This window comes from Papaver somniferum, chromosome 3, assembly GCF_003573695.1.
Source record: "Papaver somniferum cultivar HN1 chromosome 3, ASM357369v1, whole genome shotgun sequence".
In the NCBI taxonomy this organism is placed as follows: Eukaryota; Viridiplantae; Streptophyta; class Magnoliopsida; order Ranunculales; family Papaveraceae; genus Papaver; species Papaver somniferum.
Window position 1 is genome coordinate 99,661,657 of NC_039360.1, and position 72,089 is coordinate 99,733,745.

At 38.2% G+C, this 72,089-nt stretch overlaps 4 protein-coding genes and 1 long non-coding RNA gene across 7 annotated transcripts; 3 read left to right on the top strand and 2 right to left on the bottom strand.

The window, feature by feature from the left end:
- The first annotated feature begins 1,602 nt into the window (after positions 1 to 1,602).
- On the top strand, positions 1,603 to 2,037 carry LOC113361515 (histone H3.2-like). The gene has a single exon (XM_026604742.1). It carries the CDS (start codon positions 1,666 to 1,668, stop codon positions 2,035 to 2,037), a length of 372 nt encoding a protein of 123 aa, XP_026460527.1. The 5' UTR covers positions 1,603 to 1,665.
- A 3,285-nt stretch (positions 2,038 to 5,322) lies between these two features.
- Positions 5,323 to 6,602, top strand: LOC113361516. The gene is made up of 3 exons (XR_003365159.1): positions 5,323 to 5,403; positions 5,882 to 5,949; positions 6,468 to 6,602. It is a non-coding gene; the product is annotated as an uncharacterized LOC113361516 (long non-coding RNA).
- An 840-nt stretch (positions 6,603 to 7,442) lies between these two features.
- LOC113356957 (serine/threonine-protein kinase ATR-like) lies at positions 7,443 to 20,800 on the bottom strand. The gene is made up of 15 exons (XM_026600192.1): positions 20,590 to 20,800; positions 20,356 to 20,500; positions 19,862 to 19,974; positions 18,686 to 19,020; positions 18,468 to 18,592; positions 18,127 to 18,271; positions 17,465 to 18,034; positions 17,311 to 17,386; positions 16,354 to 16,666; positions 14,064 to 15,314; positions 10,228 to 13,591; positions 9,558 to 10,130; positions 8,612 to 9,235; positions 8,300 to 8,494; positions 7,443 to 8,060 (listed from the first exon to the last, which is right to left on the bottom strand). Exons 1-15 carry the CDS (start codon positions 20,744 to 20,746, stop codon positions 7,893 to 7,895), a joined length of 8,154 nt encoding a protein of 2,717 aa, XP_026455977.1. The 5' UTR covers positions 20,747 to 20,800; the 3' UTR covers positions 7,443 to 7,892.
- Positions 20,801 to 21,006: 206 nt separating this feature from the next.
- LOC113356958 (pentatricopeptide repeat-containing protein At1g62260, mitochondrial-like) lies at positions 21,007 to 25,812 on the top strand. Of its 3 annotated transcripts, XM_026600195.1 has the most exons (9): positions 21,007 to 23,121; positions 23,479 to 23,513; positions 23,933 to 24,010; positions 24,303 to 24,395; positions 24,572 to 24,635; positions 24,722 to 24,779; positions 24,930 to 24,977; positions 25,595 to 25,671; positions 25,765 to 25,812. In XM_026600195.1, exon 1 carries the CDS (start codon positions 21,036 to 21,038, stop codon positions 22,968 to 22,970), a length of 1,935 nt encoding a protein of 644 aa, XP_026455980.1. In that variant the 5' UTR covers positions 21,007 to 21,035; the 3' UTR covers positions 22,971 to 23,121; positions 23,479 to 23,513; positions 23,933 to 24,010; positions 24,303 to 24,395; positions 24,572 to 24,635; positions 24,722 to 24,779; positions 24,930 to 24,977; positions 25,595 to 25,671; positions 25,765 to 25,812. The 3 variants fall into 3 exon arrangements, with proteins under 3 accessions (XP_026455980.1, XP_026455978.1, XP_026455981.1); XM_026600193.1 differs by having other exon boundaries at positions 21,007 to 23,513; XM_026600196.1 differs by lacking the exon at positions 23,479 to 23,513.
- Positions 25,813 to 26,752: 940 nt separating this feature from the next.
- Positions 26,753 to 30,275, bottom strand: LOC113356959 (protein RTF1 homolog). The gene is made up of 2 exons (XM_026600197.1): positions 30,164 to 30,275; positions 26,753 to 29,051 (listed from the first exon to the last, which is right to left on the bottom strand). The coding sequence occupies exon 2, from the start codon at positions 28,997 to 28,999 to the stop codon at positions 27,041 to 27,043; it is 1,959 nt and encodes a 652-aa protein (XP_026455982.1). The 5' UTR covers positions 29,000 to 29,051; positions 30,164 to 30,275; the 3' UTR covers positions 26,753 to 27,040.
- Between the last annotated feature and the right edge of the window lie 41,814 nt (positions 30,276 to 72,089).

Here is a 72,089-nt window from a genome sequence, read left to right on the forward strand (position 1 = left end):
ATCAGCGCTGTTTGGTTCAACGTTTTAAATCTCAGCCGTTAGATCATAAAATTTATCTCCCAGCGATGAACCGTTCAGCGTTAAAAATACTTTTTGAGCGCTGAACCATTCAACGTTTCAATCTCGCTGATAGTTGAACTGCTAGTACTTGCTAGGAGAGAGAACTATCAACTGCTAGTGTTAACTTTTTTCCCACACTTTTTTCATGATTTGCAACACTTTTTGGCCAATCTAGCAGTTCAATCTAGCCCATAGGGGTTAGCCTAAGCCTTATGGGCTAGATTGAGCTGCTAGATTAGCAGAAATGTGTTGCAATTACAAAAAAAAAGTGTTTTCTATTTATTAACACTAGTTCTCTCTCCTAGCAGTTGCTCGCAAGTGAACTAGCAGCTAAATAGTTACGCCGAATCATTCAGCGCTGGGAATACTGCCTTTTCGCGGAATGGTTCAACGCTTGGCGATTTATTTTTTGATATGACGGCTGAAATTTAAAGCGCTGAACGGTGGTCCCAGCTGACATGGACTGCTAATCCAGCTGCTATATCAGCACTCCCATAAGACTTAGGTGGTTAACCTAACTGACGTGGATTGCCAATCTAGCTGTTAGATTAGCAAACCATAAGACTTAGACTAAGGTTTTTTTTCTCATTTTTTTTCTTTTCTTTCATTTGAAAAAACAGTCCAGATCGGACATCAACTTAGTGTTTTCAACCTCCGGCTCTGCCATTTGAGAGATTTTACGAGTAGCGCGTAACCAAATCCAAGGGGGCGCAAAATACACATCCAGATCCCTCCGATGTCTTGTCTTCTTCAAGATCTGTTCACCTTACGCGTGGCACTTGTGCAGAACGCGACGTTCTTTGCGGTCTTCTCGAAGGAAAATGAAATGAAAATGAAACGAAAATTTCAAATCCCTCCAAAATGAAAATTTCCCGCCTTTGAAATTTGGGGATCTATCTTTTTCTCCTATAAAAAACCCTCGATACCACCAACATTCCTCACCCAATGTTGGATATTTTCAAGGTTTGCCGCTACGCAGAGTTATACGGTGATCGACCTGACCGGTTAGGTCGTGGGGGTCTAGGGGGCAACGCCCCCTAGCAGAGTCCGAGACAACGTCTCATGGATTTTTTTTTTTCTGGTTTTACTTTGTAAAACCTAGAAGTTTCCATTCAAAATTGAACAGACGCGTCTCTTCCCATAAGCCACCATTAATGGCTTTTGGAAGCGTTTGTTGGTGATGAAACGACACTACCAACATGCATGAATATCACTATAAGTAGCGAAGATGTTCTCCCATTCCAATACATCAAAAACAATCTGTTTTCTTCTTCTCTAAAAAGTATCATTAGAACCTTATACAGTGTGATTTTTGGTCGGGCCAAGGAAGTACAATCCTTGAATTCGATTACGGTGTTAGGGCTTCATTGAATCCTGAAGGCATAATTCGAGAGACCGTTTGTACTCGCCAAATTTATTGGGAAAAGTCGAATTATTGTCTAAAAGAATCGAAAGAGCCTTGAAATCAAGGGTACACCATTTTCTGTTTCTGTTTTCATCCTCTTGTTTAACCCAAAATTTCCAACACGCAATTCGGAAATTCAGAAAAACTCTTCTTTCAATATTTTATTCTTACAATCTTAACTTCAATCTAGATCGAAAACCATGGCAAGAACAAAGCAAACCGCAAGGAAATCCACCGGAGAAAAAGCACCAAGGAAGCAATTAGCAATAAAAGCAGCAAGGAAATCAGCACCAGCAACCGGAGGAGTGAAGAAACCACATAGATTCAGGCCAGGAACTGTTGCTCTTCGTGAAATCAGAAAGTATCAAAAGAGTACTGAGTTATTGATCCGCAAGCTTCCTTTCCAGCGTTTGGTTCGTGAGATTGCTCAAGATTTCAAGACTGATTTACGTTTTCAATCAAGTGCTGTTGGTGCTCTGCAAGAAGCTGCTGAAGCTTATTTAGTCGGTCTTTTTGAAGATACTAATCTTTGTGCTATTCACGCTAAGAGGGTTACTATTATGCCTAAGTGAAAAATACTAGAACCCCCTACTATATGGGTTCAATATATAGAAGCCCCACAAAATGGATCCTTCACTATCAACTCCATACTTTAGGAAAATGATACTGCTAGGCCCAAAATATCAATTTTTCTTCAGATCTGGCCCATAATTAATTATTCAGAATTTTAATAATGGCAAGACTACCCTTTACTATATATACAAGAGGAATATCGACACATATTTTCATTTATCAATTTATTTTCTCTCTCTTCTCCGTTCTTTTTCTCTCTCGGCTCTGGCAAAAACCCTAGAAAACTTCTTCATCGTCTCCAAATTTCACCGATCTTCATTTTTTTTCATTCATTTCATCTCCCTGATCTCATATTTCGAAATTATCATGGACTTCTCATCATTTTAAGCTCAGATTCGTTCATTTCGTAAGCCAAAACCCATAAAAATTCGGTGAAAATGTCTGTGAAATGAACTCATAATGCGTTTTCAGCTATTCTTTGAGGCTATGTAAACTTAAAACCTGTAGTTCAAGTATTTAGATAAAAATCTGCTGGTAATATCGCAAGATCGACTTTGATTACTGGTTTCTGACTCAGATTCGACTCATTATGTTGTGTCAGAAACTCGGTTGAATGAGAAACTGTTCAATGGCGATATTCGTAAGGGATCTGTGGTTCAATCGATTGATTAGATGTGTCATACTAGTCAGAATCGGAAGTAAGTTTCACTGAGTTTCGATCTAATTTTAGGTTTAATTTCAATTTTTGATATTACGAATTTTTCAATTTGAAATGAATCTCAGTTCAGATTATTAGTTTCATTCATATCTCTGAATACTATATTGAATGCATGCCTTTGCTTATTGTTTTCAAGCAATAAAATAACGAAGAGCTGAAGTTGTTACTACTGATTATTTTCGTGGGATATATATGAAGGGGATTGTTGCAATGATAGTGTATTTGAACGATTTTATGATTGTGTTTTGTGTTGGATGTGGAAATGTTGCAGGAAGATTATCCCTTCTTCACCATTTCAAGTTCATATGATTCTTGGTAAGTCTCTGTGCAAGTGTTTTTGCTGCAATTTTTTTGCCTTAAGTTCTGGCAGCCGTTAGGTGAGAATTTGTGGAATTTCAAGACATAAAATAGCTGGAAATGGGCGGTTCTACGCTAACTTGATTTTGTTCTTCTTATCAAGCACCAGTAAGCAAGGCAGGGTCTGTTGGTTGGGTGGGTCTTGATGAGATTTAAGAGATAATAGGTTGTGAAGATCTCAGGCAGAGAAAAGAAGAAAGTGTGAGTATGGGGATGTTACAGGATATGAACTGGGGTTGTATTTATGGCTTGAGCATGGTTGAGTATTTGGCAGTTGAATCTAGTTGTGAAGGTCGGTGAACCAGGTGGGTATTTGTCATGGATTCTGGAGGTTCTGGGATGAATGTTATCTGAGTAAGGAAGAAGTCAAGTGGTGTTATTAACCGATAAATCTGTGGAGACGCCAACAGTTTGCATTGGTCTTGTGCTATTATATCCCTACATTAATGGCTAAGTAGGAGGGTTCATTACGCAATGGCTAATGAATGTTATCGATAACCACAATAAGAGAAGATATGGATTAGATTGGTCAATTTTGGAAGGAGTTTACTACCGTAGGAAATTCATGTCTTTGGAAAGTTGTGTATGAATCTCTCCCTAATTTGTGAACTTCTTTAAAAATTATCTTATTATTGTTTGGTAACTATCTGTCCTTGTCTTAATTTAATTGGTGGACCTTTTATCAGCTTAATGGTACACACTCCTTGGATGGGATTGGGATGAATCATGCTGGAATACGTCTTTTGGAGAAGTAGCAAAACCTGCACCTTGAGGTAAGATGGATTCTCAGTTTTTAGTTCATTCGATAAATACAATCTCTTTGTACTGGAACTCCCTGTTTAGCATGAAGTCTATAAACATGATTGACTAAACAATTACATGCTTACAACAACTTGTATTATATAAACTATGCATTAATGAATGGTTCATATCTGAGATGTATTAATAAACTATGCATTAATGATGATTTCCGCTAACTAGTAGTTACCAGGATGTGTAACTGCTAGTTACACATCCTGGGATATAAAGTTTATGTTATATATTGCAGGTTCTTATGAAAAGAATAGTTATATGGATGTGTAACTAGCAGTTACACATCCTGGGATATAAAGTTTATGTTATATTGCAGGTTTTTATGAAAAGAGTAGTTATATGGTTGGAAAGGTTTCTCTCATTTTCTCTTCTATCAAGTTTATGAGTGTCGGTATTTCCTAGCGTTTCCACCTGAGTACTCGTTTATGAATGTTTTCCTTACACATATTTTCTTTACTAGGTTTGTGGTATGGAAGATGCTTTGGAAATTTTATATCACTATGGTCTTGGGTTCAATATCTCAAGTATGTGTAGCTATTAGTTACACATGCTAATTAGATGTGTAACTTATAGGTACACATGCTAACTGATTGAGTGATTTTCGTTTCATTTGTCAGGGTATTGAATTGGAATGATCTTGAGGGCGTTTCTTATCATATACATTGTTATTTAACAGGGGGGAAAGCAAAATTATTGGATTATTGTGTAACTTCTAGGTACATTAGCTAAATGGATGCGTATGTACTAGTTAGACATGCTAATTAGATGTGTATCTAGTAGTTACACATGCTAAATTATGTGTAACTAGTAATTCTGTCACAAACATTCAATCATTCTGTACCCTGCATTAGTCATTTCCATAGATCATCTTCTTAATGTGTTATTTATGTCTATGCTGACATAAACCCTGACTCTCACTTTATCAACTACTGGAATAACATATTGAAATTTGCATCTAAATAAGAACTTGATTAGAATTATTTATGTCTATGTTGACATAAACCCTGACTCTCACTTTATCAACTACTGGAATAACATTTTGAGTAGACCTTGCAGTTAACATTTTGAGTTAACGTTTTGAGATATGTGAATTTTGAATTATGCATGGTTTGGGTTTCGAGTATCCCTAGTTTATTTAGCATTAGTGAAGTAAGATACTAATCTTTTTAATAGACTGAATCATGCCATATGTTGTTGTTGTTGGTGATCATCAGTATATGTCCGAGGATATACTAATTGAATGTGTAACTACTAGTTACACAATCAAATTGGATGTGTAACTTCCGATTACACATGTCATATGCATGTGTAACTTCCGGTTACACAAGTCGTATTACACATCTACTTAAGTTCTTATTGCAACGGATCTCTTAATTGTAATTTATTTTTGAAGTGCAGGATGAGGGCTTACTGTCTTGGACGAAACTGAAGATGCACTTTTATGTTTTGGGTTATATGGAAAACCAATACATTTCAGGTCAGTGTCAGTGCTAAAATGGGGAATTTAGAGCTCAATTTGTCTACTTTTTTTTTTTATGAACTTCGATATTATCCATGGGTTTTGTAAGTGTTCTTGATAACTTGACTTTCATCTTTCAGTATCTAGTTTCAGGTTTGTATCCTTACTGACCTTTTTTGGATGTGTAATACCTTTTATTTTTTGACAGAGTCCTACAAGATATTTTTTCTATTAGGAGTGACGTTATAAAAAAGCATAAATAGGAATTGATGTGTTATACTAGAACTTTGTACTACAAAACTATGTTATAAAAGTTGAGAACATTTAGAAAAGTTAGGTGTTGGCTTGTTTTTCAGATTATGGCTGTAGTGGTCTTTTGGAATCAACAATCAGGGGATTCCATTATAACCAAATGTTGTTTGAGTAATGACTTGTAATTGATGAAATATCATTTCTTTCGAATTATTTGGTGTCTTTTTGTGCTCGCAATGCTAAGGTAGTTTCCTTGAAAAGTCTTAGTGTAAGATCTGGAATACATGCGTCACGCAGTTGAAGTTGTGCCAGGTTCGGTTCTTTTCTTACATTTTCCTATCCTATTTTTCCCTATATCTTAAAATATTTTTATTATTTACATTACTCAACTATAATTAGGCTAGGTGATTTTGGATGTTACCAAGATGATTCAGTAAATTACTATGTAATAATTTTCCTTGTTGCACTGTAAGTTGAATATTTAGTGTTTTTGCTTTATATGTACAAAGAGATTTCAAGTTTACATGCCACTATATATGTGTAACTATTGGTTACACATGCCACTATGCATGTGTAACTCATAATTACACATATAACAGGCATGTGTAACTTTCAGTTACACTACCCATATCCATGTGTAAGTCCTAGTTACACATGCTAAAAATGAATAACAAAATTGTTTTTTTGCATCTCTGAATCTAAGTACATTTAACCTTATATGTGTGTTTAACTCCTAATTATACTAGTCACATGCATTCGAAAGTGATTATGCATTGTTTTGTATGTCTTTCTTTTAATCTCATAAAATATGTTTGTTTGTTATTCTTCAGGTTGCAGATAACTTCATAAAAGCTGGTGGCTTATTTGTGGTGGTGGAGGTGCAGGTTTTGGAGGAGGATGAGGAGGCAGTGGTGGTGGCTAGCAGCGGTTGTTGGGCCTAGACAGATGCATGTAACTCTCAATTACACAAGATAGATGCATATGTAACTCTCAATTACACTAGACAGATGCGTGTGTAACTTCTAGTTACACATGCTAAGAAATTATTATAAATGAATATTAAAATAATACATGTACTTTTTGTATGCATTCTTTTTGATGTCTATTTTTTGATATGTAACTTTGCATTACACATGTCATAATGATGTGTAACTTCTGGATACACATGGCATATGCATGTGTAACTTCTGTTTACACATTCACGCGATATTTTAATAATTTTGGGCCTAGATTTAATAACTTTGGGCTTAAATTTAAATTTTATTTAATTTGGGGCTTGACAATATATGTAAGGGTATGAGTGTCTTTTAATAATTCGGGGCCTAGATTTAAACTTCTTTTAATTAAGGACCTCATGTTATGGGTTATCCATGGGTTGGGCCTTAGCCTAATTTTCCCTATGCCTAAAGATATCCAACTTGCTCGTAGAATCCGTGGAGAAAGGGCTTAGAGATCTACTCAGATATCTAATTAGGGTTTCTATCTCTCTATTTCTCAATTTATTACCATTATCTAGAATGAATGTTTGCTTTTAATTTTTAGTTTTGTTGGATCTGATGGAAATGGTCTTGTAATAGCTTATGTTTTCAAGTTGGATCTATTATGAATATATTTTCTAAGCTTTTAAGAAATTTCTCTTGCATATTTCTGTTCTTTGTAATCAAAGATGGAGAAACATCAGTTATGGTTTATGGCAAGTGGTTGAATCTATAACAAAAATTAACTTTATAAGTAAAGTTTCTGCTGATGAAAAATGAGATGTTTTCAGATTCATCAAAATTGATAAAAACTTGTCCAAATTAACTAGTGCTTAATGCAAGGACCATTCCATTAATCTGAAATCCGAATTTGACATAGATACAGAAATATGTTTATGTACATAAACACTAATTACAACTTTACAAGGAATAAGGGTTTTCTTCATGCTGAGCCTTGGCGTTACAAAATTATGAAGAACATAATCCTTCTTCCATCTAATTTACCCTCCAATGGAACTATTTCAGAAGACTCTTTCCTCTAATGTTCATCAGAACTGCACCAGATATCACATGTACATAGTCTAAATCATCAAGCTTGTTCCCAGCGCTTAATCTATATATACATTTGGGCCTTCTACATTGAGCCTCTTGATAATTGATAACAAGGAAAGACAACCGAAAGATGCAAAACAATGTGGTTGTGAAGATTTTTTATAACATAATAACCTCAACTGGTCATACGGAAGTAACAAAGAACTCTTCAAAACAAAGAACTCTTCAGAACCAAGGCATCCACCATAAATACATCTTTCCAAGGTTTTTGTGCGACATAGCTTCGGCAATCAGACGACGAGCTTGACCTTCTACAGCCAGAGGTAAAGACGGAGCTGCACCAACACCAACCACAATGCCTTGAAGCCGTGCTTCTATGTTGCCGATGGCCCTCTGATTTTAAAGGAAAATGTTTTAGCAGCTATTTAACAGATTCTGGGAAGCCAAATTGTTCATCTCTAAAAACTACTTCAAAGAATAAAAATCCAGTGCCATATAAATATCTTGTTCATTTTTCAGGAGTTTGTCCGGAAGAATATCTGGATTTTCAGAATTCATAGAACAATATCCTTTTGATGTATTGACATGAGTGTTGAAATATGAGAGTAATGTAATGAAAAATGAAATCAGACCTGAGCATGGGGATTCTGAACTTCCACTCCACTGGACTTGTGAGATTTCGTCCACTCTACAAGAGGATCATGAATGAAAGTTTCAAGAACACTCATTAGAGTCTCTCTGTGTGTCCTAAGCACTGACAGTGTTATTTCGCAGACCCTCAAGAAACTCCCCTCGTATCCAGTTATGCCCAACCCATCGATCATGTTCTGTGGATGGAGCAAATCACACATTAAAAGTTCATTCTTTAAAACAACTATTTTATAACATATTTAGAAACAAGCTTAAGCGAACGTGATGTCTTTCTCCCATTTCTGTTACTATACCTGAGTTAATCTGAAAGGCACTAGCTCAGGTTTCTCCAACTGCAGACCCTTATCAAACAAACAACTAAAATCGACGTGAACACAATCGCCAGTTGTGGAATCAAAAAGGATATTCTCCCCATGCCTGTCGCCAAGGCCCACAATGTGCCCAACCATAGACCAAACAGCAGTAGTGTGAGCATAAGCAACTCGAGCTCGAAACCAAGCAGCTGGCTCCGAAAATGTTGTCAAGAACCATTTGTGGAAAATTGGTGGGAACAATGGTAAAATTTTGGTCTTCAACATCTCCTCCTCTGAAACTTTGCCCTGACACTGGTCATATATCCGCTTAATCAACGGATTAGTTTTCTGCCTATCGAATTTCCCATGGGCAGTATAGATATCCTGCAGTATATGTCGTAAACCCCGGGTATGGGGAACCCACTCTACCATACCGCAGTCCTCTGTCAACGGGATCACAGCGAAGGTGCGGATGTAAAGCTTCCTCCGACGGCTTTCTGGATATTTTGCCAAAAGACGGTTGATCATCGACACAAACTCCATCATGCGTGCATCCTTCCTTAGATCATCTTTCGGCTTGCAGAGAAATGGGCGTTCAACACCATCACTCCCAATAAAAATTACCTGAGAAGCCAAAAAAATAGATTCACTTACGAAGATGAAATTATATTTAACATTATGTACCATCAAAAGGACGGATACAAGTAAATAGAGCCACAATTTATGGCAGCCCCTCCCAAGAGATCTTGCCAAAATCAGACATTATCTGACTTCTAACAATGTGACTGTTAGTTCAAAGCAGGGAAAGACCAAGCATTGGAGGAATTCATTGATCGGTATTAGAACTTTATCAGATAATGGTCTCAACCCACCACACATACAACGATAAGCAACATATGTCCAAACCAACTAAAGCAGAACAACAAATTATAGTGACATGATTTACCTTCTTGGGTTTCTGAAGAGATGATAGGATTTCAGCTTCATCTCCTATTCCTGATATAGTCGTAAGGTCCGAAGCTGAGAAAATATCAATGTTATGATAGTCAGTGTTCGTTTCACTCTCATACATTGGTAGTTTGACAGTAAGAGCTTGTTGGATTGGCATTATGATTCCCACTGGCATCATCCGTTTCAGAGCACTAAACTCAGTTGAGATGTTGATTGTTTTCGCTTTTGGCTGGCCCGGATGGAAGCACAACCTAATCAGATGATCTATCAAGCTAGCAAACTGCACAAACAAACTACTGCCATCACTTCCTTGCCTGGAAACTTTGCGTGCTTCTTGTATGATACCAGCAGCAGCCTCACGCCTTGCAGGAACATGGGACTTTGAAACTGCTGCCATAGTCCATAGACCTTGTTGTGGGTAATCTTGCAGAACGGAGGTGATGATATATCTGACAAGCCGAACAGTGTCTTCATTCTGGTGACAAATTCGAGACACCAACTGAGGTAGCATTGCTAACCACTGGTATCTTGGTAAATCCTTATGGCAACCTCGTATGATACACATGACCTGATACATATATTACATATAACATCAGCATTTGATCTATAGTTGGAAGAAACTAGTATTTAGTTCTCTAGTGAAAGTGAAAAGGTGAAATACATACCCTTTGATGGACCGATTTAATTTCTTTATTGGATGATAAGCCTTCTCTGTAATACTTGCTACCGAAGTCAAACCACAAGGTTAGCAACCTTGGAAGTGCTTGATATAAGTTTTTATGGCCCCTATGAAGCCCCTTTGCATAGAAAAGTAGGACATCCGGAAGGTAAGATAACCAGGGAGTTTCCTCGGCATTTAAATTAACCCTGGACCTTGGTTCAAGGTTTTCTTCCTGCCGTTTTCTAGCATCAACAAGCAATTCATCGCAATATTTAGCTATATAGAAGAATCCTTTCTCCCATCTGGGCTGCAGTTCTCTCACCTTAGCATACAGACCTATCACATCTTCCTTCTGCTTTTGGCCAGTGTAGTGAATCCATCTAGAATATAGAAGGAGGGTTTTAGCAACATCTCTATTTTCATTTGAAGCTTGAGTGACAGCGATGGAAGGGGGGTTCAGTGGGACAAGTGGTAGAGTAGTAAGTGATGCGACCACCGCAGATCCTATGACATCCACAGGAAAATTGAGAAGAGCCTGTTGCAATTCTGCGATGGCACCATCTGACCTTCTGGAATTCCACAAAAGTTTAGCCTTTTCGATGTGAACATTGGCTGCCCCAGACGTCTGGGCTTCTAGAATTGCTCTGTTGGCTGTCTCATTGTGACCAGCAGAACGGCAGAGTTTTGCATATTGAAGCCAACAATTTCCAACACAAGCATGAAGATCACTGGCACCGAAAACCAGCCTCCGGAATGCCAGGAGCGGCTCCCTTGTCCATAGAGATGGCTGTGTGAACCGCATTCGATTTTCCCAATCTTGTATTACTTTCTTGAATCTTGGATCATCCAGATGGAAAGATCTCTCCAAGAAAGAATCATTGACAAGAAGACTATGGAAGTCTTCCAGTTCCCGTAGCAAGTGCAGCTTTACCACAAAGGGGTAAGCTCGAGCGTAAGAATCCATTCCAGCAGCAGCAAGAGGAGCAAGCAAAGCTTGTTTAGAATGAGCAATCCGCTCTGCAACTGAGAACTGGTCCTTCTTCATCATTGCTTGCAGGATCTTGGCAACATCCATGTCAAAGCAAGCATTGCTCTCGGAACTGCTACAGAGTAGACCTTCCTCATCAGCCCCAGAGATGTACTCATCCATAAGGTCCCACCGGCCAAGCCTCCAAGCTGCTTGCACACCTTGCATGCACCAAGTCTTCTTATACTTGGGAACCCTAGAGATTAAACCATCTACATGAGTTACCATGGCCTGAAGGTGACACATGTTTAGTAAGCAGTTGAGAACATCGGAATGCCTCTGGATGGAACTGGGCTCCAGCTGAAGAGCCTGCTCACAAGAAGTTAAGACATCTGCCCAGTTTCCTGCCTTCTTGTTTATAAGGAGTTGGTCCTGCAAGCTTGATGATTTCCTTAAATGCGCCAACCCAGAGAGACCATCAGGCTCATCCAAGCCACTGTATATCTCCATCAGAGTAGTAACATCCTCATCCTCAAAGATACCACTTCTCTCAGCTGCTGGGTTGAAGGATCCTGATTTTTCCAGGACATGAGATTCGAAGTACAGAAGAGCTCGTGCATAAGCCTTGCATCGGATAGAAGCCTTGGCTAGGGTAACCTTTGGAATAACAGCCAACAGCTCAGAAACATTATTACACTGAATTAGGAGCTGATTAGGACCTTTTGAAGGAGGATCTTTATTTCGCCCAGTTGACTTAGACGATTGCTGCTTTGAGCAGTGTAGAGATTGGGAAAGAGCAACTTCTTGTTTTACATCATCCACCCACTGCCCGAGATTATCAAGAAGGGTAAAGACTGCCTGAATACAGACTTCACTTTGCCCTCCCATGACTCCATTAACAGCGGCCTCACTGTTCTCTGATGCGGCCACATTGAGGACAGAAAGTATCTCTTCTGTTATGCCAAGTCGAGCCTCAGCAGTAGAGTAGCAGACAGCATGCAAGACTAAATATGGTAGCAAATACATAGCTGTTTGTGTGTCATGACGTACTATACCCCGACAAGCATTGAAAATACTTGCTCTTGAACCAGTTGCATGTACTGTCAGCTTCCTGATCCAAAAAAATATCCACCTGCGGAATGACATTGAAGATCGGTAAATAGGGCCTAAAGACGTAGAATCAGCCACATTTGGAAGTTGAAATCTTGAGGTCAAGCATGGGGCAATTATTTCTTTAACATAGTTAGAGAAACGGCCCCATAATCTCTTGCCCCTCTTGTTCATCTCACTGCGATCATCCATATTCCCACTCCCCGACAAAGAAACATTCAACACTTCTTTACCCTTCTCTGACTGTATTGTCTGAGCTCCAATATTATCATCAAGTGATGCTTGGCAACCTGCAATTTTCAGCAGCTCTTGTATTGCCAAGGCAGCAGAGTCTTGGACAATGGTATCAGGAGCAGCTCTAAAAGCTCTTGCTAGATGCTTGTGGATCAATTCAAAGATAAGGTCATCATCTGAGCATTCAATTTTGAAACGTTCACAAGAGATTCCCTTCACTGTGGCAGGATCCACGGCTCCAAGTGCTCCAAGACAATCAGCACAAACTAATTTCAGGCGCTGTCCTATGGTAGTCCTGGACTCTTCTGTGCATCCTCTAAGTAAGGACGTAATCAAGGAGCTCAACACATCCAAATCCGAGCCAGCTTCTCCAGAGATCAGAGCTGTAACATCCTCTCGTTGTAAGTTCAGTAATTTTCCCAACTCACACGCAACCATATACCTCACATTCAAGCTCTCATGGTTTAGACCATCAACTGCATCTCGTAGTTGATCCTTGAAAGTCATTGATCCCCGTGCTTCTTGTATAACTTTTTTCACTTCAGCTAATTCAGGAATACTTGGCAGCAAAGGGAGCTCTCGAATATGCTGTTTTAAAAGAACCTTGTTTTCAACCACGAGTTCTTCCAAGATCTCAACAACTTTACTCAGATGAAAAGAAGTATTTTCTTTACACCGCTCCAAAAATGGGATAAGAGCAGCAAAGGCCTGTGAAATCACATACTTAGTACTTGATGGGGAGACTTTCACCAGTTGTTTGATGAAAAAATGTAAGACAGAGAGACCCTCACTTTGGAGGGTTTCTTTACCAACAGCATGCATAAGAAGCACCATGATTTTAGGCACATAGGTCGAAAGGTGAGAACCCATCAACTCAATTAGCAATTCTATACGTTTCAGGGCTTGTTTCTGCAAGGATATATCCTCAGCGTGAAGCATTTTCCGGTCTATACTGTTAAGAAGACCGACAAAATGATGCCTTAGAAACCCACTGAGATCATCAGAGCCGGTCAAGACTCTTGCAACTTCTTGTATCATTTCAGGGACCCTCGTTAGCCTGCATTCAAATAACAAAACTAAAAAGGTGAACATCTTTTCAGTGCAACTGTATGATTGTGCTCATACACCATAATGTAATTCACACTGCTCATACACCATAATGTAATTCACACTGCTCATACACCATAATATAATTCACACAAATTGGAAGCAACATATAGTGTTTAGTAATTTTGGAAAGATCAAACTCCTTAAAGAATTAAGTCTATTCCTAGAAAATTTAAGTTATGGTAGAGAAGGATCCTTTAAAAACACAATTTTCTGCATAAAACACAACTTTGAGCTTTAATGACGGGGAAGACTTTTGAAAGCACGATATTGCGCATCACAAGCACAAAATAGAAAAATCGAGACAGAACTTTAAGCTTTACAGAAAAAAGAAATTAAATCTATACCGAGAGACTGGTTAATAATATTGCTTTAGCTGGAATAACATGATATATGACTGGAAATTGGTAATCCAAATTTACCTATCAGTGGCCTCATTTGGGTCTCCATCGCCAAGGAAGCACACAAGTTCATCGAGCAGTGCTGGTAATGCAGCTCCAAAAATTTCCTGGTTGCTAGATCCGGTCTGTACGTGATAAAACTGCAAAGCAGATAGTAGCTGTTGCCCGTCACCTTGAAGAAGAGCAAACGCAAGAACTTTGGGTAGCAAATTAACTATTAGCGGCACCATCTCAGTGTTCAGATGCCCAGCCAACTCTTGTAATGTGACAAACGCTTGATCGTTGTCCTGCTGAGAGATCACAAGCTTCGGAAGAACAATTGGAACCATCTGTTTGATGAAGTCCTCCATTTGTACACCAACAACAGCCTCTGCAAATTCCCGAACCATTGCTGGGCGGTTCACCACTCGTGCACAAAGATAAGAATAAAGCTCATGCTTGATATGATTAACCTTGGAAAGGAGCACGTCGAACCCTCCTTTAAGATGGAAGTGGCATGAGCTCTTTATCAACCTTGACGCATCCATTCTCACTATCATATGAGGATTATCGAGCTGATCAACCAGCAGGATAAGTGAGTAAAAGAACAGCTGCTCATGGATGTCAACGGCGTTCATGATATCTGCGGTCACCTCCAAAAGTGTCTCAAAGAACTGAGGATCTTTAGCAGCTGCCAAAGCATGTTTAAGTTTGTCCAAAAACCTCTGCTCTTTCGTTTTGTTAGATGTCTCCACATCCCCAAACAAACATGTCAAAATGGGAATTTCAAGGAAGCAACTAATCTGACCTCTGAATGCTTCCCTCACAATTTTCTTCTCATTATGGAGTACAAACTCAAGACACTTGATCCACTGGGACTTTGTCTCAAGCAGGATCTCTTGAGACCCGTGCACGAGGATCCGTGGAATGATTCCCACACATGCAGCTTGAGCCTCTTCAGATGAATCATCATAAAGAAGTTCAAAAAAGAGAGACACTAAATTATTGAAGTGATGGTCAGAGCAGTATTCCATGTTTCGCCCGTCGGACAGGAGCATAACCTTAGGATATTGCTCATACTGACGCATATCTCGTTTGTCACACTTGGGACACCAGAATCCACGACTGAGAAGATCAACAGTAGTTTGACTCTTTTTGTTGCTATCGTCAATTAAGAAAAGCTTACACGGCGAGGCATTATTGGCATAGGTAGACCCATATAGGCATGCCAAGTAACCAAGAGTAAACGGAACAATTCTGTTAACATTGCTGCACTTCTCTTTCACCAAGATCCTGCAAATGGAGCAACACAAAATTTTGAAATACAAGTTAGATGGCCCATTTAAGTTTTAATCTTAGACATACGAAGTAAAACCTAGTTACTAAGAAGGTGAGACCAGTGGTATTGCCGATGTCTGGTGTTCCTGAAGACAGTAACTGAATTTAGATAGAGAGTGAAATTGACCCAGGGTGGTAAAACTCCATCTATACAATGTACCTCAGAGAAGACGAGTAACATACAAAGATGATCCGTAGGGGGATGCAATCTGCATTGTTTCGTACTAGAGAATCAAAAGCTGCCTTCATCACTATAACTTCTGCCAGTATATAGACAACACGCCAAATATGTGGCTGACTTGATAAAAAAGATCGAGGCTCTTTTCAAACTTGAAACAGATCTAAAGCTTGGGTTTAGCAATAAATTAACACTAAGAAGTTTTTCTTGCTCAACTTAAACTTTTCCGAAGATTACATAACAAAGCCATAGACACATGACAGTGACTTCATACAAAGTTCCTACAGAAAAAAACAGTACAAATACAAATCGCTGATAAGGCTGTAGGCTTAGTAGGCTCTCCAGCCCAATTAAGATGTAGGAAATCTAGAGGAAGCAGAGACTTATAATTATTTTGTTTGTAGTTGATTTGACTTATAAATGATACTAGACACTCAAATTTGCGCTCGAAGGATTGGAAGTTAGAAAACCATCTCCAAGACGCTACTAACTATGAGTTATGACAGTAAATTTCTAGGAAAGATTCCAAACTATTATGGGCCTTATGGTAATAATGTGTAAACTAAGAAAAAAAGTTTGGCCATGCACACAGTAAGGTCAGATCAATTATCCCCTTCTTGGAAGAAAAAGTATTAAGGAAAGTAACAGAAAAAGGTCCACCTAGCGCAATCACTCTCATTGCCCGACACCGGACATGAGCAACCGCAGTTTCAAAATTGGAGTCCCATATTTTCTTCTCTGGTAAAGTTCTTATCATCCACGAACACCCAAAAAGCAAGTGTAACTAAACATAATTGATAAATTAAATTCACTTACTCCAGTTTTCTAAGCATATGCGGTAGCACGCCAAGACCAGAGCACATGACAATCATTGGTATAGAAATAACAGCTTCAGCTCTAACCTCCCAGGCTTCATCACAAAGAGCTAAATCCAGGATTTCAAGCACACTTTCAGGTTTTAATGCAGAACCAGTCTTGGAGAGAACTTGAACAGATAAACATTTTGTATTCCGCATAGAATCAGCTTCAGTTGTTGCAAGTAATTGTGTCCATGGAAGCATTAACACCACTCTAAGATTTGCATTAACATCCATAGTTTTGAAAAGGAAATTCTCCTGGGGAAGGGAACCTGCACACAAATTAGAACGTTGACGCCATATGCATAATAACAGAAGAAGACAAGGACAATAAATCAAAATTATACAATAAACGAGTCTTAGCATGCATTCCTAATACATCTGTACCTCTCAGGTGTTATCCTTTTTCTTTCTCTCTAAGGTTTATGGACCTGAAAGAGAAACTCTAAATTCAACAAACTCTAACTAGTGTATCTACTACTTGTAAGCAGATGCACCTGCTTGCAAGATATTTTCTCTCTAGCATTTGTTTCTATCTCGGGAAGAGAAAAGCGATATCTTAAGCCATTAGGTATAGGTGTTATTCTTTTCCAAGATTATACAATAAACGAGTCTTAGCATGCATTCCTAACTCTATATACATCTGTACCTCGCAGGTGTTATCCTTTTTCTTTCTCTCTAAGGTTTATGGACCTGAAAGAGAAACTCTTAATACAACAAACTCTAACTAGTGATCTACTACTTGTAAGCAGATGCACCTTCTTGCAAGATATTTTCTCTCAAGCATTTGTTTCTATCTCGGGAAGAGAAAAGCGATATCTTAAGCCATTAGGTATAGGTGCAAGGGAGATTTTGATGTTTACATGTATCACTAAAACTTGGTGCAGAGAACAAAATATTAGGTTTGTAATCTTACTTTGCAAAAGCATTATGCTATGAACTGCTTCCAGATAGATGGCCAAATCAAATGTGATTGAACTGCTTTGCTTTGCCTGCAAGATACAATTCTCCAATTACTGAAACACACCGGAAATTTGAAATGGTGATAGTCTTCAGATATTAACACATACCTGCTCAGATATCCAAGGCATCCACTCACACACTTGCCGAAAAATGGTAAGCGCCAGACATGTTTTTGGGTAATTACAAAAGATAATGGACAGCATGCTAAGAGCAGTCACTGCAATTTCGGGTGTTAACGTGGTTTCGTTAATTCCACTTGGTTTTAGGAAACCAATAAATGAAACAAGTGATTCTTGCATAGAACCCGCATGTTCATTGTCCTGCTCATGCTTACTTTTAAAATCAAACCCCACACGAGTAATGTTAGATAGCAACATTTCTTCCTCTACTTTTTGACGCTTATTCTGTAGAATAACTAAGTTCTGAACCGGTCTCTTGTCTCCAACTTTTGAGCTCTGATTTCTTTTGTCACTTCCAGTTGAGACACCAGTATCTCTATTCTCCACATTTACGCCGCCAACAATATCAGGACCAAGTACACCTATGGCGACGCGAATGCAATCCATCACCGGCAAGCAAGGTTTTGGAGAGTACAACATATCAACAAGAGATTCCGGCTTCCAGATATGCACAGGGCAAGTCTTACATATTCGAACATACGCACTGCACATAGCAACCTGATATATTTTTTTTTAGTTTACAGTGAGTAACACGTAGTGAAGGTAAATTTTTTATGTACGCCAATTAAAGAGTTTCCCAGCATATTCACCATAAGGTCGAGGCTATCTGTGTTTTTTAATGATTCTGGAAATACATTGACTAAATCTTCAGCTGTAAGCTCAACCACGTCATCTGGACAACTCGAATACAATACATGAAGGCAAGCACCCATGCAAGAGTCGTAAACGGTACTTCTGCAACATAAGCCCATTAGTGGTGTATTTGGGCGGTGCGAGAGAGAGAGAGAGAGAGAGAGAGAGAGAGAGAGAGAGAGAGAGAGAGAGAGAGAGAGAGAGAGAGAGCTTTTTATGAGCATAAGCTAAATTGCTTTATTGTTAATAGCATCATAATAATGTAATGGATTTAGCAAGAAGTACCAGAAGAAAATACCTGAATGTTGGATGTTCCTTCTCATTGTGCCCTAATATGGTCAAGATCGTGCGAATAAGATTTTCCATCGGAACAATTTCAGCATCAACTACAGTTGTCAGGACACGTGCAAAGTCGAAACATGCCTATCATAAAATTGTAAGCTATCACAAATGCGCAATAAGTTGGTTAATAAATAGAAGACTGTGTGTCCTACTTTAATTTAACATGCTACTCACCATATGCAAAGCAGCATCCCCATAGCACAAAAGAGAACATGCAGCGTATACAAATGATGCATTGATAAGTCCTTCCACGTACAGAGTTCCTTCAGTTAGGCATTTACTGATAATCTTAAGGGTCCAAGTGGCAAACGGCTGCCACCTCTGATTATCGGAGAGGTCAATCAAGATACCAAGGCCATCTGTGGGTCTGAAACAGGCTGGAAGATCACAGAGAGGGGCTGGACTACTGGATATTCCAACAAACGACTTGTGAAAGCACTTCAAGGATACTACAGGAGACACTGAGATAGTGGAGCTATCTGCGAACAATGATGCTACATATAGGAGATCTGTAAACAAGCAATCAGGGACTTGTTATGAAGTTTTTATCAGTGTAACATCCGAGCTACAAAAGACATAGCACAATTGGTAGAAAAAAACTACTTGTAGAAGAGTATTAACAGTTTTCCCTTCACGAAAGAAACACAATCGTTTAGCAATACATACTAGAACTTGTGCACATGGCTGCACATATTCAAGATTCGTTCTAGTCTCCAAATTGAATACCCGATTAAATGCATTAGGTAAATCACCAGGGTTTTCTTATACTATTCAGGGGAGACTACTTATTTGCTTTGATGTGAAACATCTGCGCAGTGGAAGGCATAACACTTACAGCACAATTGGTACGCGGAAACGGAGCCTGTCTAAATGAATCAGAAGGTACTCAAATCAAACAGTGGAAATCACAGACGAAAATCTAATTGCTCTAGTAGATTCAATTACTTTAACCAGAGGATATAAGTGAATTAGTGCTCCCAAAAGCACATTCATGTACTGTACACAATATATATGATTTACTAGAGAATTGACTTGGCTACAGCTAGTGGAAACCTTAAGTCTTAAGATTTGCTCACTTCAAAAAAATGTTTTAGTAATCCTAGATACATGTTCAGACCAATAAATTTAAAAACACATTGGTCATTGGTAAACTTAATTAGTCCATTTGTATTGAGTTGGTTGCTTTTACTTTTAGCATGTCCCAATTCAGATTAATATTCAAGAGTTGACTTGAGAGAATGACCAAACTGATATCGCAAACCATTACGGTGTAGCTGCACAAACCTTCACCAATGCAACAAACTTCCACTAATTTCATATAAGAAAAAGTCTTACAACCACAACACATACCTTCAATTAACAACATGGCATCCAAGAAAAACTGACGATATGCTCCTCGTTCTCCTGAACGGAGCAAGGATAGAAGAGATCCAACTGTCTCGAAAATTACTCCATGGCGAGATCTGTAAGGCCGACTCAATCACGCTCTAAACAAAAGACAAAAATGACGACGACAAAACAAGAGCACTAGAAAAGAAAAAGAACCGTCAGAGGTTTTATATGATGTTCTATGTGTAGCAGCAGCTACAACCATTCATTGCATTTCCTTCAATGTTCCACACTCATACATTTTTGTCTAGTCAGCATGAATTGCCGTCAACTTACAATTTCCTTCCCTAATCAAAATCTTCATTTTTTTTTCTTTTCCAATTAACCTTGTAAGTTGTAACTAAGGTTTTGATTTCTTTATCCCCAAATGTGTGTACCAAAATAGAAATGTTTGTTCAAAAACCCTAACCAAGAAACTGAAATGTCAAATAAGAGTTGATTCCAGAAATACTAACCTAAATGCAGGTTCAGCAAAGAAGGGTAAAACTCGAGCAATGACTGGAAAAACAGCACTTGCTTTCCCATGGAAGTAAACTCCCGGAAAATTCCTTGCTATATGTGATAATAGCTTTAGAACCGCAGTCACTTCTCTCTCATTAGCTGCAAAATTAATAAATAAATAGCAGATCAGGAAAGTAAGAGGATAGTATTAGTAGGTATTTTAGAGAGAAATAGAGAGAGATTGAAACCCGTGGATGAAGGAAGAACATAAGATTGAAGAAGATTAGGAAGAACAGTCCGAAATCTATTCACTAAGTGATCATCATCTCCGTTATTTGCTGGTGAAGACGATGAAGCAGAAATTCTTTCTCGAAGTTCGTGAATGATACTTGAGAGTTCCGCCATTATTGTATCCCTCACTCTCTCACTCTCTACTGGTTTCCCTCCATAAACCCTCAGACTGAGAATGACGCTTTACTTTCCTTATGCCGATTCTATTTTTATATATTATTAATAACGTATTTTTGAGCAGTGAACGTAATATTGAGGTACGACTTATAAGGTGCGGAAATCGGAATTGTGGGTGCGGTTAGTAAGGGTTTGTTACTGACAATCTAAAGCGGGGACTTGGCGCCTCTGTTTTAGCTCTTTCACGGCGGAGAAGATGAGGAGCTTAAAACGGACATGTTTATGGATGAAACTTCAGTGGGAAACATCAAACTATAGAACTACAATTAGCGGTCTAAAGAAGTTTTCTTCCTTGCCGCCTTGGGATGAAAATTTGGATATTCGAAAATGGAACAAAAAGATCTCTAATTTTATCAGAGGAGGTCAAATTAATGAAGCAAGAAGACTCTTTGATACATTGCAGTACAAGAATACTGTTACATGGAATTCGATGATTAGTGGGTATGTGAAAAATAGAGAGATAGTAAAAGCAAGAAAACTGTTCGACGAAATGCCGCAAAGGGATGTTGTTTCTTGGAATTTGATTATATCAGGTTATGTTCGTGGAAGTAAACAAATTGAAGAAGGAATATATTTGTTTGATAAAATGCCGGTGAGAGATGAGGTTTCTTGGAATACGTTGATTGGTGGGTATGCGAGAAATGGAAAAATGAATGAAGCTTTGGATATGTTCCGGAGAATGAGTGAGCGGGATACTATCTCTTGGAATACGATGATCACTGGGTTTTTGCAGAATGGGGATGTTGTAAGAGCAATGGAACTGTTCAAGGAAATGCCTCAACAGGATTCGGCGTCTATTAGTGCTCTTGTTTCAGGTATAATTCAGAATGGTAAATTAGATGAAGCAGCAAAAGTTTTATTTGAAGTTAAAAGCTTAAGTGATGGTGTTACGGATGTGCTTCATGCTTATAACACTCTGATTGCTGGGTATGGTCAGTGCGGAAGAATTGTTGAAGCGCGACGTTTGTTTGATCAAATTCCTTCTCACCTAGATGAAGGGAGAGGTGACAAACAAGTCAGCTTTGTAAAGAATGTTGTTACTTGGAACTCTATGATGATGTGTTACATTAAAGCAGGAGATCTTTCCTCGGCTAGGAAACTTTTTGACGATATGTTAACACGAGATGTCATTTCATGGAATACTATGATTAGTGTGTACGCTCAAGTGTGTAATTTAGAAGAAGCAGCAAAACTTTTCCATGAGATGCCAAATCCTGATTCCCAGTCATGGAATTCTATGATCTCGGGATATGCACAACATGGCGACCTGGAGCTTGCTCGTAGTTTCTTTGATAAAACACCTAACAAAAGCTTGATTTCATGGAATTCCATGATATCAGGGTATGAACAGAACGGAGAATATGAAGAAGCAGTAAGATTCTTACATCAGTTGCAAGGAGAAGGTGAAAGACCTGATAAACACACTCTATCAGCAGTTCTCAGTGCATGTGCTTGGCTTTCAGCTCTTCATTTAGGAATGCAGATTCATCAACTGGTCATCAAACTAGTAATTGCAGATGTACCAATAAATAATGCGCTTATCACAATGTACTCGAGATGCGGGGTTATATCAGATGCGCGTTCAGTATTTGATGAGATGGCTTTGAAGAGAGATGTGGTTTCTTGGAATTCAATCATCGGAGGGTATGCATATAATGGTTTGGCAGTGGAGGCTCTCAAGTTTTTTGAAGAGATGAAGAGTGAGAATGTGAAACCTACACATATAACATTCGTTTCAGTGTTGAGTGCTTGTGCTCATGCTGGTTTAGTAGATGAAGGTAGGAGACAATTCAAATCCATGGTCTATGAGTACGGCATTGAACCACTTATGGAACATTTTGCCTCTCTTGTGGACGTCATTGGTAGGAACGGGTATGTAGAGGAAGCCATGAATTTGATCAAAACCATGCCGTTCGAACCAGATAGTGCTGTTTGGGGTGCATTACTTGGTGCATGTAGAATTCATAACAATGTAGATTTTGCTATAATTGCTTCCGAATCTCTAATGAAACTTGAGCCAGAAAGCTCAGCACCCTATGTTATGCTACATAGGCTGTATACCGATGCTGGGAGATGGGAAGATGCAACAAGAGTAAAGACAGTGATGCAAGGGAATAAGATCAAAAAACAAGCTGGGTATAGTTGGATTGAGTTGCAATAAGTTCATGTTTCTCGTGCTTCAGATAGAGAGAACACTTTCACTTCTTAGTGGGACTGCATGAGAGCTACCATGTGACAATTCAAATTTTGGATTTGATTGAAACTGCATTTCTGATCTGAAACTCTTGACAGTGGTTGAAACTGTGGGATAGGTAAGTTGGATTTGATCCAAGCCTAATCAAATGTTAGTGGTTAAGTACACTTAATCCCAAGCCCAACCTGGGAAACAAAAACGCCTCAAATAATTTGGTTGCAACAATTTGTTACTTCACATATTTGGCATAGTATAAAAATGTAGCATAAGTGCCCAAATACTTGCGCATGGCCAGGAAACCGTACCGGAAGACTGTTCCTGTGCCAAGTGGTCGATTGGACACAGATAATAGTGTAGCTAGTGTGTACATGCATGTTAAATGGACATAATACTGTAAGAAGGGTTCATGTAAGAGGGTGAGGAAATAATAAAATCAATAAGGTTTCCCTCTTATATGGATATGTGGTTCTTGCAGGGGACTGGCTGTAACAATTATGGAGACAGAAGTAGGTGTGTATTCTGCGGAAAGATTTTTTGAATTTTTTATTAGTTGAAATGTTTGCTAGGGGTTTATGTGGGTTATTAGTTATATGTCAAACTAAGATGCCTAGACAAGTTTGAGTGGGAGCTGTTGAGTTGTCGGGTTATATTTGATGTTGAATTGGTGAGTTATTAGTTATATACTAGTATCAAACTAAGGCGCCTAGACAAGTTTGAGTGCCAATTTCTGGGTCCTCAGGTATATTTAATGTTGCAATGCAGCTTCTGTGGCTTACTTTGCAGAATACATGGACCGGATGCATTTCTTTTATTGCGGCAGTGCAGTCCACTAGAATAAATATGCTCATTGCCTGCTTTGATTTATATAGGTGGAGTAGAAAGCTCTCGTGGTATCTAAAATCATTAATCCATCTTTATATGTTTTGTAGGGAAAACTTGATATTAAGAAACAGCCTTTCCAACTCCCAGACTTCATTGCGGCAACTGGAATCGAGAAAATTAGACAGGTATAGCTAGATGCTTAGGTTTTCTGCAATGACTTAATGTTATTCCGTTCTGAGACTTTTGTTTTTTCGCGCTACTAGTCATTATGTTGTCAGTTATTTCATAAAACGCCAGTATATTGGAAGAACGTTTTGGGTTTGGGCTGTTAAAACCTCTGACCTTCTTTTGGAAGATGGTTGCATGACTCTGTTGATTTTCTCTTCGCGTAGCAAGATACTGGTACTTTCAATTTTGTGTTTGTGTTCTCTCGGTTTATATTCAGTTATTTAATGTTTTCAATGATGTCATACGTAGGCATATATTGAGAAAGAGAATAGTAAAAAGTTGAAACAGAAACAATGTGTGCGTATGCAACCAAAGATGGGAAAGATGGATATTGATTATCAGGTTTGAGCAACTTTTGATTATTCGTCTCTTCTTTCCTAGTAGTCGCTATGAATTATCACGTGCTTCTCCTTTGTTGTATTACTTTTGTACAGAAATCCAGTCTTTTGTAATTACGTACCATTTTCTCTGGCTAATTGCATGGATCTAACCATCTGATTTTTTGTAACCGTATACAGGTTTTCCATGATGCCTTCTTTTAATATCAGACGGCGAGCTCTATCACGAAGGGAAGAGTTCGAGGTATAGGTTCTGTGGTTCATTTACTTGAGTTCATAGAAACCAATTTCCTTTCTTATGCTACCTTCTTGTGTCCCCTTCTTATATAGGTACTTGAAGAGAAAGAAGAAATGATCGCTCCTGGAACCTTGCTCGGAACAACCACACGTATGTATCATAATTTACTGTTTCGTAAAGTACAATGAAAGTCATTTTCATAGGTTTCTTGAATTGACTCAGCATAGCTTCTTATCTAGACTCATAATTTGTGTACATGGATAATTTAGAAAAAGTCTTGGCATTTGTTTCTGGATCCAGGTATGTGGTTGGCCTGGAGCACAGGAAAAGGCAGCAGCTGCGAAAAGGGTATTAATTTGTTATCTTCCTGTCTTCCATCCCTATTTAATGGGGAAGCCATTGATCTAGTAAATCTTAGATGTTAAAAGCTAATAATATACATAATGGAGACTTTAAACAGCCGCAACGTAATGGAACTGACTGCTATTAGCATGTTAGATAATTAGATTGGTGCAACGCTAAACAGTAGGTTAGCTCGTTGTAATATTGATTGCACCAAGTATCTAATAGTTTTCTACACTACTACGTTTTACAATGTCTATGAAGCTAGGTTACATTTATCTGTTTATGTGATGGAACCAAACATATTTTTGCCATTTGGTACTCGGGTGATCCATTTTGTCCGTTCTCACATGCAGTTGGTTTGGTAATGTTCTCTGTACTCCTGGTACACTGTAGTTGCGGTATATCTCTGTAGATCTTAAACTTGTTCTGAGAAGAACAGTTTTTTTTTCTTTCATGCGTGTGCACAGTCACTTTAGTCACGTTTAGTGGCCTGAGTGTTAAGTTGTTTCCACTCTGCAGTACGCAGTCTGCTGGTTTGGTTATTGATCACTCATAGTTTCTTAAGATTGGTTTAAGTCCTAATCATTCCTCTACTTACTAGTTTTTCTCGTGGTCAAAAGGCAGATAAAGTTGATGTCTCTTTTAAACCAGATGAATTGGAAGGGTTGGAGAACCTGGATGGTGTTTTGGCTGCCAAGTAAGAGAGAAACCGTAACAGAGATTGTTGTCAAAAGACTGAAATATTTTGCTTTGTCGGGAACTTCTTGCTAAAGTTTGATCTATGTTGCAGGTACGAGGAAGCAAGGGAAGAAGAGAAACAGCGTAGCCATCGTACAGCGATATGGTTGCGGAGGTACATTAGATGTCTCTGCAGTTTGCCATTTTCATGGTGTTTTATATGTTCATGTGTTTCACTCATCAATTTAATGGAACTTGTGCAGAATGGGAAGAAGAGGAAGAGAAAGATGCATGAGAAGGATGGGAAATCAAAAAAGAAAAATTCCAAGATTTAGATATAGTAATAACCGTGTTAGAATAGTAACAGAGCCTGGAAAGTATGTGAGTTGGATTCATATATTTTGCTTTTCTTAGCATTTTCTAACTGGCAGAAGCTTCTCTCATGTCAACTGAGGAATCTACTCTTTAATAGTAAAACTTCAGCTTATGCCTTTTTTTGTGACTATATTACAGGAAACTACATATGATGTATTATTCTCTTTCCTTTACGACATTCTCAACTTTATCATGGCCTTGATGGTGCGCTACATGGCATTGTGGTCTTAAAATGTAGAATGAGACGTAATCAGGGAGGTATAGATATACATATTGAACAGTGTATTAGTTGGACAGTCAGTTTTCCGAATCGGGATAAATGCCAAGGGTGACTTTAATTTGGGTCATTGATGGTTGGCTGCTGCCTTGTTTGGTCTCACGGTTCGAAATTTTGATTCAGCTCTTTCTGGATTTTCTTAAAGATTCTCTACGATTATCCAGAATGAAATAGTTCCCGATATATTCACTTTTTCATTCGCATCACCTAGCGTCTGCTTCTGAGTAGATCTTTGAAATGAACTTAATTAACTTTCAGTTAAGCCCATTCAAGAAAAGCAAAATTTACTTACTAAGAGATTTCAAAAGCAGTAAACAAAGATGCATGACCAAATGGCATCTTTAATTAAGATACGATAGACAAAGACAAGGGTGTAAAATCCCTGAATGAAAGCAAGCAAAGATAGAGTCTAGTACACATTGTTAAGACTTGTACAAGCTCAAGAATGTTAACCAGAATAAAATAGTTTCTTTTCAGATTTTTAATCCAATTGTTGAACATGTTGCATAAATTTGCTGCTAGTTTAGTTGGGAAAACCCATATTCGCCCTAATCCTTGTTGCAAAAAAAGCAGCATAGCAATTGCACGATAGTTCTACAAAGCAGTAACAATACAAGGCAGTAAAATTGGCAAGTTTTGACATAAGCTACTTCACTATTGTTCCAGTTCCAGTTCAATACCAAAAGTAAAGAGAACAATCCTTCACCTGTTGCCCAAAGGGGGTTCACTCAAAGTCTCAAAGAAGACCTCTCCGTCGCTTGTAATCACTCACTGTGAGTGTTAGAGAATGCCTCCTGCCATCATTCTCTGGTACACGTTTTCCAACTGTTGCCTCTATCCTCTGCTTCCTCGCCATGAATCCTGCCTGAGCTCCTTGTGCTCCTCCAAACTTTTGAAGCTCTGTTAATGATATTAGCAGATCAAAATTGTGCAGCGAGTTTGATTCTGTTCCAAGATCCACAGGTGCATTTGTATCCACCAACTTCCCTGCGTCCGCTGCCGCTTCCAAAGCTGCAGCAGTGGCTGCTAAACCACCAACAACATTACTGCCTGATCCAAACGCTAATGCTGCTACCTCAGCAGCAGCATCGCCATCAGCTGATGCAGCAGTCTCGTCTCCTTCCGCAGCGTTCGGTACGTAATAGTTTCTAGACCTAGTCCATCTTCTAGAAAATGGGTCATATCCAGCTTCTCCAGCTTTAAGACCTGTATTCACAGGCTTTAATTCAGATGCATTCTTGAAGTTTTCAGCCCTATTTTTCTTGTTCATCTCTGCTAGCCTCAAAGCTTTGGTATCTTTTAACTTTGATTGCCGAGAAGACTCCAGCTCGAGTAACCTTGCTCTGATCCTCTCCACTTCCCCCATGTCACGACGGCTCTCTGCAATATCCATTTCCCTCCTCAGGCGGTCCTTCTCTGCTGCGACGTTCAAAGGCCTTGATGATGCTGATTTCTTCTCTTGCAGCATCTGTTTCACAGTGGCGGCAGAGTAAACATAAGTTAGAGCTTTTTGTATAGCTTCCTGTTTTTCTAGCACTTCCTGGCGGCTTGGCTTCCTTCCACCCTTACGCTCCAGCTCGTCCATCCATTCATTAAACTCACTCTCAAGTGGAGGGGAGTCTGATATCATGATCATCTGCCATCTAGCTGCCGAGTTATCACTGCCCCAGACACAGTTCAAGTACTTGTGTGTATATTTGTTATCCATCTTGTACTGTTTATCAGGGTCTGAGGCATCCACATTCTTCACCATGCATAACCTGTAAATGGCCATATTCTTTTTTCTACCAATCCCAACCCTAACCATACAACCAACAATTAGGTCTTCAAAGAAGGGTTCCATGAACCACTTCGATAGTTTGGATCTCCGGATTGTAATTTGCTTGATATCTTCGAAAGTTAGAGCATCCAGTCTGTCATCATCACTATCTCCCGAGCCCTCATCTCCAGCTGACCCGTCACCTCTACTATGGCTTCCACTATGACTCTCGCTTTGGCTCGAACTACTTGGACTCGCTCCCGCGTGGGGTTTTCTTCTGTTTGGGGAAGAATCCCTGCCAACAGATGTTCCACCTCTGGATGCATCCCTCTTCCGAAGAACTTCAGGGTCTTGATGTCTCATCCTCTTTGCCCGCAGCTCGTTCAATGCATCATTTTTGGCAGCACCCTTCTCGGCAGATCTAGCAGAAGAACGTACACGGGATAATGGTGGTTGTGGGGTCTCTTTTCCAGGTTGCATCTTCTTCCCACTACTCTGCTTTGCTCTAACCCTCTCTGTAAGCCGTTGATCATCTCTTTTTTGTGCTCTATCTGACAGGATCATCTCCCTTTCAAGTTCGGTCATTTTTGCAAGCTCTTCCCTATCATCTTCATCCTTGTAGAGGTCGCTCCCGACATCAGAATCACTGCTGCCACCTCGACGATCTTCATCTTCATAGTCGTCATCATCTCTCCGGCTTCCCCGCTCATCATCCTTCTCAAGCCTCTTTTTGAGCGGAACATGAGAGCCAGATGCCTTTCTGCTTACATAGCCTCTGTCGTCATCAGAATCATCATCCTTGGAATCACTTCCATCATCAGAATACGAACCTTCCCGTTTCCTCCTGGATGGAGGACGAGAGTGTCGGTTCCTCCCTGACGACCCAGTTCTTCCTGCGGCCTCCAGTAGCAATTCATCCAAGTCTGCCTCTGCCATGATATGTTACTTTTTGTTTGGTCTGCCGCAATAAGTAGTCACTTCAGGGGAACTGAAATTTAGCAAGAGAGAACCAGGATTAACACAAGCAGCATAACAATAGACTAAAGCATCGGATGATCTGGTGTTTTCATCCTCGTTCATGGAGAAACAAAAGGGAAAGTAACAGCTCACAGAAGGTTCATTCAATTTGAAAAGCTTCAGATTTAAAAGAATCGATTTTCTACCATAACTGATTGTACAGAAGACAAATCTGAGCAAGATTTGACGAATTAAGGAGGCACTACAAATTACAGCGGAGACCAACCACTACGATTGCAAATAATATGATCCGATATAGACTAAATAAAAATAGATGGTATGGCTTTCTCCTAATCAGGCCTTGGTATTTACTCATGACAGTAAAGATGGAAAATGGAGAAAGACCATGGAAGCTAATGATATATATTCTTTGATTCTAGGTCCATACACATTAAGAGTTCCTTCGCTCACTGATCTTAAACCAGCTCTAAAGACACGTAACTATTAAATGCACCTGCAATAAAGAATTGCCACAATTAAGTGAATATACTCACTATATCAAATAATCGGGGGCATGTCTGTTAAACTTATATGTTTACAACAACTAAGCCGGATTTGAATTTGAGTTCTAGTGTGTTCTCAGTTTCAAATATGGCATGAGATGGATGGAAATCTCCCATCAAGACCCGAGCACCTCTACAAATTCCATGATGGAAGGCATAAAGTAAGACTAGGGCATTCAGATAGTGCAAAATTCTCTAAAAGCCACCTACTTATATAAATAAATTTGCTATTCTGAAGGCCTAATATCCAGAGTAACATATACATTATTTACACATACCAAGCAACTAGGATAAACTAGGGTTTCACATGATAATTTCACAAACTTACAACCAGTATTTAATAACAATAGAGAAAAGTAGATTCTTTGGAGATGCAATCATACAAAGTAATCAAATAGCAAACACCAGATTCGTATCCAATATCATCAAATCAGTTAGATGAAAACATCAGACCATTAACCAATAAAGTAAAAACACATAAATTGGTACATGAAGTTATAAATATAAGTAAATAGAGTAGAGTAGAGAGTAGAGATTCTAGACAAGAGCTTGATCGAATCAGTTGAATCCCTTATTTTACCTCGAAGATGGAAGACGGAGAAGAAAACGAAAGAAAAAGATGTACAAGTTCCGATTTGGGAGCTGATACTCGATAAGTCCTGCTCAGGGCTACCAGCTAAAACTAATGGGCCTATTGGTTATTCTCATCACATGGGCTCAATATTTTATGTTGGACAAATCAGTTTTGGCAAATTTTGGGAACCGTGTTTTGGGGCAAATTTTCGAGAAATTTCGGGAACAAAAAGAAGGCTGTTTTTAGGAATACGTAAATCTTTCTAGGCATATAAAACAATAGTCCCATTTTGAGTGACCTTATAAGGGATATCCTATGTGTTTGCCGCTCCATCCCGAAATAAAAAATATTCATTTACAAAAATAAAATAAAGAAGCAACAGAAGTGTTTTTGCCTGCGTCTTTTACAGATATTGCGGCAAACATGAGAAAAATACAAAGACCAAATATCACTTTGCTTATAATGTACCACCATGAATGAAATTCAATATCAACATATTGTCAAGAAGAAATCCCGGTCTAGTATTGGATTGGGTTGTGTATATCGTGAAAACACCCACGTTGTTCTGCCAACTACATCTGCCTCATCTGGGTTTACATCAACTATATATGCTGGCAGAAGCTTGAATACACGTAGTTCAATAAGCAACAATATTTGCATTATACCAACAGTATTGATGTTGCCTTCCTTCCCCATCTAATCTAGGTTCCATGAATGTTAGCAGTTTCCTTGTGGGAAAATGACATCTTTGATGAGAAACTTGCATCTTTTTCAATTCAGTTCATCCACTTTCTGCATTCATTAAAGAACATGTTTAGAATGAATTAAGCAAAACAAAGTCCACAGAAGATTTTAGCAAACCTCACCCTCCTCTTATAGTATTCTGTTTCTATAACTTCCAGTATTATAAATACCAAAATATAGAGACAGTAAAGGAATTAAATTGAACATACATCACACAGTAAGGAACCAAATTCAAACATCCACAATTTACTGTATTATACATTTTGTCAGAAATTCATTAGGACGAGAATTCAATGAGGTGATGATCATTAACAAAATTCCACTGAAACATTGAAACTTAACACTAAGAGTATTTCCGAAGAAAACTATAATGGAAGGCCTAAATGTTAATCTACTACGGACTTGGGCAAGTAGAAAATGTGCCATTCCAAGAGAAATCAGGTTACACAATTGGCGCCATCCGCCATGCCATCTAATTGTTAACTCAAATATAATGCACTTGTCATTCTAGTGAAACCGCATCTGCAATGACAGTTTATATAGAACGCGAAATTGGGGGATAAAAAAACAATTGGGGGATATAAGAAAGGGACAAAAACTGGATCCAGATATCAATTCGGGGTCACCCCTTATCTAAGTATTTTACGTATTACCTAATCTACCCCTCACTAATCAGGATTAGTGATTAATAGTAATTAGTAAAATCATAAGATTTTTGATAAATGATTAGTGTGTGTTTTATTTGAATTTGGGTGAGTGAGGTGAGAGTGGAAGGAGGGAAAAATATTTTGAGAGAGAAATTTTTTTGGGGAAATGGAGGATGATTGTTAAGAGAGAATTGTTGTTGCTGAATCTTTAGCTCAACTACAACAAGGAGCATATCTTGAATCTTCCGCTAACGACAACAACTCTCAATTGCAACTCTTTGTTGAGCCAACACCCTTGAATGATGATTTTGACGAGTATGGAGAGTTTTTCGAAGAAGCTACACAAGAAAGTAAACTTGCACAACATGCAAGCATCCCCAATACACAGATAAAGCTAATAGGAGGTTGAAAAATCGATTTTTTTCTTTAAACCCGCCATTTTTTCAACTGTAAAACCTCGGTGCCGGCATGAAAATGGTATGAATACCATGCCGGCAGACTCATTACTGACATGGTATTCATACTACGACCATGCCGGTAGAGCGATATCCCCCGTTTTGAATATTGATCCGGCATAGTATTCTACCAAAAAACTATGTCGTACGCAGTTAAATTTTTTACCTACCAAGGAATATACTACAGAATATTCAACCGGCATGGTTTCATTGATAGGTTACCATGCCGGAACTGCATGAAAAACATACAAGAAACATTTCCATCTAAAACCAAATACCGGCATGGGAAATTAATAAACATCAACGTCGGAACTCCGTACCGGCGTGTAGGGATGTCAACGGCACTTAACGTAACAAATAATGGCTCTGCCGCTATCGTTGCCATTAAAATTAGCGGTTAACCGATATTCGTTAAGTGCCGACGGAATTATGAAATTCAAAACCATTACCGTTACGTTGGACTTATCGGATAACGGATAATTTTCCGGTACCATCCGGTATGTCACAGGACAAACACAAAACAGGTTAAAACACGGAACAATTACACAGAACAACTTCTAAATTCAAGAAAACAAGTTCTAAATCCATGCCACACAAAAAAAATACAAATGTTCATGTTCTAAACCAAATTACGTGTTCAGAATCTTCAGATGTTCTAGCAAAAGAAAAAACAATGTTTTTGCAAAAGAAAAGACAAAGGATTAAAGGAACTCCATCTCCATTTGTTGCGGCAACTGCAAATGCATTCCTCCATCTCCAGATTCTCCACTGCCAACTGCATATGCAAATGCATTCCTCCTTACTCCTTAGTCCTCAACTTCTGCATTTTGAAAGGAAAATCAAAAGTGTTAGACAGTGAAGCAACTTAAGCTGGCAATGTCAGTGCAATAAGCCAATAAATATAAAAGCAAGTAAAAGATTAAGATGTAAGGAAACTTACCAGTAACACAACTATCATTGTCAATGAGAGTGAGATCTGGCATCCAATCACCCAAACAAAACAAAGCTTCAACAAGATTTGGAGCTAATGAACTCCTGTGAGATGTGAGAAACCTGCCACCAATACTAAACATAGATTATGATGCTACACTTGTCACTGGAACTGCCAATACATCTCTTGCAATCCTTGAGAGAGTTGGGCACTTAGGAGCATGATTCTTCCACCAACTTAAGATATCAAACCTCATTTCTTTAGTGGCTGTACCTTTAGGAAGAACTGGTTCTGCTAAGTATGTCTCCAATTCTGACTTCTCAACCTCAAACATATTTTTTTCCATAATAAAATCATCATAACCAAATTCATATGTTGTTGTTCTACCTGGAGAGATCTCAAATCCAGTTGAATGCATTCCATTATCAAAATAATTTGGACTTGTAGTGTTGGTTTCATAAGCACAGAAAAGAGCATTGAGTTCAAGCTCAAACTTGTTATAGTGAGTTTTATAGTTTTCCACACCATATACTCTCTTCATAACAAACTCCACCCATTTAGCCTTGTACCTAGGATCTAAAACAACCCCAATGCCCATCAAAGTGTTACTTTCTTTCCAGTAGGCATTAAATTTCATCCTCATATTCTTGGCCATGTCTCTGATATACTCATGATCACTTGATTCCCATATCTTAATGCATCTATTAACTTCTTGCACCCCATTGTAATACAAATTTGTTGTGGGATACTTAATCCCAGCAAATTTGGTTGAAATGACATCAAACAATTCCAAACATTCACATATATGTACTCCTTGTTGACACTCCTTAGCAGTTGGTAGTATCTTGAAGTCATTATCCAAATCAGCTATCCTAACAAAAGCTTGTCTCAGAAAAATTGAATCCTTTAGCATCTTAAAGGTGGAGTTCCACCTGGTATCCACATCTAACCCACGGACCTTGAAGCAGGAAGCTTAACTTGGGGAATAGCACATTCAAATCTCTCTTTTCTAGCCTGACTTGCTTTGACATATTTTACACACTCTCTAACTACATCTATAAATGGAGCAGCCACTCTCATTCCACACCCTACAATCAAGTGCAATACATGATTACTACACCTCATTTGGAACATATTCCCATTAAGAACTAAACAATCTTTGTTATCAAGCCATTTCTTCAGATTTTCCATCATAACATTGTTGGATCTAGCATTGTCAGCAGCTACAACAAAAAGCTTAGTGTCTATGTTCCAATCTAGACATACTGATTTCACTACAGTTGCTAGAACTTCTCCATAATGTGGTGATGGCACTAAAGTATATGCTAGTGTTTTCTTAATCAGTTTCCACTCATCATCTATGTAATGCATTGTCACACAGCAATAACCATCCTTTGTATACTTACATGACCACATATCTGTTGTTAAACTACACTTAGATGTAATTGTCTCAAATTGTTCTTGTAATTGAAGTTTGAACTCAGTTCTTAGTTTCATGATATCTTCCCTAACTGTATTCCTAGTGTAAAGCTTAGCAGCAGGATTTAAAGACTTCACAAACTCAACAAAATATGGATGTTCAACTATAGTGAATGGATAACCATGTTTAACAATCATCTTGGCAACAAGTATCCTAGTAGCATCAGCATCATATTTCCAATTAGAAAGCTTAGTTTGTGCATTATATTTTTTGATTATAGTAATCTTTCTTTGTCCTTTCTTGTTCGCAGGCTTTTCTTTGCAGGTTTTAGCATGGTAAAGCAATTTGCTGGTTCCTTGGTTACTGGATGCAGTCAATCTCCTATGACAATGTTTGCATTTAGCTATAAGTATCCTAATATCCTTACCTTTTGCAATCTTCTTTTCAATTAACCTTTCAAAATCATTCCATGCATCAAACCTTACTGCACGTAGTTTCTTCTTTTCTTCAACTATAATTGGATCTTCTTCTACTTCTATTTCTGCTACTGCTTCTTCTGTTTGAGGTGCAACAACAGCAGGTGTTGAATGAATTTCTGAACCTTGAACTTGGTTTGATGCAGAAGGTAATTGAGATGCAACTGAAAGTGAGGGATTGCTTCTGCTTGATGAACCAACATAATTGGATGCTCCTCTTTCGCTTTGGGACATGATTAATTTCATGAATCTCAATCTGTTCTGAAAAGTGAAAACCCTAATTTCAGAAACCCTAAATTGAAAATTTAGTTTTTAGGATTGAAGAAGATAACCCTAGTTTTTATATAGAGAAGATGATGATTTGTATAAAGAATATGATGATTTTGCTCGAATTGGAAGGAAGGACTCTGAAGGAGACGAGGGTTGAGTTTTCTCTCATTGGTGTCGACTGAAGTTGAAGAACAGGAGAAGTGATTCTCTCTCGAACTCGAAGGATATTAACCTAGGTATAGGAATTTACACGTGCTAGTCACATGTTAGAGGATAACAGAAATAAGGCTAACGGAAATAGCCCAACCAGTACCGTTACCGTAGGAAAAAATTAACCGCTACATTATCGGTTACGGCTAACGGCTAACGAATATAACGGAACTAAACCTAACGGAAACCGGGTAATCGGATTCGGCTAACGGATAACATATATCCATTGACAGGCCTACCGGCGTGGTACCATCAATATCGAGAATGTCGGCAACGCAACCGGCGTTGTTGAGTTTCAAATTTACAATGCCGGTACCTACCAAAAAACATACAAGAATAAACATTTTCCAAAGCTAAATACCGGCATTACGTATCAATTATTTTTAATGCCGGAAGCGTGTACCGGCTTGGGACAATAAATTACGAGAATGCCGGCACCTTTGCTTCCGGCGTTGTTGTCTAATGAATTTTTTATGCCGGAATATGTTTCAAATTTGGTCTTCAGTTTTGGTTAAGTTTGACTGTGCCGGAACATTGGTCGAGCATGCCGGTACGGGTTTCCGGCATAGTGTTTTAATTTCGTTTGGAACTAATTTTCATTCGATCTTTAGGTGGTGACATATATTGATCCAACAAATGCAAATTTGCTTCATCGGGATACGTCGGAATACTATAAAATACCTCCGGTATGTGACCAAAGAATACTTTTCACCTAGTATCTTGAACTTTACTAATGGATTGCTAGTAATGAACCTTCTAATGAACATGAAATTGATCTTATGTAGGGAATAATAAATCGAAATGAAGCAATCGCTTGGGCTAAAGAGACGGCTCTTAAGAACATGTGTGTGTTGGTGAGGAATACCGAAGGTTCAAAGAGGCGTTTTGAGATGGCTTGCGAGAGAAGTGGGAAATACAAGGAGAAGAATAGCCACAAGAGAAAGGATTATGTATATCCAAAGAAGACTAATAGGGTATACAAGACTCGTACGAGGAATAAAAATTGCCCGTTTAAGCTTATATTCCGTTTAAATGACATGAACAATTGGGATTGTGAGGTTTTGTGTGGCTGTCATAACCACCGGGATCCGAAAGATTTTGTTGGTCACTTCCTAGTTGCGAAGCTAAAACCTCATGAGTTCGAGGATGTAAAGAGATTGACCAAAGCACTTATCAAACCGAGACAAATTCTCAGAGGCTTCAAGAAAAAGGATGAGTCTAACGTGTCTTCTCTACGTACAATTTATAGTGCACAAGCAACTATTTAAAGGGTGGAATGGGAAGGGAGGTCCGTTATGCAAGAATTTGAGAAGATAGCTTGGGATTACAACTACACGCGTATCATTAAAAGAGGGTCGTACGAGAAGCCCTTCAAATATTCATTTCGCATCCTTTGCTTTCACAATTGGCAAATACATGTTGTGGTGTTATTTTGATGGATTGTACCTACAAGACGAAAAAATACAATATGTCGTTGTTCAACATCGTGGGGCAAACCTCAGACAAGGTAACATTCACATTGGCTTGGTGCTTAATGAAAAACGAGAGGGACTATAATTATCATTGGGCATTACGACAATTGAAAGTATTCTTCCGGGAAAGTCAACTTCCGAGGGTCATCGTAACCGATCAAGATGACGCATTAATGAAAGCAATATCCGACGTCTTCCTGGACGCAAAAAAATTTCCTATGTACGTATCATATACGTGAAAATGTCAAAAAAAAAAAAACTTGACATGCCTTGTTTGAACCCACTAAAACGGATATTAAGAAGAGAATGATTGTTCAACTAGAGGAAGATGTTCGAAATAACAAACTATCCCCCGAAGAAGAAGAAGATGAGAGAGGCAAGATAAAGGAGCGAGTGGACAAAGAACATGCGGAAAATCATAAAAAGTGGTTGGAATTTCTAAGAGATTAGGAGAAAGTTTATTGGTCTCTTACCGAGCTTATGTACGAAAAGAGATTGGAGAAGTTTATTGCCGATTCGAACGAAGTTTATCCAACTGCCGTCTGGTATTGTCGGACTCAATGGTTGGATAAGTTCAAGGAAATTTTTTTGCGTGCATGGACAAAACGGTATAGACACTTCAAGAGTGAAGCAACTAGTGCAGCGGAGTCCGCTCATGGGAGATTTAAAGATCTCATCCAGTCCGGTCAAGGCAATGTGGTTACGGTCACCGAGGCAATGGAGCAATACTTTAAGGCTGATATCAATAGGATCAAGGAGGCTTTTGAGAAAATCTCAATGGAAAGGATGACTCAATTTCTTCGTTATGGTAAGTTGCTCTAAGGAATAGAATTCAACGTCTCTCATTGGGCAATAAAACATATGATGAGACAAATGGAATATGAGAAAAATTACGGAAAACCGGGTGATGTGTGTATTTGTCCCGACATGTCATTATTGGGGATTCCGTGTCGTCATATGCTTGTGAAGTATGAAGAAGTGATACCTATTGAGGTTATTGATCCGTTTTGGAAGCAACTATCTTTCGACCCTCCCCCTTCGAGAGATCCAGGGCAATCTCCATGGGATACGAACGAACCAAAGGAATTCTTTGAAGCTTACTCACATGGCAACTCGGTAAGCCGACAAGTCTTGTTGAGCCAAGTAAGGCTAATTACTCGTCCATGGATCGCACAAAGCGGAGAGCCAAGAAAGGTAGATCCAATACGTAGACCACAAACTAAAACGTCAAGGAGAAAACAAAGGGTATAATTGAAAGAAATGACTCAACGTGAAGAAGAACTCGTGACAAGTAAGAAGCGAGATCTAACTGCATGTGAGATTCCGGAACAAAGGTTCGTGGAAGCGCAGATTCCAAACAAAATAGGTAGGCCGAGGAAGGAACCGCTATCAAGTCAACAACAAACGAAGGATTTTGTATCCACACCAAAAGCCAACTCATCGGAGGTTCCAATGAAGAGGGGTAGGCCTCCAAAGGTATCAACATCAAGTTACAAAGAACAACAAGGTGAGCATTCCGAATCCATACCCATAGTCGATCTAGCGGAGGTTCCAAGGAAAAGGGGTAGGCCGCCAAAGGTATCAACATCAAGTGACAAAGAACAACAAGGTGAGCATTCCGAAGCCATACCCATAGTCGATCTAGCGTAGGTTCCAAGGAAAAGGGGTAGGCCTCCAAAGGTATCAACATCAAGTGACATAGAACAACAAGGTGAGCATTCCGAAGCCATACCCATAGTCGATCTAGCGGAGGTTCCAAGGAAAATGGGTAGGCCTACAAAGGTATCAATATCAAGTGACATAGAACAACAAGGTGAGCATTCCGAAGCCATACCCATAGTCGATCTAGCGGAGGTTCCAAGAAAAATGGGTATGCCTCCAAAGGTATCAACATCAAGTGACATAGAACAACAAGGTGACGAGGCAAAGGTGGTGACAAACCCAAGTGATAGCAAAGTTGATGTAGTTTTAGTTCCAAGGCGAAGGGGTAGGCCAAGGAAGTACTGACTCCCATCACATATCGAAGACAGTGCAAGTGTAGAGATTGCAGAGGATGGTTTGGATATAATCAAGTTAGAAAAGGGTAATATGAAGATGTATAAGGATCCCAGAAGGTGGGACAATTAGAAGTTATCATACCAAGATACAGTCTTACATAGACCAACTTCCTGAGGTTATTCGCGAGTATATTATATATACGGATGATGTCGATGGAGATGGAAATTGTGGCTATCATGCTGTGACAGAACAATTAGGAATCTTTGACACGGCGGTTAGTAGAGGTATGACACCATGCCGATATGCTAGAACGAGGATGGCCGAACAACTTGTGAACAAGAGGAGCTTTTATGAGAAATTGATTGGTGTAGGCGAGGGGTTTGATGATATGCATGCTCAAGTATTAGGTCCCGAGCAAGAGATTAACTTTCTTCCTTCTCAATATTGGATGAGAATGCCGCTTTGTGGGCATCTAGTGACGGATACATTTAGATGTGGTGTTCATTATTTTACCCCCACCGTAGAAGTAACATTTACCCCAAAGTGGCAAAAATGCGAAGGATCCCTTAAGAAGAGAAGAGTTGTTTTGGCGTTCGTGAACGGTAATCATTTCGTTATTCTAAAACTCAAGGAAAATTGTCCATTGCCACCTGTTTGTGGGATGGTAAAAAACAAGGATCTAGATCCAAATATCTGGAAGGGATGGATGGAATTGTATGAGGAGAATCGCCAATTTTGGGATGCGTTGGCCTTATCAAAGAAACATCTTCAAGAGGAGGAGATTCAATTTAATACGTGTGGAAGCGATGATGAGTAATTTCGATATATGTGGTTCACTAATACGCAACCTTTTGTTTTTTTTGGAAGTTTGAATTGTAAACATTAAATCATATTTTGATGCCTTTTCCGGCATAGTTGTGTTTAATAATTATGATGCCAAAACTTTGGTGCCGGCGTAGATTGTTGTTTTGAAATCATGCCGGAAATACAGAAAAAACATCCAAAGAAATCAGTAAATTCGCCGGCATAGAAGTCAACATCATAACAGTGTCGGTTTTCTGTCAAAAACATATTTGCCAAGGAGATTGCAGACCACCGGCATAGTATCCAAACACGGTTGAATGCCGGAACTCTTTCATTTAGGAATCCGGTATTGATTTTACTCTTTTCGAGCATGCCGGTACTTGAGAAAACTTAGAAATTTATGTGATCTTGCCACATTCAAACTCTGTAAAAGAGGCAATTTGACACAATTTTATCAACATAATAAATATAATAACAATACTAGATTGTATACAAGAACAAACTCCAAAGTTATGTGGTTCCAAACCGAAAACAAATCAAATATAAACCAAGTCAAGCAAAGAGTTTAGCAAGACACACAAACAAATACATTGTTCAAGACTCACAAACGAACATAAACCAACACTAGATTGTTCAAACCAACCTAATACTATAGAAGAAACACACGATCACTCGGTTCTTGGCTTCTTGTGTACCCTCTTCTTCCTTTCGCCCCACAAGTCTTTTGCCTCTGGATCTTCAATTTTGTCTATCTTTTGCTCGTCGTTCTCCATTTCTTTTTGGGTCAGCACCTCTCCTTTCTTGTTCTTTTTCTTAAAGAACTTTGACAAATTTCCAATCCGCTGACGTTGTTAAGGAAATTTTAAACATGTACTTAGTATGTACAATTGTATAAGTTCATAGATATATATTAAAATAATAGTAATGAACAATACGTATGTACCAACAACGTAACGAGCTGTAGAAGTGCGGGTACAGTTTTCGGAGTTGTGGAGGGACGTGCTGGTGGTGGAGGAACATCTACGATATCCGGGAGTACAACATAAGGATGCGAGAACTTCCGATGTCCTCTTAGGAAGGTTGGTTCACTCTCATAAGCGTTCTCAGCCAATTCCCAATCATCCCTATCCAACACAAGTTCTTGTTCTTCCCATTCACTCCAATGTGAAAGAATAGGTTTAGGGTCGTAAACTATGAGAGTATGGTTATCATTTGATTGGCATTGAGGAAAGTCATGAGAGAATTTCTGATAAGATGTATTCGTGAGATCTTTCTGCTTGTACCCAAGTTGGCGCATTACACGGCGAGGGTTGTGCATAACAAATCCTTTTGGATGCAATAACGATCTGTTGTAAAATGAAACATTGTCACGCCTTTGCAAGTAAACTCCTCTGGCATTCCTATATGGGTCAAACACAACATCTTGGACAGCCACCGAGTCCAAAGCCAATCTCATTGCACATAACCGTTTCTTGTTATTGAGCCTCGGGGTATTGTCGAAGAAGTATTTCTGACCTAGAGGCATATTTTGTTGATATTCAGTGAAAGCACTCAATCCTTTATACCGTATGAACAATTTTGGGAAGTGTTCATAAGCCCACACCTATGCCAATGAAAGATCGTTCCAATGAAATGTATAAGAAAATAAATAATTGGAAAATAACAAATTTAATGAAAACGATCACAAAATAAGTAGTTCGCTATACCTGAATTACAGTGAAATTCCCATTAAATTGGCGGGAATTTGCCTTAGAAGCTCGACGCATTTCTGCCAAAAAATGTGCCAAGAAAGCAGTGCCCCATGAATAATCATGAACCTTTTCCAACGGATCCAAGTATTGTAGGTTGTTCATATGCACCCTGTTACCATTAGCGTCAGGGAATATAGCGGAGCCCAAGATGAACAACATATAAGCAGCGGCAGTTTGCTGAACTTGTTCGGGATTCAATTCCTTGTTCTTCGTATTCCCAAACAATTCAATGAGTTTGACGAATGTGATAGTCTTTGTATGGGAACGGTTTGTCTTGTACATATTTTCCAAAGTGGTTTCCTTGTCCCATCCAAACAATTTTTTAGTCAGCTCATAGATTTTGTCCCATCCTAGGTCCTTAGAGTCATCTCCTACCTTAACGGCTTTACCAAGAACCTCAAGACCTATTATCCTTTGGACATCTTCAGGTATAATGGTTATCTCGCCAAAATAAAAATGCATGGTATCAGTTTCACCAAAAAACCTCTTCAAAAAACAGTTCGTCGTGACGGTATCAGTGGCCACATAATTTTTCATCGCGGGATACAAACCAGATGCTTTGACTACTGCTTTAACAGCGTCACACTCAAGCTTCAAAGGTCACACATCCGATTGTTTATGGCGGCTAACACGAAATGCTTTCTTGTGGTCCTATAAAAACACACCAAACTTTTCACTCGATCACAGATAAATAATATAATAAGAAGATGCAAACGTCTTACATAAGTTTGATAGATCCAACGAGCCCAAGAGTGTTTGTAAGCAAATAAGAGTTGCGGGTTTATCGGTTCACCCCAATGTTTGCCATCATCGCGGTCTGGAATCATGTCATATTTATCAGGAAGGTGGGCTGGGGGTGCCTTTTCATTATCCTTAGGGGCTTCAACTCCGAGATCAGTTTATCCTAAGCCACCTGCTTGTGAGGATGAGCCACCTGCTCGTTCCGGTACAGGTAATTGTTCCCAAAATCATCATCATCATCACTGTTGGTTGAGTCGCTTATAGGTTGATCCCAAATTGTGACCTTAGCAGTAGCCGGATCAGGACGGCTACGTCGAGAAGACTTACGTTTTCCTTGTACAACAGCTTTGCCTTTTCCTTTGTTCTTTTGTTATGCTGTAGACCTATGTTCCAATATGTAAACTGAGTTAAATAATCACAGCCGGCATATATATTGAACATAACATCAATGCCGGCATCTGAGCCGGTATTCTAAATAATTAAAAATCTATGCCGGTTGTCTTGAATTTTAGACATAAAATTAACAATTTTTGGTAAAGAAAACCGGCATAGCAAGTTCACATATCGACACTGCCGGCAGAGATGCCGGCATTGTAAGATAGATATTGTGTATGTCGGAACTATGTAATTTTAGTACAGAGTTTTGAACAAATGAGGCTAATGAAAACGGCATAGTATTTATCAAATATACAACGCCGACAACTACAACCGACATGGTATTCAATTAAATATGCATGCCGGCAGGCTCATGCAATAAAATAGGGATTCCAGACATATAATCTGGCATGATTTTCAAATTGAATTTTACAGCGAATCAAACATGTAACTGAACTTCAAATTTCGATTTCAAAATTTACTTCTAGTGTAGTAGAAAGACTAAACAACCAAGTTTCACTTTGAATAAACCCTAAAAATACTTCAATTCAACATATACATCACTTTCCGGAGCAATTGTGTTATTCTCGCCTCACCAACAGACTCTTCAGGCTCAGACATTTCTTGCGCTTTTGATTTCGATTTACCACCATCATCAACAGATTCTTCAGGATTGGTTATGGGTTTTTCACGAGGTTTGCGACGACCCATTGTCTTTGGTATAGAAGATGAAACAAAAAGGGAGAGTAAATACAAAGGGAGATTGAATAATTTCCTTTCTATAACCGTCACTTAAATAGAATGAAGAAGTTTGTGACCGACGCATAAACTGGTATTAAGGATTTTATAACCATCAAATAAGTGGGATAAAATAGTTTGTAACCGTCAAATTAGTGGAATGAAGGAGTTTGTAACTGCCACATAACTTGTGTTTGTAACCGTCAGGATGCCGGCATGGAAAGATGGCACAATTCAATGCCGGTATTCTGACAATAAGTTTCAATTGCAACCATAAAACCGGCATAGTATGTTGATCATAGTTCAACCCCGGCACCAGAAACCGGTATTGTATATGGATATTTATCGATGCCGGTAGTGATTCTTGATTCATTATTAACGCATCTCCAAAAGGTTTAAGCAAGCAACCTGACCCAAATTGGGCTTCAAATTAATACTAAGGAAATAAACTAAAAAACATTAAATACATAAACAACGTTACACATAAACATTAAACACATAAAATGAAAGATCTCAAGCTAATTGCAACTAACATCATTTCTTGGTACGAGATTCAACAAACAACGCAGCTTCGAAATGCCTAAAAGGCTCTTTTCTCCATTTGGTATATGCGGCCTGAGCTTGATACCTATTATCTCGGTATCTTGCGAGAAACTCGTTGTATTTGCGACACAATTTTATGAGGGCAATTTTCCGATGCGCTACAAACTCATCCCCGTAATCCATTTTGCGTTTCTTGCACTTACCATCCACGAACTTCGGCATGTAAGGACCATCCGCAACAAAACCCCAAAAAAGGTGTGAAGGGCGGTGATCTTCCGGGAAATCTGATACTATGTAGTAATTTTTAATCCATTGGGTTTCTTCCTCAACATCCTCTTCAATCTTCGCTTGTTTTACACGTTCATATATTCTCTTCGTTTCTTCGCGATACATTGCTTCTTTTGCTGCCTCTTCTTCTTCTCTTTTCCTTCTAAGTATCTCTTCTTACATTGCGGCAATTGACTTGGTGGTTTGCTCCTTCCTTTTAAGTTTTTCTAGTATCATGGGAATTGAGTTGGTGGTGGATGATGATTGATTCCCTATCGGAGTGGATTTTTTTCATATAAAAATTCTCTGAAATCGGTAGTTCGTGATTTCTTTGCCATGAGAGAAATGTGATGGAGCTCACCTATTTTTTTTTGAGGTATCAACTGCAATAGGTATATCCACTTTAAATAGATGAGGACACAACGACTCTTTTTCACTTTATAGTTCCGGCATTGTCAGTAACTTAGATCCCACGCCGGAAATGGTCTTTACTGGTTTATGGTTCAAAAAAAATAGTCGTTATGCATTGAATGCTCTATTCCGGCAATGTACGTTAGATTTTTGACAATGCCGGAATCAATTGACGGCACACTAATATATATAACTAAAAAGCCAGAACATTGTTTATTGCACTCAGAATTTTGACACTGAATTCCGACATACAATAATATAGAGTATATATAAGATCTACGTCGGTACCAGATACCGGCATGGAATTATGTAAACATAGTATGCCAGAAATGTAATTTATTTCAAATGTAATCCTTGTCGACGGAGCAACGAATGCACTTAGCATGTGCATCAAGCCTTTGAACCCCTAGGCGACCCTAGTGGACGAATTATAGTCTCGTGAGGGTTTACATAGAGATCTACCCACAAAACCTACACTAAAATTTCTAAAGCCATCAATCTTCGTCCGAGGACGATACACTCTCCATCATATCCGGGGCATACTCCGGGATTTTGGATTCCATGAATTGGTAGCTTGCATCGAATGCGAATGCTTCCCCCTTTTCTTCCAAGTAGCGCGCTTTGACGACTAATTGGTCAATGGAAAAGTTAAAGTGGGGATCGTTGAAAATTGGTTTTTGGATTTCTAAATAAGCAAGTATCGCACTTTCAATGACTTGGTGTCTATCATGAATCTGTTGAAAACTTCTTCTATTCGGAATCCAAACTCTTGCATATATTTGTTGTATACCTTACCCCAAAAGGTTACAGAATCCACCCTTACAGAGGACTTCCTCCTAGCTCGAGTTTCCGCGTACCAAGCTTTGGTGATCGCCAAATCTTCATTTGAATCAAAGGATGTCATTGTTTTGTATGTTGAGGTATTGGGAGAGTTAGAAATATTATATAATGATATCAGCTTTGGAGAGTATATGGAACCAGGTGTGTGTTGTTTTGTAGGGAGAACAAGTGTATTTATAGGATGGTGCCCAAATATGGACTTTATTGTACTCAATCAATGAAGTTGTACTTGCAAAAATTTGAATTTTGAATTTGCCGGCATAGTAATAAGGATAAACGACGCACCGGAAAATGGAGCCGGCATTGTTTCATCTATAACATCAATGCCGATACATGGTTTATTATACACAGAAACCATATAATTTTTGACACTATATACCGGCATGTAATAAATATATAAGATCTACGCCGGTACAGGATACTGGCATGGAATTATGTAAACATAGTATGCCGGAAATTTAATTTATTTCAAATGTAATCCTTGTCGACAGAACAACGAATGCACTTAGCACGTGCATCAAGCCTTTAAACCCCTATGCGACCCTAGTGGACGAGTTATAGTCTCGTGAGGGTTTACATAGAGATCTATCCACAAAACCTTACGAAATACCTAACCAAATGCCCTAAAAACCTAAGCAAACACCACTAAACTATTAATCTTCTTAAGAAGAATCCGTCTCTGATTCACCCAGCCGGTGGTACTCCGTGACTTTGGTTACAATATGGTTGACGTTGGCTTCAAACATGAATGCTTCCCCCTTTTCTTGTAAGTAACGCGTTTTCACGGCTTCATGCTACAAAAACAACACACAAACTTTATTTGTTACGTAAAATTTGCAAACGAGTAGATTATGTCGAATTAATAATAAAGATACTTACGAGTTGTGGAAGGGACAATCTATTGCGGGTAGCGTGATTGATCCGGTGTTTCATTTTTAGATACTCAACCACCGCATTTAGGATGATGTCGTGTCGTTCCTCGATTTGTTTGGCAGTTTTTCCTTTCGGGTTACCGTAATCGTGAATAAATTTGTTAAAAATCTTCAACCACATGGAATACCGCGTGATATTATCTATAGTTGAAGGACGAGTTTCGGCGTACCATGCTTGGGTGATTGCTAAATCTTCCTCCGAGTCAAACGATGTCATTTGTTGTATATGGGATTAGGTACTATACTAAGCTATTTATAGATAATTATTCTAGGGTTTAGGGTTTCTAAGTTAAGAGGCTCAAGGAGATATATAAGAACACAAGAGTTTTGGACTTTTGGGTCCAAGTATTAGCTCACTTTATATAGAGAAAAACCTCAACGACTATTTTTTTTGAAAATCACCAAAACCGGTATTGAAGTAATTGTGACATAAGATGCCGACACCAAGTTCCGGTACAGTTTTGCCATAAGCTAATCATGCCGGTACAAGGGAATTTCTTCACAGAGATTGGTCCAAATATGAAACCATTACCGGCATGGTTTTACAACAATATTCAATGCCGTTACAGGGAACCGACATTGGATCTATAATAGCGACTATGCCGGTGTTTGTGAAATTCAAAAAAAAAAAACGGCTAGTTTTTTAAAAAATAAGACCGTTGGTGATTCATTTCTATATAATACCCCCCATTCCTTGGTAAAAATCTACACAAACCACCCACCAAATAACAAAAATCCTTCTCTCAAGAAAGAAAGCACGGTTAAAGCTTCACAAGGGATGGGAGATTCATCATCTAGCTCTATTTGAAAAGTAAGTAGATTAAACATTACTAACAATATAATCTTCACTACTATGACGCATAACTAATATAATCTTCTCTTACAGAGTCATCATTGCAAGTGTCAAATTTGCAAGTCACCTTCTCATCTAGCCACGGACTGTCCTTTTATTTATTCAAAGTGTAGAAGCTGTGATGGGACACGCCGGTTTTGGATTGCAAAAACTGATGATGCTGAAAATGGAAGAATGTTTCTAAGGTGTTTGAATAACCCAAAGTGCGATGAGTTTCAATGGTTTTACAAAGTTGTTGAACTAGCAAAGTCAAGAGAAAACCGCAAGGGCCAATGCAAGCCTAACGATGGGTGTGATGGGTGTTATATGAAGGGAAAGGAATATGTTGAAAGAGAAGAAGAACCAATGAAGATGATCCTTAACACCCCCATCCCGGACGATGTCTTCGAACAGATTCAGGAAATGCTCAAAGGTTCCGCAATTGTTGAAAAGGGATGGAAATAGATAATCTTTAACCAAATGTAATCCATTCTACGTTTTTTAACATGTTTTAATTTAAAGTTTCAAATCCAATGTGATGGACTACTTAGGAATGAAATAAAAGAGCATTCGAAATGGATTTATACTCAAAACTAGCAGAGTGCCGGCATAGAAGCAACCAAGCTTACATTGCCGGTTTTCTGTCAACTATGAAAATTTGAAAAAAATCATAAAACCGGCATAGATTTTAGAAAAAACGACTATGCCGGTACCTTCCAATTTCTATACAGAAACATGAAATTTTTAATCTTCTAGTTCCAGTATGGTTTTATAAAACATTTCATTGCCGGTACCAGGAACCGGAAATGAACTGTAATTTTCGTGCATGACGGAACCAGTATCGGCGTTGTTGAACCTAAGCTTTTCCATGCCGGCAGCACTCGTAAATAAATCTTGCAAAAATAACATTTCACTAGAAATCTAAACATGTTACATAAAGCAATCACTAGAAATCTAAACATGTTCAACATAAACCAAACAATTGGATTCTGCTTAAATGTTCTTAATCCAGGTATCATAAACTAAAAGCAAACCAAACAACTAAAGAGTTAACCATGGGGTACAAACGAAAACAAGATCGGAATTGTTCAAGACGTAACAACCACCATCCAGAAAAAGAAACACAACTAAATATTTAATCACTTGGTCTTTTGCTTCTTTTGTGCCGGTTTCTTCTTAATTTCCCCGAACAAATCTCTTGCACTAGGGTCGGTTTCTTCAATTTTATCAAGCTTTTCCACGACTTCCTTCATTTGTTCAAGGGATAGCACCTCTCCTTCCTCGTACTTGAAACCTAACATCTTCTTAAACTTGCCTAGCCGTCGCCGCTAGTTTCATACATACAACACATAATTAGTATATATATGCTAATATAAGATTATATGTACACTAAAGGACTAAGTATTAACAATACTTACTAGCAATCCAACGGTCTTATTAAGTTGGGCGATCGTAGGTGGTGTTGTGCGGGAGTTGGAACAGAAGGGTGTTTCTGGGGTGGAACTTGGACGTCATCCGGGCGGACGACAAAAGGATGTGACCATTGCAGGTAATCTTCCATGTAGTCGGCATCAATCTCATCACCGTTTTCCGCAAGCTCCCACTTATCCCACTGACTAATATCTACCAAACGATGTGGTTCCCTATCCCTCCAATCTGTTGGATCCGGTTTTGGATCATACTCCACATGCAATCGATTAGGAGTTGAAAAGCACCGAGAAAGGTCAAGAACAAAACATTGAAAAGAGTCCGTCTCGAAATATGATAATTGCTTATATCCAAGTTGGTGCATCACACGTGTAGGGATTGGCTATAATGTATCCTTTTGGGTGGAACAACGGCCCATGGTAGAATGCAACGTTACCAAACCTCAAAACTTGGTGGTTTCCTATAACCTCCTTGTAAGGGTCGAACACAACATCTTTGGTACTCATCGCGTCCAAAGCCAATCTCATATCGATCAGTCGACCTATGTTACCGGGCTTGGGAGTATTGTTGAACTCGTATCTCTTAGCTATAGGCGTATCGGGTTCGGGAATGTCTTTGATCTTCAAGAAGGTCCAGTCCTTGAACAAGGTTGGGAAGTGTTCATAATGCCACACCTATTCCAATGTGAAGCAATAAGTTTTGTTTCTAAGTTCACGATAAGGGTACATGCATGTGAACAATATACATAATAACATAAGTTTAAAAACAAAATTACATGCAGTAGAGTGAAATTCCCGACAAATTGGTTGGTTTTAGCCTTAGAGGACCTTCTCATCTCCGTCATCAAATGTGCCATTACCGCGGTGCCCCAAGAATACCCATAGATATCTTCCAACGGATCCAAGTACTGAAGGTAGTTCGCACTAACCCTGTTGCCATTAGTGTCAGGGAATACCCTAGTTCCCAAGATGTATAACAGGTATGTAGCGGCAGTATAACGAATTTTTTTAGGGTCTCATCCATCCTCCAAACTTCTTTGTTTTGTGTTTTCAAACTTCTTCTTAAGCAGCGTCAACTTGATTGTCTTTGTCTTACCAGGCGTGGATTCATAAAAGCTCTCCACATAAGTTTTGTAGTCCCAACCAAACAGCTTGTTAGTCAGAGCGTGCAACTTCGACCATTCTAGGTCCAGAGACTCAACTCCTCCTGCAATTGATTTGCCGATAACACTCAAGCCTAGAATGTTCTGAGCATCTTCAGGGATGAAGGTCATCTCCCCAAAAGGGAAGTGCATGGTATCGGTTTCACCATGATAGCTTTCGACGAAGTAATTGACAATCACGGAATCAGGCTTCACATAATTTTCAACCAAAGCAGATAGACCAAAATCCTTTACTATTTTTTGGACCTCTTCACATTCCTCGGACAATTTCCAACAATCCGCGGCTTGGTTTCGGCAAACACGCACAGGCTTCTTATGATCTTACAATTAGGAGACAATACAATTAAGATATTTTACATAAATACACAACAATACATATGCACAAGATAAAAAAAATGCTTACATAGGTTTGATAAATAGTACGAGCCCACGAGTGCTTGTATCCAAATAGTGTTTTCGATTCCGGAGCTTCACCCCAAATTCTACCACATTCAAGGTCAGGTATCATGTCATTAATATGAGGAAGGTGGGAACCTTTAACTTTCACTTTTCCTTTGCCCTTCTTGCCATTGCCTTGTGTTGGTTGTTGACTTGGCCCACCAACTTCGCTTTGGCTTGCTAATTGACTTGGAGGAACCACATTATCTTCATCCTCACTTTCCTCTTCATCTTGCTCATCTTGATCATCGTGCTCACGGATTACAACTCGACTATGGTCACCACCACTCTCCCAAATTATCCCTCTTGTCTCAGCCCCCAAAGGCTTTTTGCGACCTTCATCTTTCCCTCAAGGAGGGAGAGATTGAGGAGTATCAAGACCGTCCTTCCTTCTTCTCTTAGTGACCGTATCTTTAGTTTTTCTTTTGTTAGATTCCTTGGATTTTGACCTATATCATAAGCACACGAAATGAATGTGAGACAACTCACTTTTAGTTTTTGTACCGGCATTGACTTACTTAAACTAACCACGCCGGTTAAATGTTCCGGCAGTGAACATTGACTATCGAGAATGCCGGTAGTCATATGTAATTCTCCTGGATATCAAAAGACTACTATCGGCACTCTCGAAATAAATCAATTCCATGTCGTAACTTTGTACCGGCAAACAAATCAACCTAAAAGATATGCCGTTATAGGTGAAAAATTCTTAAGTTTTCCTGTATGTTTTAAGTCCACTACCGGCATGCTCGAATTATTACAAAAGAATGCCGGTACCCAAAACCGGCATATAATGCAACCCAAAATCTATGCCGGTACTGGTGACAAATTCATAAACTCTCCTGTATGTTTTAAGTCCACTACCGGCATACACGAATTATTATTAAAGACTCCCGGTACTAAAAACCGGCATAGATTTCGACCCAAATTCTATGCCGGTAGGGAAAATTCAGTTTCAGGTGAATCTGGGGTTGGAAACGACATTGCATTCATCCAAGATTGAATGCCGGAACACAAAACCGGGACTGTATTCATACATATTTCAGTGCCGGTACTCACTGAAACTCAACTGTTTCAGTTAGGATTCGCGATTCTAACCTAAACCCATTGCTATAAATCGATTTAAACACTCATAAAGTAGTTTAAAATCACTTACCTTCTCACAGAAGCCATGGTTGCGAGAGGTTGATTGTCCGAATCCGCTGCTTCTTCTTCTTCTTCTTGGTCTTGAGCAATCTTAGCAATTCTTTGTTTGTGTTTTTTTTTACCTATCGATTGGGCATTTGTTTTCTTTCGTGGAGGCATTGTTTATGATTTGGGTAGGTTAATCGACGAAGAAATTTTTGAATCGACGAAGAACGGATGAAGAACGATGAAGAAAAAAAAAGTTCAAAAACCTAACCCTCAGTGCCGGAACTGATTTGAGAATGGGGGATAAATCGTATGGTTTTTGATTTTAAGTTTTAGTAGAAAGGATATAATGGTCTTTTCATAATGTTTTTTAATTAATCAAAGGGTATTTTAGTATTTTCATACCCAAAAATCACCCCTTAGAACACACCATAGGTTGGGGGAAGTAATCAATATCCCTCAATTACTTTTTGTATCCCCCAATTGCGCGTTCTTTATATACCCAATCTCCTATTTGTTGTTTTTCATCGATTAAATGACGGTTATAGTGTTGGGTTCGGCTCAAAATTGAGTAGCGTTTTTAGCTGAAATGTTCTTCATAAAAGCTTTCTGTAAGTGTATATGAACAGTTCGGCATGAAATTTCATGAAATTTCAAGCCGAACCTAGTCATAGATAGAGATGCATAGGGGTTCTGCGTATTCGATAATCATAATATGTGCCGAACCTAGCACATTTACGAGGTTCAGCTATTACAATATTCACATTATGTGCCGAACCAATACAAAATTCTTACCCAACAATTATCAGGAATATAAATGATCAGGTTCGGCTTATATAATACTTATGTCAATAGCTGAATCATGTACTGCCAAAAGGTTCGGCGCTTACGATTTTCTCAATATAAGCCGAACCTCACATAATTTTTCTTCCGGATCATACAGGATTAGGTTCGGCTCATTATGACATTTTTAAACAAGCTGAACTAGGGGCTACAAAGTGGGTTCGGCTCATAATAATAACACTTTCAGCTTGCCGAACTGTTCATTAGTTGTCAATATCCAGGTGGGTTCGGCTGATATATTAAGCCGAACATATTCCAGTCTCACCGAACCTTAGTGAAAAAACACAAACTTTTTATGATTTTAAGCCACAAAAGTGAGATTAAACATAAGATAGAAGTGTACCCTCCTCATCCATTGAATCAAATACAAGCTTTTTTCTCATTTTCCCCTTCTCTTTCTCCAAAAAAATCTAACTTTTTTTTTCTTACTCAAAAATTTTCATCTACACAAATTTATAACTAAATAATCTTAAAACTAATCACTAATCATTAATCACTAATCAGAATTATTTTAACTAATCATTAGTATTAACATTAATCCTAAAAGGGCAGATTTGCCATTACAAAAATATATGGTTAAGGGGCTTCTAATTTTGCTATTTACAACCCTTTTTTTGTCTTTATTCAGTATGGCCTGAAAGTTTTACGTATGCCTAAAAACAAACCTTCAACAAAAATACCTCGTCTTCCGTTAAGCTTTTTTTATTTTTACCCTTAGCGGAAATCACATTTTAATTCATTTAAACCAAAAATAGTGATTATGTGATTACTTATAAGATTATCAAAAACACCAAAATGCAAGATAATAATACTCAAATACAAATGACGACACCAATTGTAAGTACATCGCGAAGAGAAAGGGTTATGAACCGCATAAACATTCAATTATAGATGCAGTAGTGATGAATGATGGTGTGAACCGGAATCAACTCTGACCATTTAAAATGTTTAACGTCTTTAGTAAGAGATGCTCCAAATAAAATGGAGTATTTTACCCAAAATCTTGTAGATCCAAACGAATTTGGATGCCATAAATCACTCTTGTTGAAGATCAATCTAAGGCGACGCCCCGCAGAATCGTTGATCTTCTTGATGATTCAAGAATAGCAAGCCAAGAAACACCATAGAGATTTGAAAGAATCGCTATTAAAGCGAAGAAAAAAACGTCCTAAAGACGGATAAAAGATCGCCCAAATAGCGACGAAATGTGTCCATAGACACCCAAAACAACAAAAATAAAACCTAAAAACAAAAGTTAAATTAATTTTATTCATAAAAACTAAAAATCCCTACTTAGATCTAGTCCAAAATGACTAAATCTGAGCAAGAAGAAGAAGAAAGTATAAGTTTTTATCTTTTTTTAGGAGAGAGAAAACAACTTAGAAGGGAGAATACAACTTGAAGGTTTCCAACGTGTATTCTTAGAAACTTATCTCTAAGAATACACATTGCCTTTATTTACAGTCACAACATATAAATAGTAAAGTTTGTATTCTTAGAAACTTATCTCTTAACGCATTTCCTAACCGTTTATGTGGAAAGTCGACTTGTTGATAGAGGATAGTAATCCAATTAGGTGATATCTCTTGCATTTCCTTTACTTAAAGTCTTTTTTGGGAACAAGAAGATTTTAGTAGTGTCGTTGGCGGGAAACTAAATCGTATTGTTATTTAGTTTTCAATCATTGATTTGATTGACTAGTAGTGTAGTTATCCTTTATAGATCAAACTTTATTATTACTTGTGTTAGAGTACTGCTCGGTCGAACTCGCAAGTGTTGCTATTTCAAGCTTGTTTGTCAAGTTTAGTTGCAAAAACTATAAGTCTTGATTTCTAATCTACTTATAGCTAAGTCTCATATTAGGATAGAAAGGGTAGTTGAGCTTTAGACTTTACGACGTTCATCGATTGAAGACGAAGAACTACTAAGCTTGTGGAACTTCACCAACAAAAGGTATGTGGAGACTTGAACTCATCTATCACTCAATAGTCTATCTACTCTATCTCCTATTTGAGACAAAAGTCGTATGGCTATATAGACTTCGATTATACACATTTGATATTTCGAGTTGAGTTTAACTTGCTTACATATTTCTCGAAATATGTGTTGGTACGCTTTCGCTTTAACCAAGTTCATCTTATATTCTTGAAGAAAGTCAAAAGATGATCATGTGAAAATCACCTGTAACATCTTACATGATTTGTGTGAGACAATTTTTCGTATTGATCATTCGATCACTTGAATATTGCTTCGAAGATAATAGTTTGTGTGAGACAACTATTCTCGTCTTCAAAGAATATTTAAATGATTGAAATGAGAGTTTAGAACAAATTAACCATGATTGGATATAGCACAGTATGCGTACTTGTATGCTAACTGTTGCAAGTTATTCCAAGTCCGTGAACCATGGTATGCATACCAGTATGCATACTAGTTGGTTAATGAAAGTGCGGGAACTTAGTATGCGCACCCGTTCGCGTACTGGCGTAAGTCCAAGTTCTGGAGTTCAATTGAGTTTGGTGGTATGCGTACCCGTTCGCGTACTGGCGAACCCAAACTTAGTCCGGCCACTTAGGTATGCATACCCATTTGCATACTTGAGTAGGTTATGTTCTAAAATCGGTTTGTTCATGAACTAATACATTTATATAATAAGAAATGCAATCTTTTGCAAACCATGGCTATAATGTTCATGAATTGATTTTAGTGAATCAAAATCGATTTTGTTTCAATTGTGTCTTGTATACTTCTATGAGAATATAAACAATTGAGCAACTCCAGAACTGGAGTCATTTGAACTAGTTATGGTTAAGATGAATAAGGTTGATATGAAAGTGTTCATATGGCTAACTTTGGTTAGCTATTATTGAGCCAACAAGGTGTACACGTTTAGGTACGGTTACCCATATCTAAATGAAGTCACTTTTTATTTGTGTGTAACAAGATAAGTTCGATCTGTTACCAAGGTAACATTTATTTGTGTCTAATAAGGTTTTCATCTGGCGGTGAATATTGAATGCTCTATTACCAAGGTAACATTGATTGCAAACTCTGATTTGAAGAATATATAAGGGAGAACTCTAGCAACTGGGAAACCTAATCCCCACACCTCATGTGTGATACTAGTTGTGACTAGAGTCGATTATTTTAACCTTAGGTTTTTTCCGAAACCCGGTAGGTTAACGACTTAAAGACTTCATTGGGATTGTGAAGCTAGACCCAACTATTTTCTGTAGTTGCGTGATCTGATTTTGCTGTTTTCTATCGTATTGAGAACTATCTACTTAAAGATGAACTCGAGATTTAATCTCCGATAGGCAAGATAAAAATTAGTCACAAACATCTTCATCTCATCGTTTGTGATTCCAAAATATCTTGTTTCGCTACCATACGATTAAGATTATTGTGAGGTGATTGATATTACTAGGCGGTTCTTCGGGAATATAAGTTTGGTGTATCAATTGGTTCTTGTTCACCTTGCTTTATCAAAAGACGGAATAAAACCCTTAGGTATTTTTGCGGGAGACAGATTTATCTATTCAATAGACTTTTCTGTGTGAGACCGATTAGTTTATCAAGTCTTCGACTTTGGGTCGGGGCAAATCTTAGTTGTGGGTGAGATCAGCTAAGGTAATCAAGGGCGTAGATCCTATTGGGATTCAGAGGCGTAAGGAACGCGACTTTACCTTGATCAGTGTGAGATTGGTTAGGGATCAACTACATTCCAGTCCGAAGTTAACTTGGAGTAGGCTAGTTTCTGTAGAGGCTTAATACAATGTGGTGTCCAAATCTGGAATAGGTCCCGGGGTTTTTCTGCATTTGCAGTTTCCTCGTTTAACAAAATTTCGAGTGTCTGTGTTATTTATTTTCTGTATTATATATTCTATATAATTGAAATATCACATGTTGCGCGTAGTTCAATCAATTAGATAATCAAACCTTTGGTTGTTGATATAAATTGATTGACACTTGAAAATTGGTCTTTGGTACCGTTCAAGTATTTCACATAATAATCAGGCTCGCGGATTTTTATCTGTTTGATTTGCTGATTACATTGTGAAACAGAGAAACAATTCTTAGATATATTTCCATTGATTGATTCTGATTGTCTAGTTGATTCTCTTGGAATTATATTGGAGTTTGTCCATACAGATTTCCTAAACGAAATATTGGGTGAGGTTGTTATACCCCCGCTTTTTCAATTGGTATCAGAGCAGGAAAACACGTTTAAGACCTAATAAGTCTGTGTTTGTAGCGATCTGACTCTATGGACAATAGTATTATCTATGACATCGCAGCACCAATTCAGAAACATTCTGACTTGGTTCAAAGCCTTGTCTCCTGAGAAATCTCTCACGTCTTCTCCATTGTATGAAATTGGGATCCACTGGGAAAAACGCCTCGATGAACAGTTGGATGATCTTTCAGATGAAAGTGATTCATATGAGGGACAAGATGTTCATGAGGAAGTATCACAATACATCAAGCTTTTTGACCATATCATAAAGAAAAAAAGTCAACAGCTTGCCTGGCTGAATTTCTGACTCCTCTCTGTCTAGAAAACAGGAAATTGAGAAAACTCTTTAAGGGATATGATTGTGGTTATTCACTATTTAAAATCTCTTCTTAAAGACCGTGAAGAAGATGTGCGTTCATAAAATTCTGAATTTGATAATCTTCTTCGAAATCTCTTTGTGTTGAAAGAAATGCTTGCAGAAACGTGACTCTCAACAAAAATGTTTTAATGATAGAGAAATCGTTTTTCTCGCCAAAGAGAAACAATTGGAGGCTGATCTAACTGCTGCTCTTGATAGGGTCAAATCACTGGAAGAGAATCTAAAAAGATTTAATGCTAGCGCTACAAAATTATCAAATATGCTGGGAACATGTAAAGGACATCGTGATACACGTGGTCTGGGCTATAAAGGAATAGACGCTCCAAGCGCTAGTAAGATCATTTTTGTTTGTGCTAATGACAATTTCCTAAGTGAAAATTTCACTGATAGCCAAAGTAAAAAACTACCTTCAGCAGCTGATGTTCCTAAGAACAAAGATCGTCAACCATCTAAAACATCTCATACGAGAACAGTCAAAAACATTCCCTTTAAATGCTATTATTGCGGATACAAAGGTCACATTGAAAGGAGATGTCGTTTTCGACTGCGGAATGAAAAACTTCATAAAATTCTTGTTTGGATGTCTAAAGAAGTAATCAAACCCACTTCTCATTATGTTGGTGTTAAAAGTCTTGTCTGCAATCAAGAGAAGTTTTGTGATGCGCCACTTCTTGGTTGTAAATATGACACAAAATCCGTTTACAATTGTAAAAGAAAGAATGTTGTATGGACGACTAACTCTTTGGATTACTTAGTGAAAAGGAAAAATCATTGAAGGAAGAAGAATTCTTCAATTTCATTGCCTCTCGTTGAAGAAAGTCTTTAATCTAAAGTGTTTGTTCCCGAACACATTCACATCAATAATCGTGTCTCGGAGCTCAATACCAGTATAAACAGACTCAAACGCAGTATTAAGAAAGCAACAAAGGCTGCTGTATCAGGTAATTCTTGTTCTCCTCTTGTTGATTCTCCTGAAAAATCTTGCGACTTTTCTGATGTCAGTCAAGAAAGAAAAAGGCAAAATGTCAATACTCTTGATGATCTAAATGCTTGTCAAACTGCAACTTGACTACTTACGTTCGAGCATCCTCTGTGAGACATTGTGAGGATACTCATAATTCTCAAGAAGCTTTTCTTCTTGACAAAGTGGTCTCTGTGATATCGTTTTTCCTCTTAAAAATTAAATGATCATCTTAATTTTGATCCTTGCTCCGATTAATTAACTCGTGTAATATATTTGATCAATAACTCTTGAGAATAATATATTTGTTGCTTACTTTGAAAACCCTCGTTTTTCTTCCTAATGACAGTTGAATTGTTGTCTATCAACTATTATCTTATGTTATTTCCTTAAGCTAAGATTCTCTGTCAATATGTTTAGAATTTGTCTTTCATATTTATCAAAAATTACTTCTAAATTAGGCTCCATTGTTCTCTTGGTTTTGAACCTAGTTCATAACCATGAGCGTACGTGCACCTGGCCCATTACCGGACATAAACGATCATATTTAGGGTTTCCCTATGAATATCTCATATATATATATATATATATATATATATATATATATATATATATCTTGAACTTTTTCTCTGATATATACTCGTTCGGTAACGTCAAAAATTCTCCTGTGAGATTATGATGTGCACAATGGATGGATGCAAAAAGGAAGACAATGTTCATGGCGGCAAAGTTATTGAGTTTCACGAATTTCCTTTCCCCATAACCTGCTTTCATGCAGTTGATCATGAAAAAGATCTTCCAGTTCAAATGTCATCTCAATCGGTGGGAAATGTTCTTCGAGATTTTGGGGTTGTTCGGGAACAATTTGAAATTACAACAAAGAATCTTGAATTTATGAAAACCGAATTGAAGAAAGCAACTGATGAACTTGTTTCTGTTCGATCTCTGGTTGTTGATTTTGTTTGAAGACCTTCAGTTATGTTCTTCTTAGGAGTTATATAATTATTTTTTGTCCAGGAAACTTCTTATGAGAATTTATTCTTGTGTTTTAAGAAGGATAACTAGGGTTTGAAATAACAATTATTGTGAGTACATATAGCTATTTCCAACGATTTTCATCTTGCAATGTTTTTAGATTTATTTATAAAAATTCTAAAGTTAATTTGGAAGATGATTTTGCAGTATTAATCTTTATTGGTTTTATATATTGCAAATAAAGTTATGGAATATGTGTGTTTGTGTCCATGAACTATGATTGTCCCATATATGTTAAAAGTTAAGTCTATTATATGTCATTACGCAAATATTGATGGAAAATATAATGAACTTTTGATAACAAAGATTAAGTCTATGATATCATTATGAAAATATTAATGAAAATAAAATGAATCTTTGAATATTCCGCAGTATTGATCTTTCCTGATCCACTTTTATGTGAAAGTATTGTGCGGCTCCGTAAGTTCTCTTATGTTGAGCATTTCTGATTAAATTAATCATGGGTTTTTTGTGGTTAATTTAATTGAGTTTTCTGGATACAATTCATGTTTCATGTAATTTATCTCCTTCCAAGATAGGCGAGTTTTTGCAAGTGCCCCTCCCACACCTTTACTTAATCCCGGTGATGGGATACGCCCTATTGTTGTAGAAACTATTTGGAGAAGGTTGGTGTCTAAGGTAGCTGTTATTAGCGTTATTAAGGAGATGAATATATACCTTAGTGATTTCCAGTTTGGAGTTGGGGTTCCATGGGGAGGTGAAGCCATCTTAAACTCAGTTAACCGCATCATGATACTTCAATGTTTATGTTTCTGGTGGACTTTCGAAATGCCTTTGATCTTGTTGACCGGGATGCCATGATACTTGAGGCAAGGCGCAAATGCCCCACTATTTCTAGGTGGGTTGAGTTTTGCTACTCTAATCCAGCTAGGTTGTATTATGGATCTGCCATTCTCTCTTCAACATAAGGGTTACAACAAGGATATCACAGTCTCACAACTTAGACTTACATGCATGATATTTGGATGATGGAACCATCATACACTCATGGTTTCCAAAGCATTGCAGATTATTAGAACTGAAGAGCGAACTATTAGGCTTGATTTAACATCCAAAAAACTGAGCTTTTATGGCCTATACTTGATTCGAGGAGTGCGAAGGAGTCTGTTTTTCCTTTGGACATTGACAAACTTGTTGTTGGGGTTAAGCTACTTGGTGCCCCTGTCATTTTGGATCCCAAATTTTACAGCCAAATGGCCATTGCTCGTGTCAACAAAACTGTGCAGTTAATGGAGGCTATACACAGGTTAGATGACCCACAGTGTGAGTTGCGGCTGTTACGTAATTGATCTGGCGTCTCAAGGTTGTATTTCACCTTACATACAACTGCTCCATCTTTTGTGAAAGCTTCTCAAGCTATCTTTGATAGCTGTCTCTCTACCTTTGTTTGACAGGTGGTTACCGGAGATGTGCCAGGCTTTGGATGCCTACAATTACGTATTGCTTCCTTACCAATCAAGAAAGGTAGGCTCGTGTTATACATTATGGAGGACACCATGGAATATTATTACTTAGATTCTTGCTTACAAACTCAACAACTACAGGGAGAATTCTTACGCTACTCTGGAATCTCTGGTATGAGCTCTACATATATGCACGCTTTGAATATATTTTCTTGCGTCTTTGGATCATCTTGCGTTAATGACACAACCCTCACCCCATGAGCAGATTGGCAGTGCTACACTTTGACATTGTGATGAAGGAGATGCCCACTAAATACAGTATGACTAAGCGTGATCTGACATTATAGAAAAGTAACAAGACTAAGCACACATAAGATACTCCCTCCATCCTAAATTATTAGTCCGCTTTGACTAAGTCAAGATATTAAGGAGACCAGAGCAGTGTACAAAACTACCCATATTAAATGCCATGTTATTACTAAAATTTAAAGGAATATATGGAGTATGTAAGAAAAATACATTGGTAATTATAATATTTATATAAACATTTAAATAGAAGATAAAAATAAAAATCTTTATGGATTGATTTAGTAGCTTTGTTTCCTATTGAGGAAGATATCATTTAATATTTAGATTGGTGATATTTAAAATAATTTTATAATTGTAAAAGTTTGAAGGATATATTTGAGAGTTTGACTAAAAAATATAACTATAAACAGAAGTTGATCAGTATTTTAGGATAGACGAAAATATAATAGAGGACAAAAAATTTAGGACAGAGGGAGTAATATTTTAACCATCCCTATTGACAACTTGGGCCAGAAGATTAGGCCTCTTCAATTTAGTGTTTTTCTTGGATATAGGTTTGGAATTCCATTGTTCGTTAAAGATAGTCTCTGCCCCTGTTGTGGTTAGAATATGGATGTTTTCGAGGACCACGCCTTACACTGTGCGCACGTAGTTGGTCTCAAATTTCTCCATGACCTTGTTCGTGACACATTGGCTGATATCTGTTTCAGGGTTGGGGAACATGCCAAAATTGAGGCATCCTTGGGGTTCCTCTCTCGTGATGGTGGTGAGGCTAGATAGACCAGCCTATTTTGGTCTACAACTGGGAAAATGAGCGTGATACATGTTTTAATGTAACTGGTGTTTCACATTTTGCCGACAATAATCTGCAACATTTTTCCCCTGGTGTGGATGTGTCTCGTGCTGTGAAGCGTAAACGAAATAAATATCTTGATATATGTCTAGCCCGTGGTTACAACTTTGGCATCTTATCTTTTACGACCTTAGACGATCTTGGCGAGGAGTAGGGGTGTCAACGGGTCCGGGTCCTCCCGGGTATCATCAGACCCGCACCCGTACCCTATTTATAATGGTCGGGTCCGGTTCCTAACGGTTCCGGGTCCGGTTCCTAAACTTGTGGACCCAGAACCGGACCCGTTTAAATACCCGGGTATCCGTCGGTTCCGGGTACCCATTGGGTCTTAATAAAACTATTTAAAAAACCTCAAAAACTTAATATATTTCTCTTTTTGGCTTGGATTTAAATAATTTTTATAAAAATTTATTATTATTTCTTATTAATGTACTAAATAAAGATTAAATGTAAGAGAAAAAATTTAAATGAGTAAAATATCAAAGCTAAAACTAGCAAAAATACTTGTAATTTTGCTAAAAATATGAATAAAAGAATGAATAAACGGGTACCCGATACCCGCGGGTACCCAACGGGTATTACCCGTTTGGACCCGTTTAAATTCGGGTCCAATCGGGTAATTACCCGTCGGGTCCTAAGTAGCTAATGGGTCCAACTTTAGGACCCGGAACCGGACCCAAATATATCGGGTCCGGTTTCGGGTCCGGGTAATGGGTACCCATTGACAGCCCTAGCGAGGAGATTATGATTTTCTTAAAACGTTTGAAGATTTCCCTTACTAGGCACGACGCTAAAACTAGAGTAGGCAAAATATAAGGTGTAGCAATTCAGAAAGGAATTGGTACTCGGCGTATTGTTATTATTTTATAGTGTTTTTGTTTGTTTTTTCTAAAAATTTATATAATAATCTTTCTAAACTAATGATTTTCCAGGTCCAAAAAAAGGAAAAAAAAGGTTAACCCATTTGTGATCAAGGGATCCCATAAAATATTTCAAAAATTAAAATGGATGTAGATCGTAAAAATTCTAGGTAGGAAGATTCTTGGGTAACAACACTTGAAACTCTTGACGGAGTAAAAAACATAGATTCTGTTGTAGGTAGTCGAGATACTCCGCAGATTCCATGAGTACAATATATAATAAATGTTGCAAGTTGACTACAATAAAACAAACAATTTTACAACTACTACTACTCCAAATGGTCCCCCGGGATATTCAAGAAGATTAGCACTTGAAATGGTCCCTCCCTCTCCCCGGATATTCAAAAAGATCAATATGGCCCATAGACAAAGATGATACAAGCACAACTAGAGAAAGAAATGGTCCAATTTGTAATGCCCTACTAATTACTACTGGTTGACAACAACTATTAATACTAGTTTTACAAATCAATTATCACTAACTCCAATTATCAAACTTTAATCCTCGTGAGTGCTGACTACTTCTGATTGAAAATTATTCCACTTTGTTATGTGATGAAGACCCCATTTACTGGGGTTACCAATCAAAGCATAGATTCCTTGGTTCATGCATCTTTTTCTTTTATTTGTTTTTGCAAGGAATTGGTCCGTTCACGGTTCATCTATTTCTATATCTATATAGAATTGTGCCTTCTCAATACCTTGAATTGAATTTTATCCTTTGCCATAAGTGTGCAGCCTAAGTTTGATTCATTAAATATAGATAAACTCAACTTATATAGAATAGTGGTGGACCTAGTAGGTGGCTAGGTTTATCTATCATGTACGGGAGGAAACTAGTATAGCTGAAGTCAGAAAAATATTAATGAGGGGAAAGCATTATTATATCGCATGGAGCTTGGTCTCCCTGACAACCTTCAAAGCCCCATACGTAATGCATGACACCATGAGTTCTGAAGTGAACTGCGAAGTTGTTTGGTTGTTCAGGACAGGAAACACAAAAATGCAAATCCAGATTCCTCCTTGCACTCCCGAACTAGGTATCTATGTTGTGAAAGGCGAGAGCCTTGGTGCACGAGTCGTTCAAGGGGCGCCTAGATAAAAATACGTCCCAGGCGCAAAATTATGAACAATTTTTTTTTTTTTAAATTTCTGGGTGGTAGGTTTTGCCTCGTCTAGCGCCTGGCACAACATACCTAGATACAACTCCTGAAATTTGAACTTCAGTAGAAAAATTTCCGAAAATAGGAGGAGGAAAAGGTTATATTTTCTCTCTGTGCGTGCTAGACATTTGCCCACTATATTTGCCGGATGCAAGGGGTGGCTGTCCAACTATTGATGCTCATTATACCATGTCAAATCTCTTATTTCATACTACATCAGAATCTCCACGAGAAAACGAAAGATTTGGGGTATGTGCGAGTGGTTTTAGTTAGACATTGCACCTAACGTGCCAACTGGACCGTAGGCATGGACATGAAATCATGGAATCTCATTTTGTTTGTTTGAATATACGTAAACACGTTAGTGTATTTGTGTTGTCGTATACCGTACAACTTATCGAATAAGAAACATATTTCAAGAGTGGAGTTGAAGCCCCGCCCATAAATGTTTTAATAGGAACCATGGACCAGTCAACTGCATTCTATTCCAATTTCTATCTTACCTTAAAATGAGCAGGATAACTGTTGAACTAAACTACGTACTAGTGAAGTAAGATAGAAAATGACTTCCAGTTAACATCTTGACCCAAATTAATGTAGATCCGTTTTCATTTTTCTCCACGAATAGGAAGTAGGAATCATCGAGGATTCGGATCCTTAGTGTTATCATGTCTCAAATTTCACAAGAGGAATCATCAAGGATTCGGGATTTTTATTTTATTTATATCATTTTGGAAAAATGCATATCTTCCTTGACCAATGAATAAGTTTGTTGCTTGTCACAGCGCATGCCCAGTAGTCAATTTGTAATACAATTTATTACTCGCCGAGGAGTTAAAACCGTCTATTTTATGATAACTTTGATAAACTAAATAATCCGCTAGATAAACGGCGAGATTAAACTCTCGGAAAACCGGATACCATAAAAAAGAAAAGAAAAATACTGCTGATTTTTTTTGGAAAGTACGCACGATTGGGGATACAAAAAACAATTGGAAGATATGCATTACTTCCCCCAATCAGCGGTGTCTGTTAAGGGGTGATTTTTGGGTATGAAAATACTAAAATACCCTTTGATTAATTAAAAAACATTATGAAAAGACGATACTACCCTTTCCCCTAAAACTTAAAATCTATAAACCAAATCATTTATCCCCCATTTACACCATCAGTTCCGGCACTTACCTAGGTTTAGGGTTTTGAATTTTTTTTTTTCTTCCATCTTCTTCTTCATCGTTCTTCATTGACGATTAATCGTCGATTCAAAAATTTCTTCGCCGATTAACCTACCCGAATCATATCAATGCCTCCACGAAAGAAACCAAATGCTTAATCGAACTCAAAATCGATTGGTGAACAGAAATTAAAACAAAGACTTGCTAGGATTGCTCAAGAGCAAGAAGAAGAAGAAGCAGCAAACTCGGACAATCAACCTCTCGCAAACATGGCTTCTGTGAGAAGGTAAGTGATTTTAAACTACATTATGAGTGTTTAAATCAATTTATAACAATGGGTTTAGGTTAGAATCGCGAACCCTAACTCAAACAGTTGAGTTGCAAAGAGTACCGACACTGAAATATGTATGAATACTATGTCGGTATTGGGTTACGACATTCAATCTAGAATGAATACAATGCCGGTATTAAGTTACGGCTTAGATGTTAGCATGAATACAATGTCGTTATTGGGTTACGGCAATGCCGTTTCCAAACCCAGAGTCGCCTGAAACTGAATGATATGTACCGGCATAAAAATTGGGTTGAATGTTATGCCGGTTTTAGGTTACGACATTCCTTTATAATAATTCGAGTATGCCGGTAGTGGACTTAAAACTTACAGGAACACCTATGAATTTGTCACCAGTACCGGCATAGGTTTTAGGTTGCATTGTATGCCGGTACCCGGTTACGACATGGAATAGTTTTATTTGGAGAGTGCCGGTAGTGATCTTTTGGTATCCAGGAGAATTACATATGACTACCGGCATTGTCGATTGGTAATGTTAACTTCCGGATGTACCGGCAATAATTATTTGTTAAGTTTCTATGTCGGGAGCCATGTACCGGCGTGGTTTGTTTAAGAGAGTCTATGCCGGTACTTAAACTGAAAATGAGTTGTCTTATATTCATTTCGTGTGCTTATGATATAGGTCAAAAACCAAGGAAGCTAACAAAAGAAAAACTAAGGATGCTGTCACTAAGAGAAGAAGAAAGGACGGTCTTGATACTCCTCAGTCTCTGCCTCCTCGAGGGAAAATGAAGGTCGCAACAAGCGTTTGGGGGCTAATACAAGAGGGATAATTTGGGAGAGTGGTGGGATAATTTGAGTTTTCCTTAAGTTTATTTTCAGTGCCGGCATTTTTAAATTTTTTTAACTTTTCCTTAAATTTTTTATTTCCTTAAGTTTAGTAATACAACAATTGGTATCAGAGCCGTTTCTTTCTGCTCAAATTGATCCAATTTTTTTCTTCTTTTCATCATGATTTTAAAGGATGTTGAAGCAGATGTAGAGAAACTCAAATGTTCACAAACTCAAATCGAAATAGAGCTTACAGATTTATGTAGTTCAGTTGATTCCTTAAACAAAAGGTTTGATACTATTATGAAGCTGTTTGAAAGATCTCAATACAATCAACAAACTCCAGACAGAGCCAGTGGATCTCATAAAGCTGAGATGGGTGATACCATAATTTCTCCAATTATTGATGATGAAAAAGCCTCTACAAAATCAGTAATAGTTGAATCGATTCCTTCCACTTTCATTGAAGTAGGTGATTCTTCCGATGTGGAGTTGATTTCTTTTGCTATCGATGAAGAAGATGATTCTCTCAATTTAGGGTTGATTTCACCATATTTCCTTCATGAGAAGAAGGATTTGTCTGTTGGTGAGGGTTCTCAGCATGAGAAAGTGGAGAAAAATGATGTTATTAAAGCCACCATATCCAGTGAGTTCAATATTTGGGAAGTTTATCGGTTCGCAAGCAACGACATGAATGAATTTAGTGTGCAAAATTGCTTCAAAAATTTTGCAGCGAAGCAGGAAGGTGTTGACTGTTCGAACAATTTGTTATTTCTCCACAACAAAATTCTAGGTATGGGTTGTTTTCAATTCAAACTTGATGATTCTCGTTTGTTATTCGATCGAGGTAAATGTGCTGGTAGATTGATACTTCGGTTACTTTCTAGCTTTGGGTACGCATCAAATTTTTCATCCATGCAATCGATATATCTTTTATGTGCTAATGATGAGAGGCATCTGTTTGTTAGGAGTGGAATCTTTACACTTGTTTTGGAATGGATGGTTAAACACGGGGAGGCACAGGAAGTGTGTGTTAATTTGGCTAAGCGAATTGATGTTTTGATACTAATGTGGATTAGGGCATTTGAACTGCAATGACACAAGAATTCTTTGGTCACCTGCCTGATAGTGTTTTGTGGAGTTTCGATGGTGAAAAAGTTGATATGCTCTTACCTAATTCTCCAAAGGTTTTTCATAAGTCATTATTCATGATTATATCTGTTCGACAAGCACAGGGTGATGTGTTCCACATTTTTCTTAAGGGGTCTCATATTCTTCCATCACTTACGTTATCAATTCACACTAATGTTACATATCTATTTTCTCACTCAAGTATATGTCATTTTTGGTGGGGTTTGGTATATCTTACAAGGGTAGATCATCCAAGGACCAGATTTTTTGTAAGAGGGTTGAGCATTCAGGTCTTGCCCATGGTACTTCAGATTGTAAATGTATTGGTATGGGTCGATTACTTAAGGTATAAATTCAATTTGCTTTCACTTGGGTTACGGAGTGGGAGAAGTATTAATGCGGCAGTTCATGCCTTTGCTACAGCTTAATTTTACTTTTCCAGAATCAGTTACAACAAATTGCTAGTGGCATGTGAATGCGCTTCCACTCAATATCCTCATTGGTATTACAAGTATTTGCATGGATTTGTTTGTCATGGTCTGCCAAATGTTACACAAGTGTTCTATGGTGCATGGTTAACAGTCATCACTGGTATACAGGAACCGGGAGAGGAATCCCGAATTTTTTTGATTGGACTTATGTACCTACGCATGCTTCTCTTACAAAGTCTTCTTTCAAGTTGGGGTTGTCAAATTCCTTCACATCTGGTTTTAATGCTTCAAAATTTAAATGTGTGGTTGTGGATTGGATACCTGAAGTGGAAATTCAGATTGGTTTTGTGGATTACTATATTCTTTGAAGCTATGGTCCATATTCAACTTGTTGCACCTTATGTGGCCACGCTCAATAGTGTATGGGTAGGAAGCCTTAGTCAGTTTGAAATTGTTCATGGGTCTGCACCAGTGTCTTCTCTCAAGAAACTTTCTACTTCTACTTTTCTTATCATGCCCACTTGTGTCATGAAGATGTATACTGAAATGTTTGAGCAGCTACTGGCTGATTTTGGTCTTACCACCAAGTGTGTTAATACTGGTCAGTTTTTGACACAAAAATTGTTTGCTGACTTGGTTGGAAGCGTACTATTGAGATTGAGTGGGGGTGCTGATAATATTCTCTTGATTAATCAATCTTTCTCTAATGCTCCAAAAGTCTTCCTTGGGGAATTTTTAAAGGTTAGTATAGTTGTATATGAAACTGGACAGGGAATACACATTATTTTACTGATTTTCTCAATTGTGATAGTGCAAGCACATGGGAAATTTGTGTTGCTTGCTCTTCTTATTCCGATATTTTGCCATCATCGACTTTCGTGTTTGGTCTGTAAACCAAGAAGTGACTATCTCCATACCAAGTTCGATTGAAGGCAGAATGCAGTACCATTTTTATACGCTATGATATACACCCCAGCTGTCTCACAGTTAGTGATCTCCTTGAAGTGGAAAATTCGTATCCTTCTTAAAAGCTTTCGGAGTGCAAGACGTGTTAAGGGGATAAATCTGGACTTCATTTTAGTTGTGATGTTTGGATGCAACTTTCAGATCCTAGAGCAGTTGTAGAATCAAAAGGGAAATGGAAACTACTAGCTCCAGCAACTTGCATCAAATTTTGATAGTCAGCTCCATGGTAAAATTATGGGTACTCATGTTCTTCCTTACTACACAGAATACCAAGCTACCTATATGCAGATGTGGATCACCTTTTTGAGATGGAAATACAAGTTGTACTCTGCAGATCTCAGTGGTGCTAATAGTGTGAGTTGGACCATTTCAAATGTCAGGTGGATCCCAAATATTCAGCTCTTTCAAACTTTCAGTGAGTGGATATGGATGGACTACTTAAGGTGGAAGCTTAGATTACTTCAAACTGATTCATGGAATGACAGAAATGTCATGGGAACTTGGACGGGGTCTACTTCAGTTTTGTGTTTTGGTTTCAACTGGAATTCTAGGATCAATTTTCCAAACGCAGACATAAAGATTCATGCTCATCGTGTCTCGATAACCATGACTGTCACTTCAAGTGGTGTTTGTGTTGGTACTGACCAAGATGCGAGTTGTGAAGATAAAGGAAATGGACATTTGTTTGTCAGGCTTCATGTAATTTTTTTGAAGGTCTTCACAGTGGTCACTGTTGGAGTTGGATCTTACTACAAACAACACTACTGGTCCTTTTGCTACTGCACATCATACTTAGTTTGGTCCAATACTGCTCCTGCAAATGTTTCAAGCGACAAATCTACTCATGCGGATTCTGTTACATTCATCCTTGAGGACAAGGATGTTTTTCATGGGAAGGCAATGTTGTATCCCTTCAGTACGGGCTACCCCTTTTAGGCTGCTAGTAGTGTAGCTAGTCTGCCTGTAGTAGAGTGAGTGTGTGCCCTGTGATACAGTTAGGAAGACGAGTGGTGACCGTTAGATAGTCAACACGCGTCTGTAATCCGAGTAAGCTAGATTACTGTTTAATCTTTGCTTTAAAAGCTGTAACAGAAGTCTTCTTCGGAAATTATCTAAAATTAATGAAATGAAACCATTGTTGGTTGCGCTTTCTTAAGCTAGATTTGGCCTGAATCTCTTGATTTAGGAGGTGTTTATCACCAATTTTATCCTTCTGTTTGTTAATTTGTTGTAGTAATACAACAAAATACTATATGGTTACTACTACCGGAATTAAAAAAGAACCAAACACTATACTGTCACGAGTGCCGGTATTGTATACACAATTTAAACTTATTGTCAGAGTGCCGGCATAGAATTGTATCATTTTTCCATGCCGGAATGATGACTGTTACAAACTGAATTTATGTGGCAGTTACAAACTCCTTAATCCCACTAAATTGATGGTTACAAACTCCTTCATCCCACTAAATTGACGGTTACGAATCCTTTAGTACCATTTATGCGTCGGTCACAAACTCCTTAACCCTATTGTGGAGGTTATAGAAGGGAAAGTATTCAATCTCTATTTGTATTCGATCTCCCTATTTGTTTCATCTTCTATAACAAAGACAATGGGCCGTTGCAAACCTTGTGAAAAACCAATTCCCAATCCTGAAGAACCCCTTGATGATGGTGGTAAATCGAAATCAAAAGAGCAACAAGTGCCTGAAGAGTCTGTTGGTGAGGTGGAAGTAACAAATTTGATGCGGTAAGTGATGTCTATGTTGAATTGAAGTATTGTTAGGGTTTATCCCATACTTGCTTGTTTAGTATTTCTACCACAGTAAAAGATATTTTGAAATTGCAATTTAGTCAATTTAAATTCAGTTAAATGTTTCATTCGCGGTAGAATTCAATTTGAAAATTATGCCGGATTATATGTGTTGTATTGCTCCATTGCCTCGGTGACCATAACCACGTTTCCTTGGCCGGACCGAATGAGATCTTTAAATCTCCCATGAGCGGACTACGCTATACTAGTTGTTTCATTCCCGTAGTGTCTATACCTGTTTGTCCATGCATGCACAAATTTTTCCTTGAACTTATCCAATCATTGAGTCCGACAATACCAGACGACAGTCGGATAAACTTCATTCCAATCGGCAATAAACTTGTCCAATCTCTTTTCATACATATCCTCCGTAAGAGACCAATAAACTTTCTCCCAATCCCTTAAAAATTCCAATCACTTTTTATGATTTTCCTCATGTTCTTTGTCCACTCGCTCTTTGATCTTGCCTCTCACATCTTCTTCTTCTTCGGGTGATAGTTTGTTTTTGCGAACATCTTCCTCTAGTTGAACAATCATTCTCTTCTCAATATCGGCCTTTGTGGGTTCAAACAAGGCATGACAAGTTTTTATCACATTGTTACGTATATGGTATGTACATAGGAAATTTTGTGCATCCGGGAAGACGTCGGATATTGCATTCATCAATGCATCATCTTGATCGGTTATGATGACCCTCGGAAGTTGATTTTCCCGGAAGAATCTTTTCAATTGACGTAATGCACAATGATAATTATATTCCCTCTCGTTTTCCATTAAACACCAAGCCAATGTGAATATTACCTTGTCCGATGTGTGCCCCACGATGTTCAACAACGGCATATTGTATTTGTTTGTCTTGTAGGTGCAATCCATCATAAGAACACCACAACATGTATGAGCCAATTGTGAAAGTAAAGGATGCGAAATGAATATTTGAAGGGGATTTTCATCCGGCCCTATTTTAATGATACGCGTGTAGTTGTAATCCCAAACTATCTTCTCAAATTCTTGCATAACGCTCCTCCCTTCCCATTCCACCTTTCTAAAACTTGCTTGTGCGCTATAAGTTGTACTTAGAGAAGACACGTTCCTCTTTTCCTTGAAGCCTCTGAGAATTTTTCTCGGTTTGATAAATGCTTTGGCCAATCTCTTTACATACTCCATTTCATGAGGTTTTAGCTTCGCAACTAGGGAGTGACCAACAAAATCTTTCGGATCCCGGTGGTTATGACAGCCGAACGAAACTTCACAATCCCATTCATTGTTCTTGTCATTTAAACGGAATACAAGCTTAAAGGGGCAATTATCCTTCCTCGTATGAGTCTTGTTACCCTATTAGTCTTCTTTGGATGTACATAATCCTTTCTCTTGTATCTATTCTTCTCCTTGTATTCCCCACTTCTCTCGCAAACCATCTCAAAACGGATTTTTGAACCTTGGGTATTCCTCACCAACACACACATGTTCTTTAGAGCAGTCTCTTTAGACCAATCAATTGCTTCCTTTGGACATTTTATTCCCTACATAAAGACAACAATGGGAGATTATAAGGTTCATTACAAGCAATCCATTGGTAATATTCAAGATACTAGGTGAAAAGAAATCTTTGGTAACATACCAGAGGCATTTTATAGTATTTCGACGTATCCCGACCGAGCGGTTTTGCATTTGTTGGATCAATATATGTCACAACCTAAGGATCGAACGAACAAAAAATAAATTAGTTCCAAAAAAAAATAATTAAATACTATGCTGGTACTCAGTTCTGACATGCTCGATCACAGTCCCGGCATGGTCGAACTGCACCGAAACTCAGGACCAATTTTGAGACGCTTCCGGCATTAAAAATATATTTGAAAGCAATGCCGGTAATGCTGGTTCCAGCATGCTCGTGATCTAAGTTACCACGCCGGTAAGAGGTTCCGGCGCGGACCATACTTAGTATACCATGCCGGTATTTAGCTTTGGAAAACACTCCTTCCTGTATGTTTTTTGTAGGTACCGGCATAGTAACGTTAAAATTAAACAACGTCGGTACAGCCTTCCGGCGCTATCGCTATCTAAGAGTCCACGCCGGTACATAGTTCCGGCGTGGTAGTTAATTAACTTTACATGCCGGTATTTAGCTTCGTAAGACACTGCTTCTTGTATGT

Coding starts and splice junctions, on each gene's coding strand:
- LOC113356959 (XM_026600197.1), bottom strand. CDS start 28,999: ATGGCAGAGGCAGACTTGGATGAATTGCTACTGGAGGCCGCAGGAAGA.
- LOC113361515 (XM_026604742.1), top strand. CDS start 1,666: ATGGCAAGAACAAAGCAAACCGCAAGGAAATCCACCGGAGAAAAAGCA.
- LOC113356958 (XM_026600193.1), top strand. CDS start 21,036: ATGAAACTTCAGTGGGAAACATCAAACTATAGAACTACAATTAGCGGT.
- LOC113356957 (XM_026600192.1), bottom strand. CDS start 20,746: ATGGCGGAACTCTCAAGTATCATTCACGAACTTCGAGAAAGAATTTCT. Junction 17,387..17,464: donor TGCCTTGGATATCTGAGCAG/GTATGTGTTAAT, acceptor TGTATCTTGCAG/GCAAAGCAAAGCAGTTCAAT. Junction 15,315..16,353: donor CATATGCTTAGAAAACTGGA/GTAAGTGAATTT, acceptor CTCCATTTGCAG/GATCTTGGTGAAAGAGAAGT.